The sequence below is a fragment of the Drosophila hydei genome, unplaced genomic scaffold, assembly GCF_003285905.1.
Source record: "Drosophila hydei strain 15085-1641.00,03,60 unplaced genomic scaffold, DhydRS2 tig00008122-arrow-pilon, whole genome shotgun sequence".
Classification (NCBI taxonomy): Eukaryota; Metazoa; Arthropoda; class Insecta; order Diptera; family Drosophilidae; genus Drosophila; species Drosophila hydei.
The window spans coordinates 5,794,100-5,853,769 of NW_022045833.1; the positions used below are offsets into that span (position 1 = coordinate 5,794,100).

Here is a 59,670-nt window from a genome sequence, read left to right on the forward strand (position 1 = left end):
TGTGAGGCTTGATTGGCTGCAACTACGACGTTCGGCTGTTCGGCAACGGCACGAACACTTCGTGCCGCTGCTCGTGTATGTTTTGTGTATGTTGCGACGCCTTTACCTTTTTGGGGTGGCTGTGCGTTGCGTACCTGACTCTGTGCGTTTGTGTGTGTGTGTGTGCGTGTGTGTGGGTGCCTTTTTTAATTGAATTCAACTGTCAAATGAGAGATTAACGCGTCTGCATTGACGCTAGCGTCGACAGCGACGTCGTCGCACGTCGTCGTCAATCGTGCCCGCTACGTATTGGCCTTGGCGTTTATAATTATCACGAATTCGCCTCTGTCTCTGCCGCTGCCGCTGTCGCTACTTGAGCTGCGCTGTTGTTGTTCTCCTCTGTGCGTTGGGCATTTTGTATAAAATATGAATAAGTGGGGCCATATGCAAAAGGTATCATCCTCTCCTTGCTTTGACAGCCTGCGTGTAACTGTATGCGTGTGTGTGTGTGCGTTTGTGTGCAGCTGTGCGTGCGTGTGTACCTTTGTATCTGCATCTCTGTGACAGACACCCACTTGACATATGAAGCCTACTTGATCTCGCACTTCGTTTTGACAGCCGCGCGGAGCAAAAATGTTTTTGAATTTTATTGAATTTGAAAACGTTCAAATTTGCATTTCAAAGGCTTAAGGCAGACGCCAAAGCAAGAAAAAAACACACGTTGACATCGACAAGTGGCAAATCGCATGTCCTTGAATACATATTTCTCGCACGTCTTCGCGTTGATTTCAAGGCTCGCTACACATTGATATGCGTGGCAATGGCTGGATAAATCGTCCTCAGACATTCAGTTTGATAAATGATGCAGATAAGCACTGACTTACGACGCTGCAGCATACAACAGTGATGCTAGCACAATTGTATAAAACAAGTACAGCTTGCCACGTAGCAACCGAAGCCAAAGACTTCTTGACTGAATTCTGACATTAACCAAGTTAGGTGTTTACGCTTGAGTTTAGTTCGATTTGTATATAGACGTTTTAGACTTCTAAGTTATTTTAGCCTTAAGCTATTGTCCACATAGGCAGCTTGCTTTAATGTTACTTCACAAAGTCCATTTCAATTTCTATTCAAATGTTCCCTTCAATTTCATTCGACTGACTAACGGTATTAGAGCTTATATGCTTTATAGCTCTGCTTACAATCGATCTTCCTCTTTTCTCTCACTCCATTCTGGTCCATATTACCTGATTGACTCTCTATATTGTGCCCTCTCTCTTTCCATCATCATTATCTCTCTCTCTCTCTGACACACACTCTATCTCTCTCTCTGTGTTCCTCTTTCACATTTCTCATTCTCCCTCTGTCTCAATATCTTTCTTCCCTTTTCCACTTCTCTCTTCAAACTTTCGCATGTCTCGGTTTCATAAAGATTTTCTTTCTCTCACTCCCTGCGCCTCTCTCACACTGCTAATTTTTTCTCACTTCCGACTTTCATCTAATTATGTTTCTCGCTTTCTGCCCACCTGTTTTCTCTCTCTTTCGTTCTTTCCCTTTTTTCCCTTACTCTCCCTTCTCTATTTCTCTCTCTCTCTATATATCTCTCGCTCTCTCTCTCTATCTCTCTCTCTCTATCTCTCTCTCTCTCTATATATATCTCTCTCTCCCTCTCTCTCTCTCTCTATCTCTCTCTCTCTCTATCTCTCTCTATCTCTCTCTCTCTCTCTCTCGCTCTCTCTCGCTATATCTCTCTCTCGCTCTTATCTCTATCTCTCTCTCTATATATCTTTCTCTCTCTATCTCTCTCTATCTCTCTCTATCTCTCTCTCTATCTCTCTCTTGCGCTCTCTCTCTATCTCTCTCTCTCTCTATCTCTCTCTCTATATATATCTCTCTCTCTCTCTCTCTCGCTCTCTCTCGCTATATCTCTCTCTCTCGCTCTTATCTCTATCTCTCTCTCTATATATATCTCTCTCTCCCTCTCTCTATATCTCTCTCTCTCTCTCGCTCTCTTTCGCTCTCTCTCTCTATCTCTCTCTCGCTCTCTCTCTCTCTATCTCTCTCTCGCTATCTCTCTCTATCTCTCTCTCTTTCTCTCACTCTATTTCTCTCTCTCTCTCCCACTCTGCCTCTTTCTTTATCTCTCTCGTTCTGTCAATTTCTTTTTTTCTTTCTTTTTCTTTCCCACTCTCTCGCTCTATATGGTCAGAATAGAACAATGAACAAAGAACAAAGTTTTCAAGTTTTCATACGTAGCCTTCATCAATATTTAATAGAGTTCTGCGATTGATTGATATATGCAGATAGATAAATAGATAGATAGATGAGCATAAGTTCATTAACTGTTCACTAAATATCTATGCACACGTGCACCTATCCATCAATGTGTATAGATAGGACAGCTACACCAAATTTGAATTCCATTATATATTATATGCATTACATATATTTGATATATATATATATTCAATCGTGACCAATGTCTGGCTAGCGGAAGTTTCAATGGCATCTGCAACTTGCCACAAACTGCACGCATTCTCTAGGTATCTGTGTAGTTGCTGTGCTCCGGTCAATGGCTGCTTGTGGCCAGCTTAAGCTGCAGCGTGTCCATTTCCGGTTGCACATAATTCATGGCATCTCCTGTGGCATGGAGTTAACCGAAAACCACAGCAAATGTTGCATGCTAAAGTAATTATAAGCGACCCGCTCTACCCGAAGTTCAAATGCTAACTGCAGCAATAGAAGTGTGGGTGTGTGCGTGCGTGTGTGTGTGTGTCCTGGGGACCCAACCGAAAATGAATCCTCCAGGCAAAACGAATAATTAATGTGCATGTGTGTGCGTGTGGCAACCGCCTGTGGTTTTGTCTGTGCGGTTGCATATTACATTTCGAGAAGCTGCACGAGTTGCATATTTGCAGAACACGGCAAACAATCGCCTGCAGATACATTTAAGCGTAGATACATTTGGAACGCGTCGCGTTGTCAAACATATGCAATTTCATTTTAATTTGATGTTTATTTGCTTTCGTTTTTAATATAAAAAGCCACGCATTTTCCCTTTGTTTCCATCGAATTTATGTACACAACACAGTTTCAGATACTTTTGGTTGGAGCGTAGATACATTTGAATTGGTCTATGGCTTTAAAGTGTCGAAAAGCCAATCGGGAATTCAATCACATTCCGTTACACTTCAGTTTGATGTTAACAATAATTTATTTTACGCATTAGCTTTAAGCCTTTCAGAACATATTAGCTTTCAGATACTTTTGCTTTGACTCTAGATACATTTGATATATTTCATAGATGCCTCAACTATATGTACCTAAAAATGTTGTTCATCAAATGTCAGCATACATATATATGTATATACTATATATTAAACATACTTCTATATTATATGCAGCTTCAGATACTTTTGGCTTGAGTGTAGATACATTTGAAATGTTTTGTATGCATAACTCTTAGGCTGCACAGCTAACGGATAAACTAAGCCGTTGCAATTTAGTATTTATTTGATACTATATAAAGCGTATTATATAGATAATTGATATACCTATATATTTTTTATATCCAATTTATCTTAACTTTCCCTCATAATTATATCACAGTTTTTCGATATTTTTATTTGAAGCTAAATACAGTTTATATAGTAGTTACTGTATAACTGCAATATACAGGAATTGTGGTAAATAGTATTTCATGTTCAGTGTCTGTGTTTCATTCCCTTCCTTCCATTGCTTCCCTTCCGTTCCATTTTGTAATGCTACACAACTAAAGATACTTTTGCTGCAGATGTAGATACATATCAAGAGCCTCAAGAATTGCTTAGCTATATATATGTATCTGGTTATCCAAGCAGCTCTGTAATTGAGTTTTATATTGAAAACTTTTCAAATTGTTAATAATAAATAAAATTTCTATAATTTATATTTTTTTATTAGAAAGCAATAAGAATAACGCTTCGTCTATTCCATTCCATTCCCATTCATTCCTTTCCAATTATATACACAATTAATACAATTTTAATGGATTCCTATTGTCAGTTTAGTAGATTGTTCCATTCCACTTCATTCCTTTTGCATAAGAGAGAAATAAAACTTTCCTCTAAAATTTGTATTATTTGTTTGCTCATTTCATATAATTCCCAATCGTTTCATATATATAAAGTTTTTCTTTTGTTTTACTATTTTCATTGATTCAGTATTTTTTTAATGTTTTATTTATATACTTCATCTGTAGTTTTCATTAGCTTTGCTTCGTTTCTTTTGTGTAATACTTAGTTTCAGTGTTTCACTCTGTTTCATTGCCATTCATCTCATAATAACTTTACACTTTCACTTTCATTGCCATTCATCTCATAATAACTTTACACTTTTTTATTGTTAGCCCTACTTAAATTATGTTTCATTTCGTTTAATTTTCTCATTTTGCCTTTCATATCAGTAATAGCATAACTTGTATTGTGTTCCAATATCATTTTGTTTCACTTCCATGTCACTTATCTTGCCTCTGCTTTCAAATCTGCTTCATTAAAGCTTTCTGTCAGCTGTAGTTTGCTTTACTTTAATGCTAGCTTTACTTGAAACAAATTCCATTACCATTTCGTTTCATTTTCTTAATTATTTTGATTGAGTTTCTTTGTCATTTCGTTTAATTTCCTCTCTTTCCATCACTTTCAATAAAAGCTTCACTTCAATCAAATTCCAATGCCATTCCGTTTCATTTCCTGTGTATGTGGCAGCCACTCTCTACTCCAGCTGCCACAACAAACTGTTAACTGTGAAATAAATTTTGACAGGTGCGCTTATTACAGCGCCTTTATGGCAATTAATGTCCCCAGTCTCTCAATCTCTCACTGCGACTCTCCCTTGCCCGCTTTTCTCTCTCGGTCTCCGCTACTTTCGTTCACGGTCTTGCCACAATTAGGTGGAATGTACTTTCAAAGTGACATTTATCAAAAGGGCGCATAATTTATTAGGCACAAAGTACGCGCACACAAAAAGACAAAGATAGAAGAAGCGAAAAGAGCGAGACGGAATGCGCACAGCAAAAAAAAATAAACAAAAAGAAATATGCAATAAAATGAGAAAAAAATAAAATGAAATGAGTAAAATTAAGGGTATAAACGAGCGAGTAAACAAGCAAGATTTGCGAGCTAGCGAAAAATCTGTGAAGTATCTTTTCATATATATTAACCCTCAAAAAACGCATGTGTATGCATGTGTGTGTGTGTGTAGTGGAATACGTAATGAGCACTTGCGGTACACGTAAACATAAATGTCTAAAGCTGAATGCCAGCTACACTCCGAATACCGAATACCAACAGCGACAATAACAGCAACAACAATATAAGCAAGCATCAGCCGACGGCTGCTCGCTCACTCACCACTGCCAGCCACACAAACATGTACACACATACACACACGCACACATAGCCACTAGCAAGTGCTACGCTTTCTTACTGCTGCTGCTGCTATTGCTATTGCTTTTGACTCGTCGTTCATCGTTCCCATTTAATGTTGCGCACAAGCACACAACATACATACAAATACATATCAAGAGACACATATACACAGCCCAATGTTAAATTTAGTCAGCGCCTGGCCGCGCACATATAAGTTGTGCTAGTAAATTTCCTAGCGGGCTTGCTAGTTCTGCGTGCGCTGGCCCATACAACATTTTGCTGCTGACGTTGACAGCGAACAGCACCAGCAGCAGCAGCAAAGCAAGTTTCACGTTGTGCGCGCAAACATGGCGATGGCGTTGTCTTTGCGTTTGCCTTTGCATTTGCTTTTACGCTGCAGTTATAGTGTGTGTCTGTGTATGCGTGTGTTTACTTTTAAATTGCAAACAAGCCAGGCCGTTCGACTGCTGAGCGACGCGTCGTCCAGCCCCAGCAGCAACAACGCAGTGCAGTCCACCACCACCATTTGGCTGGCAGCGACGCTGACGTTCGTCGCGACTGCGGCATATTTACATTTTGATTGGGAAACTGTTTGGAGGCGCATTTTGATGCCGCATTCGTGGGTGTAGTTTATTGTTGTTGCTTTTGTTGTTGTTCTTGTTCTGCTGCTTGATTTGCCTTTTACGTTTCATTACGTTTACTCACACACACACACACATACACGCGCGCACGCACACAGCTATCTGTGTGTAGCTCTGCAGCTTTTTGTGTTGTTGTTGCTTTTGCGCTTTGTCCAATTATAATTTGTTTCGATTTATCACAGACAGCAACAGCAACAACAATATATGATTAATTGTACAGACCTTCAAATCTCTCTCTAATCTCTTAACAATCGCTAGACTATTTGTCATTCAACGCTTAGATATCCGCCTGACCAAGAATTTTGCTTATTTTTCAGCTAATTGAAATGCCGCAGCAATTTTTTTTTATAATTATTACGTAATGCCGCTGCCGCTGTGACCTGTGGGATTTGTCACCAGTCTATTCCCTTGCCTGTTCTTTGCTCCTGCCACTTGAAATTAAGCCCACTAATTAGCTTATGAATGTTGTGCTACGTCGCAGTCGCAGTCGCAGTCGACGCCAACGCTAACGCCAACGCCTTTGCCGTGCTGAGGGTTGAGGCTTGAAAAATTTCGAAAATTGCCAAAAACTCTTAGCTGAGTAGAAAATGGGCGGCTTTTGGCTGGCAGGCATGACGCCTTGCCCCACGCTCTGTACATTTTTGCGCAATTTAAGAGATTAAATTGTTGCCACATTGCTGCTGCTGCCACAGCTTCATCTTTAACTTTACAAAATTCCATTTGCAATTTAAGTGAATCCAGAATTTGCTTTGATTTGCACAGAGCAACAATTTGCATAAGCAAATCAAGAAAAGGAGAGAGAGGGAGTGGGAGAGAGAGAGAGAGTGGTATTTACAGCACACAAATGTGTCATATTTCATCTAATCTGCCTGAGTTTGAATAAATATGGAAATGGGTGTGGCTATATAGGAATGTTTTATCTGCTCTGCTTAATATCGCAGCTGAGAAGATTTCCCCATGAGCTTTAGAAAAAGGCACAAATCATATGTGGCTACAGTGAAGTCAGTGTCAACGTAGAGCTGTTCACTTGTGTATGTGTGTACAGTGAAGTCTCTATTGCGTGTATATCGACAGACGTGTTAAGCTCTCCGGCGAATAAAGATATTCGCTTAATGAAACTGTTACTGAACAGGGATTACACATACGTTTAAATATTTGCTTATATATATGTATGTATATACATACATACATACATACATACATACATAGCATCCATAAACGCATACATATCATATCATATCATATTGAACATCGAAACTTCTTTAAAGCTGATCGAATTCTCTGAAAGTTTCTCAGGCCAAAAGTTCTTAAGCTTTAAAGTCTTCAAACTCTTTAAATACATACAGTAAACACTCCATAAGCAGCACACATATACATAGCAGCATAAGCTGCTCAAATAACTGTAATGTCTAGACTTTAATAAAACAAAATATTTATAGATTTTAGGTAACTTTAAATAAGATTTATTTCATTTCAAGAAATTTATGTTTTTTAAATAAAGTTAATAAAATGAAATATTAATTGAGTTTGGAACAGTCTAACTTGTGCTTAATCTAAACAGTCTTTATAGACGAAATGGTCGCGAATGGTCACCTTAGGGCGACCATACTACACATTACTAATTGCCAATTAGAACTTTTTCTGTGTCCATTTGTCTATCTCTGTGTACCTATGCCTCTATTGTTCTATTGCCTGAAGCCTTTAGATCTTGATGTGTGCCAAGCGCCAAGCCTTCATAAATATTGAAAATATTATATTATTTTTGAGCTAGAATAATATTTTCCCATGTAACCCGTATAGCCACAGAAGACTAATCATATTTGTGAAACTATGCCGTTGGAACTTATAACTTGAACACACTTTAACTTATAAAAGATTTATTCCCAGCACTCTCCATTGCAAATCGTGTAAGGTCTGATTTACACCAATTATAGGCATCACAAGTAGGTTCTTGTTGGAGCATTTCACTCAAAGTCAACTCTATGACACTTTTTTTTGACTCAGACATCCGCAATCCATACCTAATTGGATGCCTATCGATCACGCCTACATGAGATCATAACAAAAAAAAAAAAAAAAAAAAATCCCACACCTTCATAAAGTTGTTTGACTGGAAATTTTTAAGCGAAGAACTGAAATATATATATATAGAACAAAGAAAGAATATATATATAATATATATATATATATATATATATATATATATATATATATATATGTGTGTGTGTAGACAAGTAAAATAGCATTAATTTATTTTAAATACATGTAAATATATAGAGAAAGATATATGATTAATTCCCTATGCGTAAATACCCAAGATGTCGACTTCAAGTAGCAGCTATAGGGGAAGTTAGCGAATCATAACTAAGCTATAACAATAATATATAGCTATGACTATCTAGAATATGAGCTTCACCTGCTTTGCCGCTTTTCTCAAACTCCATGCGTGTAATTCCCAACTGGTTATAGCTGACAGAGCGGTAGAGTGGGCAGCCTAAATCGATATAACTATGAGTTCATAGCTACCATAACTAACCTAAATAATATAGCTGATAGTACATATCAGTTTCAATTCACATTATACAGAGACTAAATAGGCTCTATCTATAGACTTAGTAATTTTAGAAAGCATTTAAAGTCACACGCGAGTCACTATAATCAGGCAGATGGCACTCTTGTTAAATAGAGCCTCTTGACCTCAGATACGGACTCTTAATACTAGAGAAATGTCAGAAGAAAGAGCTAAAAAGCCCTTTATCAAATGAAAGAATAAATAGTTAGAGGAAAGTTACAAATCATAAAACAACATGATATAGTATATACTTTATTTAGCATATAGTATATAGTTTTTTTGCTATACTAAACCTCTATATAGTTTCAGTTGTCCTTATAGACTACAGTTTCTTAGAGTATATAAATTTTAATCCAACATATTTACATTTAACCTCGCTTTCTTATAGACCGTGAGGCTAAAACTCACATTACACATGTATTTGATCCCATATACTCTCTTAGGCAACTCATCTAACGACATTTAATTTCAGTCTCTTTTCTATAATTCCATTAGAGTAGGTTTATTATACTCACATATATCTAATAATATCTTCAGAAAATATCTCTAATATTCATTTAATAGCACAGATACCTTGACTCTCAATTAAGTTCCAGGCAGAAGGATGCCTTAGGACTTGCTGCGTCATGGCGGAAAACCCTTTTCAACTGGGCCAAAAAGAAGATGGAGTCAAAAGAAATCTTACTTTTCTTGCTGTGCTTATAAATGGAGCTGTTTAAGTTCTTTAAAAACAATCTCAAGATATCTAAGCATGTAAAGCTAATGAAAATTTTGATCTTTAATAAGAGTTTAGGTAAAGCTAAGGAAAATCAAGGGAAATGGAGGATGGAGAACGGTTTTCCCTGAATATCTAAGAGAAGCTGAGAAAGAAATTAAGGAACAAGAGAGACTCTAGTGGACAACGATAGAAATGGATTAAAGTTAGGCTTAAACTTTATTGTAGATAAGTTTTCAAGAATTTTTTCAGATTATTTTTTATATGAAAACTTTTTGCAAAATCTTCAAAAATGATAATGAATATTATAAAGATGCAGAAAGTATCTTAAAAACGATCTTAGGTTTTCAAGACCATTAACATTAGGTAAAAGTGTTTCAAGTATGTTTGATAAGGCAAAGAGTTTAAGTTAGAGATAAACTAAAGTTTTCAATACTATTTCAGATAGTTAGTATAGTTATGCTACAGAAGACTTCAGTCGCACTATTGATTATTAAACTGACAATCTGAAAGAGTTTTGAAGGTTTAATTAAAGCTTGTCAAAGTTGTTTTTATTTGAGAATTATCTATGAAATGTATTTATATGAATTTACCATTAAAGCATGTTGAAACCTATCGAAAAGTAATTCATTTTTACATAATAATTTGATTATTATAATATAATATATTTAATCTTTTTAGTTTGAGCAAGTTACTATTAAATCTCATATATTACATATTTTTTATTATTTAGCTTACATATTTCGGTTTCGTTAGATACTTTATTTGCATCATTTCATATAATAAACGTAAGCAAATTGAAATATCAAAAGCAAATGCAGTTATCTGATGTAAATTCTATTAAAATTGAACTTTGGGCTGACCTTTTGCTAGCTTTAGTTTGAGTTTACGCATACTTTTTGCATTGACTGTCAAGAGTTTCATCCGCAGTCGGATTTCCTTTCACATCTACTTTAGTTGTTCTCCTCATCCTCCTCCTGCTGCTTCTCCTTCTCCACCTCTTTTGGCGTGCTAAGCATCAAATTGGCGTGAACATAAAAAAGTTGTCCGCGACTTAGGCGAACTTTTGCACAAGTTCTCTCCCGTTCACACTGTCTGTCCTTTGCCATCTGTCTCTCTTCTTCTCTCTCTATCTAACTCTGTCTATAGCTCTTGAAGTAAAGCTTAAGTTTTTGGGTAACTTTTGCCGTTATTTTCTTGAAACTTCTGTCGTACTAAGCCGGCTGCTCTGTTGCCCTTTCACTCTATCCTTAGCCCATGTCTTATTTTCGCATATTTTTGTGAGTGCCTGAGTGATTGTGTGTGTATGTGTTTGTATGGGTATCTTACGACAATCGTCCGTAGGTAACTTTAATGAAATAATTTATTATCGGCAACGCCGCATACGTTTAATTGAAACTAAAATATTTTTGATTAATTATAAGGCAACAGCAGCAGCAGCAGCTGCAGCAACAACAATAACAGCAGCAGTATAAACCTTTTGTTTTCATACCAAACTGAGCCAACGGCGTCGGCAGCAGCACACGAGCGCCGCTCGGCCCGCGTTGTGTTCTCTCTCTCTCTCTCTATCGCTCTCTCAAGGCTGTGGGTATTCGGTATCATGCTGAGCGCTGCTGGCGTCGCTGCCAGCGATGTTGTCGTTGTCTTCATTGCCCAACCTTTTAGCCCCTCTTGTCGTTCGTACCACTAACATTTGTCACAACACACACACGCACACACCAATAGGTATATGCTCGCATATGCATTGAGTCCGACTATGTATTGGGCTCTCTGTTGTGTGCCGCTCATTCGCCGCTCACACACAGTTTCGTCAATTCGCCTTTCGCTTCTCTTCTGCCTGCTGCTCTCAGCGACCCTCACGTACATACACACACACACATGCATACATTCATATTTCGTTTGCTTTTTGCTTCTTGCTTTTGTTGTTATTTTCGCTTCGCTTCGCTTAATGCTTTTGGTTTTTCGGTTCGGTTTGGCTTGGTTTGGCTTGGCCGCTGCATATGGCTTCGCCGTTGGCAGCGCTGCTTTAGTCAGTTTTGCCATACCTACTCCATTCCACGCATCTTCGCCGCAGCTACTGCGACTGACGGTTGCGACTGAGGCTGAGTCTCAGGCTGTCACTGGCAACCAGTTTGCTGTTGCTGTGGCTGTGGCTCTGGCTGTGGCTGTGGCTTTGCCTTGTCGCCCATTCGTATTGCTCGTTTCGTGGCGCGTATCTTGTATCTGGGCATTCAGCAGCCCCCGTTGCCTAACTTATGAAGCCAGCATATTATTTTTATCTTCTTTTTACTATTTTTTGCCTACCCCCGTTGGAGACGACGACGACGGCCACTGTCACTTTGTCTGTTTGTTTTCACGTTTGTGTGTATGTGCGCTATATGGAAAATGAGGACGAAGCGCATAGTGAGAAAACTCATTATTATGCTCTGAGCGGCAGTGAACGCTTGAGCTCTGCCGCTGTCGCTGCTGCGCTGCCTCTGCCGCTGTCTCTGTGGCTCTGTGCACGCGTAGATAATAAAGCAACACACGCTAAACAGGGTTGTCGAGTGCTTGTAATTTACTTTTTAAATAATTATATATTATATATTACAAGCAATAATTATTTAAAAATAATATTTTAATTTTTATTAAAACGTAATAAATTCCGATTTGATTATAATTTCTAATTAAATTTATATATATATAAGTATATAATTTTAATTTATATATACATATAATTTACTAGTTTCTTACAATAAATTATGTAATTGCCAATTCCTTTTATGTTATATTATAATTATTTTAAAAGTATTTATTCATTTGAATTTTTAGATATATTTTGGTTTGTTGACAGCCCTAGCGCGCCTGTGGCTGCATGCCACGACCGCCAGCAACAGCTTAGGCAAGCGAACATGTACATATACAAAGGCGCCTTTTCACACACACACACACACGCTGAGTGCACATAAACATCTGCTGCTGCCGCAGCCGCTGCTGTTGACGTCGCTGGTAATTGGGAATGGTTGGTTATATGAGGCATGCGGCAAGGCGGCATGAGGCAGGCGGTCTGAGCCGTGAGCCATAAGCATGATTATGATGATGCTGAATGATGTGGATATTGCCGGCCGTGTGACGTCACATCAGCGTATTGGGAAAATCTACTGGCAGATACAAATGCGTATCTATATGTATACGTGTGTGTGTGTGTGTGTGTGTGTGTGTGGCTCGGCATGCGCCCTGAATACAACGATTGAAGCTGAATCTGAGTTCGAGCAGCGCTGCTGGCTGCTCGCTGCCTCTGCCTCTGCCTCTCGGTCATTGCTTGCGGGATTTGTCGAGCCGTCGCAGCAGCAGCGAATGAGAAAGAGAAGAGAAAAAAAAAGAAAAACAACAACAACAACGCGAACAGTCGAACACAAATTAAACTTAAATGCCCCCCATTCAGTTGGAGGCTGCTACCGGAGTTGCTGTCGTTAGAGCTCTGCTGCCTCCTTGTTGTTGTTGTTGCAACGGCTTGGGCATCGTCGTGCCACTGGCCACGACTTTCAGCTGAGGCTGCGGATAGAGGCTGCATCGTCATCCATCTGGGCACATTATTAGTTGCTTTTCTTCTTCTTTTTCTTCTTTTGTTGCATTTGCTGTTGCTGTTGCTGCTGCTGTTGCTGCTGCGCTTTATCGCATTTATTGCGGCACGGCGTCTCAATTAAGCTGTTAAGAGCAGTTGAGGCCAATCTATCGACGGAATTAAAGCCAATCAATAATTTACGACAGAGCCTGGCCAGCCGAATCGAAGACAGGATGAGCTCAATCAACGTGCATTTGATGTGTAGGCCAGCCAGGAGGCATGCCACCAGCGGGCGCACATTCCCAGCTGTCACACGCACACACACAAGCCGCGTTGCCATATCACTTAAAATGGCGTTTCGGTTAACCCAAGCGCAAGTCATCCGGATCGGGTTCAAATTACAATGAAACCCCATTTAAATCTACTCTAATCCACTTAACTATATACTAACTATCTTTAGTAAATCATTAGTCGTTAATGATATGCATTTTTTGCAATTGCTAAGGTCTAAACTTTAATGACTATATATTTAAGGGAGTCTTAGACAGAGTCTTTTTCAATTTGTTTATCTATTTTTCTATCTCTTTTCATCTTCACAGGTCAAACGATGAACTGTTTCCTCTGTAATACCTTAAAAATCTATAAACCAAACAAAATCATTAACTTCATTTAATGATCTATCAACTAAAATTATTTCAAGCAAACACATCAATTATAACATTTATCTATTTAAATCCATCTACATACCAGCTATAGCTATCTAATCATATGAATTACATTAGACAATTATTAAATGTCTTTTTATCCATCTATCATCTAAGCATCTATGTATCCGACAAACTATCTGTCAGCTATATATCTTTCTATCTAAATATCTTGTTATTTAAATATCTAGCTATAAGTCGATCCTTTTATTCTTCTTTCCTTATTTATCCTTCTCACTCTCTGTCTCCCGCTCTATCTATCTATCTATCTAGCTATCACATATATATCCATCTTTCTAACATCTTTATACACCTACCTCCACTTCTATATCTATCCATCCAGCTATCTATCTACATATATATCTAAAAATTCATCTATATATCTATTGCTTCATCATCAAGCTAAAGTTCTGTCTCAACACCTATAGCTATCTACATTCAGCAACTTCTTTAATCCAATCATAAACTGAGAAATCTTCAATTTATCTGTCTCATTTATCTAACTCTACCAACTCTCCATCTCATTTCAATCTGGTTTAATGAACTTTTCATAAGTCAGCAAATCATTTAAGTTATTATAAGAGTTTTCATACAGCTGACAAACTTTCGTTTGTTAATTACAAACGTGAATTAACTAATGATAATGGCTAATGACTAATGACAAATGAATGTTTGTTATATAACCTAGTTTTAATATTGATAGCGCACACAATCTATACTATTAGAAATACTCCCCTTTCATCTAGTATACCATAAGTATACATATAATCTAAAGCAGATTGATTAGATCCATCAATTCAATTGTCATCTAGCTGTCTTTCGGTCTATATGAACTCAACGATCTCAGTAACATCAAAATTCAGTAATTTCATATATACTTCAGAAGCTTTCCATATTAGATTTGACTTGATTTGAATGCATAACTTAAGCACCTTAACAGCAAGAGCCATCAATTTAGACATTTAGCTTATCTTCACGAATACACAGATTCCAAAATCTGAGAATAGGTAATACGCTTTAAGATATCGAACCATAAAATTTGAGATTATATATATTTTTGTGTATCTATATAATCTACACAATACACCTAGAAAACAGCAAGTTCCGGGTATTTGCTAGTGGCACACTCCCGACTAGAATACTTTTTGTTGTTTAACTAAAAGATTTTGGTTTTCCCCATTTGCCCAGTGAACTTACTTTATAGAATGTGAATGCATATGTATCATATATACAGATATCATATGGAAATATGTATACGTATATAGGATACTTTATATTGTCAAGTTGATGAGAGTTCTTCTTTATCTGTTGGCAAGTTTTATGATTTTCAAGTCAAGTCTGAGTTTGTGAGGCGTAAACAAAATTTAAGCTTATTTACGTACTTTCCTCGAGAAGTGTTTGTTCCAGAAGTAAACTCTTAAAATGTTCTACAGATGAAAGCTTTCTATAAATATTACTAACAATCAGATAGCTTTACTTAACTCTAAAAAATGACAAAATTTTGCACTAGATCATCTCGAATCATGTCAAAAATACTTTGACAACCACCTTGACATTGGGTTTAACAAGCATTCAAGCAGCAGCGGCCTAGAGCTGGGCAAACACAAACTGAAATCAGTCTGACAAGCACTTTAGCATTAAGTGTTATAAGAAATTTAACTGTAATTGACGTTAGGAAGGAGTTTACTAAATCAATTCGCGGTTCAGAAATATAAATAAAAGCTTCGAGTTCTTAACTCTATTAAACGAAAATAAACCAATAATAAATTTTCATAGTAAATAATTTGACAAGAGCTTTAACTCAAAACCCAGCCAAAATGCAGAAAACTTCGAAAAGTTTTAAAATGTTCAACATTCTGCTTCAAGCAGCTGCACATTTCTGTTGACAACTACTTTGACAGAAAAAGAATAGAATTAAAGAGGAAAAACTATTTTGATACAATTTCCATTAAGTTTAACGAGCAGCTTAACAGCAAGTTAAAGTGATCAAAAAGCTACAACTAAAACTACCAGAGACAAATCACTTTAATCAATGCATAATTACTTCAACGAGTGCTTTGACAAGAAGTTTAACAGCAACATTGGCGTCTTCATTAGCAACTCTCTTGCACCTGGTTGCGTAATCAACGGATTGCCATTAGACCAGCCGCAGTGAACGGCTAAAATGCATAAAAAAAAGCGAAAAATAAAGCAAAAACTAAAAACAAGAAAAACATTCGATGAATGAATGCGCAAAGTGCAGACGTCGACTGATTGGAGAACTTTTCTCTCTCGCTCTCCTCTCCCTCTGCCTTTCCCACTCGCTCTTCTTCAGTCGCCAAATGTAGAGAAGGGAAAAGTAAACACAAATGCTGATTGCTGATTCACTTGTGTAAGTTTCTGTGTGTATGTGTGTGTGTGTGTGAGTGGGAAGCCTACGTGCAAATATGCAACTTCTGTATACGGAATTAACGAATATTGTCGAGTGGCCAGATTTCAGTGAAATGCACTAGACTTGAGACTATGGAGCCGAAAAAATAAAGACGAATCAAATATATGATAGAAGAATCAAGTTATACATTTATATATATACGTGTATAGATGTGCATGTATGTATATATCTGAGCTTCTCATACGAAATAGGTATATAACATATAAACTTATGTTTTTGCATTATTTACCTATAGCTATACTATAGCTTTTGTATATAGGTATGCTTGATGTAATCAACTGTGTAAAGAGCTAATTTATAAGATTTTAAGCTTGAAATAGCTCTCCTTCTATAGCTTCTTCAGCTCGAACGAACATTAAATCGTCGCAAAATTTACCAGATTTGCCATAAAAATCAATATAAAATTTGAGTTACTCAAGAATATCTCGCATGTTTAAGAGTTCGAGTCGCCAAATTTAGTACAAAGATGCTGTCTGGTCTTTACCTCGTTGAGTAATGAAAGCTATATGTGGGCACATATGCGCTTATATATGTAGCTGTATTACAGAACTATAGCAAGTTGACACACAGATCAAGATATCTGGTAGTCATCTCTCAACTATCAACTGGAGTACGTCTACTTGTTTATCCTATTGGCTTTTAACATCTATCTAGCAATCTACTCCTTGGACAATTCGTGAGCATTAAACATGGAAAGTTAAATTATAATTAAATAATGAAATTAGATTTCTTTTATTGATAGTCTAGTTGACTGTCCAAAAATGTAAATAAATATTTCTAAACAGGTTCAAATTGGGCTGTTAAGTTAAATTTAATCAGCTTCCAATACATTTAATATATATACATGATATGAAACAATACATTTTACATTTAATACTGCCTTCAATCAATAAGTATGGCCTATTGCTCAGTTATCTAAAAAAATATCATAAATAGAGACAATTCATCTGGTAAATTTACAAGGAATATGAAGTTCAAGGTCAGTCCCAGCTTTAGATGATATTTCTTTAATAGAAGTATACTCAACTACTCAAATAAACTCTAGAAAACCTAATAAATTCAGTAGTTGACAGCTCTGAATTTCTACGTTGAATAGATATAGAGGATATAAAAAGTCAATCCATATTATATGTTATATGTATGTTCCCTATATACACTTATTCTCTTATCAAATCTACTGTTGTAAAGTGACTCTTAAGCTCAGATATATTGAAAAGTATGTAGTCTTTGATTGCATAACTCTCGTCTTCTAACTACAGTCTTCAGGAGTTTGTGTTTCCATATAAGAAAAAGTCTTGCAAATCAATTAGTTTTTCTATTACTTTGAAAATATCAAAAGTAAAATTTGTAAACTTGTCAAAAACATTAAGTTGTGCGCTTTCAGTACACTAATCTATACTACTTTAGACTATGGACCATAGAATACAATAATATATTATTAACAAAGATATGTACAGTCTGAGATATATATCTCTCTCCTCTTTAATATAAGTATTTGTTAATTCACTCCTTCATTTTAGATTTATATGCTATATTGGCCATTTTCTATTGGAATTAACTTGTAGTTCCTTTTCTTTTTATATACACTCTATAATTTCATTTCTCTAACACATATATCATTTTACACAGATGTTTTTGGACACGTAAATGGTACTAAAAACAGCTTTACAACGCCTTCGATGCAATGCTGCCTAAATAATATTTGTGAAATTTGTATATTTATTGGATGAGAGTGTAGGATTACGTATTTGTATATACAAAAGTTGACTAATTGAGTGTTTGTTTGTCACCTGAACCTTCAAAACTCGCTGTGAGATTGTGCGGCAACACTGGCAGGCAAGGCAGAGACGTTACGTGAAGCCAATGGTTGCCGCTGGAAACACCTGGGATTAATGGATATACATAAAATGAAATGCACATATCAGGCTAACTACCCTTATATATTTTACATTCTCCTGTAATATACACCTCTATACATAAGCACGTATGTATATTACAATATGTCTGTAAATAGATATGGACACACTTTTTCTTCAGTACTTTCATTTATGTGCGTAAATCTTCAAACGTATTTATATAACCATATACAGACATATATATACTATGGCATAGCTTACATTCCTCTTTATATACACACATCCGTGCTCTGAACAGAGATCAAAGCAAAAATGCTTATTAAATACTCAACATACATACATATGGGCACACTTACACGCACTCAAGCTGAAGGGTAACCCACGCCACATAACAAACACACACAAGGCTCTTGAACGGCATGCACATAAAGCATTTAATACATAAGCCCTATATACGCTTCGGCGTCGACAATGAGACAGCCAACAGCCCTTTCCTTTCACACAAATGTCGGTATGTGTGTATATGGGCAGCGACAGCGTCGAAGAAACAAAGAAACAGCAGGCACAGCAGAAGAGCCAAAAGGCAAACAGCAAAAGCAACAGCAACAGCAACAGCAACAGCAATAGCAAACAGCAACGGCAACGGCAACGGCGACGACAACGACCAGACGTCGTCAACTCAGTGCAAAGCCAACTTCGAACGAGAGCAGTTCGTTTCGCGGTCGCCAGCAACGAATGAGATACAAAAGCCGTCGCAGTTTTCGTTTGCCGTATGAGAGCAGCAGTTGTGCAGCAAAAGAGACCAACGCAAATAAAATCAACGAGTGTAAGCGAGAGCGAGTGCGCAGCAGTTGCACGCCCAGTGAGAGTTAGTGTGCGAGCGAGATAGTATTGTGGCAGCCACTGAGCGCGCAGTAGAGAAAAAGGAAAACGTAAAAAACGGCAGCAGAGGGCAGGCAGTTGGCCGCCGTCAATGTAAATAGGCGTTGCGTATGTGTATGAGTGCGGCGACTGCGCAAGTAAATAAAGACAGCGTAGGCAGCGTGTCAGCGTCTCAGCCGTCGTGTCGTTTCGTCAGTTGAACATGGAAAGTTGAGCCGAACAGACGTGCGCGCATTTTTCATCGCCAAAATATTAAATTACTTCAACTGCCAAGCGTATCACACTCATTTAAATATATTACTATAATAACATAAATAATTAATTACAAAAATTAATAATTTATTGTTAAATAATATAAAGTGAAAGTAACTTAAGTACTAAAAGGCATCGCTTGTGCAAAAGCTAGAAATTTCCTTTGTGTCTCGTGTGACAAATGCCGCAACAACAACAACGACGACGATATCAGAAGGCAGCAAACAGCCTGCGCTTTATATACACGACGACGTCTATGTAAACGTCGCAGTCGCAGTGCGCGTCAGCAGCGGCGTTTGTGTGCGTGTGCAGAAAACATAAGGCAAAGCATAATACACAATAAAGGTGCACACGAAAGCAAATAACCCAAAGTGACAGCCGCAGCAGCGCTCGAGTTTCTATGCTGTGTGCGACTGTATATACATATATGTGTGTGAGTGTTTTGTGTTGAGAAATATCAAAAGCAACGAAGTAGAGGAGTAAAGTGTAAAGCAAGCAATAAAACGTAGCAACGCAAACAGCTGAAGCTGAAGCTGAAGAAAGAAAGGTATAAGATAAAATGTTGAAAATCTAATTAAAGCGAAACGAAGAATATATATGTATATGCATTTGTGTGTATGTATTTGTGAAAGTGTGCGTGAGCAAATATGCCAATAACTGCACTTTGAATTATTACAACAACAATATCAACGGCTGCATCGCGTTTTGGATTACGTTTACTTCTTGCAGCAATTGGATAAAAACAACAACAAAATGCCGCGCATTCAACTGGATTAGCAGTCAAATCTTTACACAGGTAAAAATAACAACACACAAGCAGGCCAAACGCAACATACCTCTGAGCGAAATGTGCAATTGCAAATTATATGCTCTCTTTTTTTTATATCTCTGCTCCACTAACATTTTACAACACTGCCGCTGCCTGCCTGTCGGTGCACAGCTGTTGCGCTGCTAATGCTCCCTCCCCGTCAGTGTCTTTTCCCAAATTAAAAAAAATCACTCACACTCACAACTCTCACTCCAGAAGTTGTACTCAGCCTCTAGCAGAGGGAAGTAAGTGAAGTAGAAGCGGAAAGTAGCTGAAAACAAAAACAGTAGCAGCGACAGCAACAGCTTTTGTGCCCCCCTTTATACACACACGCACATGGTGTCTACATTTGCGATTGGCAAGTGAGCTTATACATAAATATATATATATGTATATGTGTGTGCTTACATGCTGTTATTACTCTTTACATAAATATGCTTTACGAACATTTACGTATAAACATATATAGTAAAATTGAATATTTTTAACTGCTTTACTTTATTTCGTTGCTGAATGGAAAGTAGTGCGTGTGACTGTATGTATTTATATATGTATGTTTGTGTGTGAGAAATGAGATAAAGTCTTGGTCGCTATCAAATTCACCCTACCCGCTGCATTTCACTAGCGTAGCCTTCTGCGTAGCGCATAGCTGCAGTCGTGCAGACCGCGCTTTTGTTCTCGAACGTTAACTCACGTGAAATTCCGCTGCTTGCTTTTATTTTTTTATCCTTTTCATTTTCGTACTCTTGTTTTTTTTTTTTTTGCGCGCGCTCTGCTACTGCCTGAGCTGTTGATGTTGTTGCTGGGAAGGGTTAAACTTGGGTACGCTATTGCGTGTATGGGTGAATGTATGTGTGTGTCTGCGCTCACTTAAATTTTATGTAAAAAGGATTTTAAAGGCAGCACCGTTCATTTGCTTGTGCGCGTCCCTGAATACATTTCATATTCATTCATATTTACATTTTCTGAGGGAGCAAGGGAGAAAGGGAGAGTTTGGCCCTGGCTCCTGCTGTAAAAAGTTTTGTGCAAAACTTTTTACTGGCGCGCGTTGATGCAAAAACAACTTGAAATTATAAAGTATTTTTTTTTTTTTCGAAAACATTTCGCACTCGCATTTGTGCTTTTAGGGAGTTCAGTTTCAAGCCATTTTCATTTGACCAAAAAAGCGTACATAACCCAACTTATCTGGCTGTTAACTCTGCCACTCTCTCTGTCTCTTTCTATATGGGGCTCCCTTTTGAGAACCAATGCAATTTGCAGTAGTATGCGTGTGAAGAGGGTCGTTCGGCAGTCGTTAACATTCCCTGGGCAACTGAAGAGGGAGGGAGAAGGACATAAAGGTAGAAGGGGGCGAGGGCAGGGGCAGGGGTAGTCAGTGTGGAGCAAGCATCCATTATCCATCAACTGATTGCACATACAAAGAATATATTTATATATAGTCTCTTCTGTTAGCCAGTGATTTAACAGTTTTGACTTTCAATTACTTATATGGCAAATGGAGGAAATATGTGAATTTTATGAATTTAACATGAGATTTTCTGTTTGACATTGAGTTTTTTTTTTGTTTTTTTTTCTGTTTATGGTCCATAACTCGTGTTCGCTTTATAAGGTTGGCTCTGTCTGCTTATTTTTCACTATTTTCTTATCATTATGCATTTATATACAGATAGATTGACAGAAAGAAGAAAAAAAACAGCTGTTGCTGCTGCTACTGAGTTTTATCTTTTATTTTATTTAACATTTTCACAATCAGCACAAAATGCACGAGGCCAACGACTTTATGAAGAGAGGGAGAGAGAGAGAGAGAAAAAAAACAAACATTTCTTTATGTTTTTCCACAGAAAATGCTACGAGTGGAAATTTAAGATTTTCTATGTGTGTATGTGTGTGTGTGTGTGGGGTTTGGCAACTTGAAACTTATTTTTATTGTGTTTACATATTGTATTTAAGGATTATTTGAAGCTGAAGTAGAAAGTGTAGAGTAAATGCTCGCTAAGTGGAAAGCTCAGCAATTTAATATGAAAGCAAAGAGAGTCTGAAGTTTTAAAGGGAAAATTAGAATAGTCAAATTTGATAGTCCTATATATGCCTACCTGTTTGAACAGCTTTTTAGATTTCTATATTTTCTATATTATTTTTGATATTAAGACAAAAAAACATAAACCAGACCAAATTTAATTTATATAATAATTATATGAATATTATTATATTTTTAAATGTAAGCTATTTTATGCAAAGAAAAATAAAAGTAAAAAAAAATAAATACATTAAAAAATTTAGTTGAAAAAAATTCAGTTAAAAGTTGCTGTAAAAAAAATAAAAATAAAATAATTAAATTTTAAGCTAAAAATGAGCTGATATTGAATGAATTTTCTAGTCTTTACTGTACCATTCTATAGTGTTTTACTCAAAGGGCATGTGCCTTGCACTCTATAAGCTTTACAACTATTTTTTTATGCTCACAGCGTGAATACCCCTACTCGCCGCTGCTCTCTTTTTTCCATGCATGCATATGTATATGTGCGCATTTCGATATGTATGTTTCAGTGTGTGTGTCTATTATTGTATGTGTGTGAGTTGGTATTTGCATTTGTTATTTGTCGTTTGGCTGCATATTAAATTTCCACGTTTTTTTTCTTTCCTTGCAGAAAACAAAAGCGAATTTTAGCGCAACTTCTATTATTATTATTATTATTATGATGACGCCGGAGTCGAAGGCAACGGCAACAACAACAATGGCGCATGCACAAAAGCCAGCTGCTGCGTCGGCGTCGCAGTCGCAGCATTTATCAACACTGGCAATGGCGACCAAAGCAACAAAAGCGGGCAAAAGCTTTGTCAGCAATGCAAATAGCAACAATAACAACAACAACAATAGCAGCAAAAAGCTTGCAATAAATATAACGGCGACAAGTGTTGATAAAATGCAAATGCAAAAGCAACAAAAGCAACAACAACAACAGCAGCAGCAGCAGCAACAGCAAAAGAGCGCAGCAAACAGCATTAAAGTAAAAAGTGAAAACACAACAACAACTACTGCAACAGGCGCAACTAATGCATTCACAACAACAAACACAAAGTCGATGCATGCTTGCAACAACAACAACAACATTAAGAAAGAAGCAACACCTCCAGCCGCCACAGCAGCAACAACAACAACAACAACTGCTGCTGTTGCAGAGGGTTCGCATAACAACAACAACAACAGTTCATCATTTGCCTCGTCATGCTCATCATCATCCTCCTCCTCATCATCGTCATCCTCGTCGTCGTCTTCTTCATCCGCCTGGTCCAACATTGAGGATGCGAACAGCAACGGTGGCGCCTCCGCCGACGAAGAGCACTGCTCCAACGAAGAGGCGCCACAAGCGGCTGCAACAACGGCAACGACAACATTGATGATGACAACGCCACGCCCCGTGCTTCTAACGGCCGTCAATGCGCACATCATCTGCCACTTGTGCCAGGGCTATCTGATCAATGCGACGACCATCGTGGAATGTTTGCACTCGTGTAAGTACCAACGGAGAGAGATAAAAACCCCTAAGCCACCGCACGCACCCCTGCCACTCCTCGAAACCACCCTCAGATACCGCGAATCCTTGGCACTTCATGGTTAGGCGCAAAAGCTAATTAGAAGTAGTTAGCCAAGCGAGCGGTTCTTGACTGGCGCGAATACCCTGTGAGAAAGTCAACATCAGTTGCTCTGAGAACTAGCAATGCTGACATGGCGCATTTAACACTAATTTCATTCAGTTTAAAAGGAATATAGAAAGTAAAGTATGCAAGTAAAAAATCGATATTTATCGATTGTGACACTTTTGTGTGCAGCAAAGGATTAGGCAAATGTCAAATGTAAAGTAGATTAGAAGAAAATTAAAAATCAATATGTTTTCATTCCGTTTCATGCCAATTATAAAACCTATTTCTTTCTTATTCATCAAGGCAATCGGTATTTATGGACTGTGAATCATTGACAGAGGTTCAACTTCATATTTATGTGATTAATATGTAATTTATAATTTGGTTATGAAGTATTTTTTTCATGAAGTATAGTGAAGTCTTAAGAAAATAATCGATAATTATCGAACATATTAAGAAAGGAATATCAAAGTGTTCTGTATTCTAGTCTGTGGTGAACTAGATTTCTTGTTTTTTTTTTTTCAAAATAAAACGCTTTCAACAAAAATATCGATTAATAACGGATATTTATCGATTTCAAGATATATTAGCTTTATACAAATAGTTGATTGGACAGTTATAAATATCAGTTGCTGCATCTTATTACCATTTTTGCATGTCCTAAAATCATATAAAACCGATACTTATCGATTATATTGATTTGATAGAAACCTAAAAGATTGCAAAGAGTTGCTTATTGCATAGTTACATTCATAGGCAACATGTAGCAACCCAGTTTTATCTGTTTTCAATTATTACAGGGTATACTAACTGGCAAAAACTCTGCCTGCCCCCTGCTTACCCTGTCTGAGCTGTGCCATAGACGGCAAGCCAGATGCTGCCTTGACGATAAGTTAATGGGCAACATTAATGAGCCTGGTGTTGCAGCTTCCTCTTCTTAGGCACGGACTCAGACTGAGACTCACTCTTTTGCATAGCTCCAAAAACAGCTTCTCTATATAGCCCCAAGTATGCTTGTGTCTAGAGAGCTGGAAAAAAGCATCTCGGATGGAGTTAGATGTATGGCACATATGTCTGACTAAATAATTACAAATGGTTCTGCGAGGATACTCAAGCTTAATAACTGCTGAACCATAAATCAGACAACTTTCAAGTGGAAAACTGAAACACGGCGAGACTCCCCACTAGCCCACCCGACTGCCTCTCTCTCGCTCTTTCTCTCTCTCTCCTTCGATTGGACTGCCAGACGGGTTTAAAGAAAAAGCAACGTTTTAGTTGTCTTTTGAGCGATTTTTGTGTTACTTCAATTTCCGGTTCGAGTTCAAGCTACAGTTTTTGTTTTCAGTTTTTCTTTTGCTGCAGCAGTTTTCACGCTTTTCCACAGCGACATTTTTCACTCTTTTGTTGACTTTCAATTTGGTGCACACAAAATGCATTTTGGTTTTATTGAACGAAATTTATATGCGAGCGGAGCCAACTTAACAAGTTGAACTCTTAAAGCAGCCAGCAGAATTCGTTTGGAATTTCGAATTCCGAATTTTATTTGGAATTTTGTCAAAAACTTAATAAAGTTAGTTAAACCAAACTGCGATTTGAAGTGCTGCCAAATGTTTTGGCAAAAAGAATTAGCTTAAGTAGAAAAGAAGTTAAATTCAAAAATTAGACAAAGTTCTTTCATATGCACCAAAGTCTATAAAGTTTAACGCCCACTCATTTCGAGCGCTGCCAACTTAATTAGTCTGTCACTCGGCGTTGCCAGATCGCTGGCATTTATCTTTGAATTTGCATTTGATTGTCATATTCCACAATAAGTGGCAAATTCTACGCATATTAGCGACGTCAATCGGCTGACAAATTATGACATTCGATTAACTGCGCATCCGATACAAAATGCAGTTAGACTTCATTCAATCTGTCCATCAGTTAGTCAGCCAGTCAGTAAATCTGTCTAACCACCATGTGTCGATTGGCATTTCATGTTGCTCCCGAGGCTCATTTAAATCTGTTGCACACAGCTCAATGCCGCATGCGGCTGCTGCTACGTCTTCCTCCTCTTCTTGTACTGGCAGCGTTGCCATCCCGTTCCAATTTTGGCTGCTGGCCATTCGCAACGCACCAACTGACTGCCAGCAACAGCTGTTGTTCTGCCTTTCTTTTATTTTGACTCTCTTTTTGTTAACTTTGTTGCATTCGCCTTGTTGCTAGCCCTGACTCGAGGCCATTTTCGTCGCGCACCAGCCTCCAACCACCCAAATGACAACAGGCTTCAGCCCGTAGTAATGTCATTTTTTTTTTTACCATCCATGTCTTTTGGACTGACAGACAAGCGTAACAGGCGCTGCGAATGTGTGCGAATGTGTTGCCGTTGCCCTGCCCAGTCTACCTATTGCTCCATATCTGCCCACTCGCTGCCTTCTCCTCCTCGCTGCTGCTGTATCCTGTCTGGGTTCAGTCTCCAATCTCTGTCTCACTTTGCTGCATGTTGCTGTCGCTTGGGTGACAGTTGTAGCGGGTACGAATGGACGGGACACACAGCATCAGACAGACAAACGGACAGACAGACAGACTGCCATTGACATTAAAGTCAAAACAAACTTTTTTCTTTTTCATACCGCGTTGCCACTAAGGGGAAATGGGGTATACACGTACTGGGCGTGTGTGTGAGGGAGTTCAAAATTACGTGTATAATTGTATTAAAAAAATGGGTTTCATATTAATGCAACAGAACTTTGAAGCAAGTATCAAGGGAGCATGAACAGTTTCATAAATTATATATAAATTCTCATTTTATCCTAGAAAAAAGATTTTTATAGTCAGATTCTATTTTAATTTAAGATTCTGGATTTATTGGATGAAAATGTTTCGTTTTTTCTTCTTTTTTTCTAAACTTGGAATGACCATATTTTAGTTATACTTGGAGTTTTTTTCCAGCTTGCCTTAAGTTCTTAAAGCATGACATTTAAAGTTGGCTTATTAATATATATTTTTTACATCAAGTCCCTTCTCTAACACAGTTATTACAGAGTATTTCCACAGTCGAGCTTTTACTCGTTTTTCTCTTATTTACAAACTTTTTTCTCGTGTGGCACGTTCGCATCGAATAGCTGGATTGCGTTGCTTTTGCATTTCCTATTTTTTTTTTTTGGTACATCGTATATCCATTTTGGGTAGCTGTTGTGTGGGCGTGGCATAAGCTGCGTGCGTAACGCTGGGGGAATTATTTTTGCCAAGGTTTTACATAAATTTGTATAATTTCTAGGAGACCCAACGCAACGCTACAGAACACAATTTGTAACTGTTTTATGCGCAGCTCTTCATCACTGTCTCTCTCAGTTTCTAACTCTCTCTCTCTCTCATCCTTTTGATTGCAGTCTGCCACAGTTGCCTCATCAATCACCTGCGCAAGGAGCGCTATTGTCCTCGCTGCGAGATGGTCATCAACAATGCCAAGCCCAACATCAAGTAAGTAAAAGACGCAATTCACAAAGAGATAGATATATCTTTATATATATATATATATCTAGATTTATTTATATATATTTCTGTTGCTGACAACTACAATTAGATAATAAAAGAGCACAGCGGAAGCCTTGAATACACTTCAATTGTCTGTGCGGAGGGCAAGAGTTTAATGCAGTTGAATGGCTCGATGTTTAAGATGAAAATTTTAGATAGATTAGAACTTGACTTTAATAGAGCATTGAGTCAAATCTTGATTCAATAAACTAATGAATTAAGCGAATTTTTTTCCTTTCTTTGCCATGCACAAAAACAACTTGAAAAGTTGTGTTCCTATTCAACTGTTTCTACTGTTGTTTCAAGTCATTCCACTTCCATTTTAGTCCAATCATATTTTTTTTTAATTGCTGTTTTTAATTGCAATCTGTCTTATACTAGACAATAAACAAATTTGTTAATTTTATTTCAATTCTGCAATCTCAAAGTGAAGCAACAATTTGTTCCTATTCAACAATTGCAAAATTATTAGAGTGAATTTCATGCCATTTCATTTAATTTCAATATATTCCATTTTATTTCGCCTATCAAATCATCAGAAGAGCAATTTCTTGTAATTTGTAGTATTTTTAGTTTACAGCCAAGTTTATGCCATTCCATTCCATTTCCACCAATTGTATCTTTTTTAATTCCTTTAAAAAGTATCTTAAGTATTTATAATTCTCAATTGATAAATTATGTAATCAAAAGAAAAACTTGAAAACTCTTCCAATTCAATTTGACTTTATTGAAATTTGCATTAGCTATTTTGAGCTCTAGAATCCAAAATAAAATTGGCTGCTGATCTTTTTCGGCTCCCTTTTCTCGGAGGTCTTCAATTTGGGCGTCCAATAACAAAACTCGTTGCTTTGGCCGGGTTAAGAGGAAGCAGGAACTCAGCTTGGCACTGTTCGTGTTTCGTCTGTGCCTTTTGGCTTTTGTGAACTGTTTCCAGCTGCTTTGTTGCTGCTCCTGTTGTTGTTATTGTTGCTTCCTTTCTCAGTCTTTATCGTTGCCTCTGGCCGTCGGCACAAGACCCGCCCGTTAATTATCTCTGTCTTCTGCTGTTGTTGTTGTTGCTGTTTTTTTTTTGTTTTTTTTTTTTCGATTTACTTCTTGGAAATGCGTTTGGCAGAATGCTGCCACGTTTTGTGGCCTGCAGTTTATCAGTTGGGCAGCAGTTTTTTTTTCTGATTTTTTTTATTATTTTGTCTTTTGGGGCGTGGGCGCCACACATCGTACAATAAAAAAACATGGCGGGCAACATTTTGCAGTTGTTGTTTCGTCTTTTTGGTTTTGTTTACCTTTTGGTTGGCAAAAGAAAACACGTAATGAAAGCAAAATAAATAGACTCGGCTTTTGTTTTGTTTTCTCTTTGATTTCTTTTCTGTTTTGGGTTAAACAATAAAGTTTTGCAATAAATTTAATTGGAGACTCGAGACCACGTACAAAAACCACTTGTCTTCTCTTTTATAGAGCTGTACTCAAATATATATATAAACATGTATATATATAGCCATTCTATATAGTTTGTTCTGCTGACTTCACACCATTTGGCAGCAGCAGCAGCAGCAGCAGCAGCTGGAGCTTCATTCATTCAGCTTGGCATTTATGGAGCGAGCTGCTGCCTGCGACTATCTTTTCAGTCTTGTATTCATTATCTTTGCGACTAGATTTCAACCTGACTCCCAACACACAATTTGTATATAACGGTTTGTGTGCGCGCCGTGGGGTGGCTCGGCCTGGCAGCGGGTGGTTCTGGCCTTGTCTGGCTGTTAGCTGTCTCTTATTAAAGCTGTAAGCTTAAATTGATTCGCACGTCACGAACGCGTTTTCCTTCATAAGAAACGTGCGAGGCCAACGAGGGAAAGAGCGAGAGAGATAGCAATAGTTGAAGTTAGACTGTGACAGCTAGTGCAAATATTTGGCAGGCTTCACAAAAAAGTTAAGCAAACGCCCAAGTTGGTCGACAGCAACATCAGCCCAAAACTTGAATTCAATTCAAGGTGTCTTTCGGCATTTCCCCTTGAAGATTGACCCACAGCTTTTACCAGATTGTTGGCCAAGTTTGCAGGACTACCCAAACCACAATTACCGCAGCGAAAGTTCTGTGGTGCTTGAACCCAAAGAATCCTCCCAACACACACACACACACACACAGAAAACTTTACAGTTGAGTTAAGCGGGCGAGCTAGTGTGAGACTTTGGCTAAACTAGAATTTCCTACAACTTGTGTACTTCAAGTCGAATATGTCGCGCTTGTGACATTTATGTGGCTAACCTTAAAACCTTTAGTCACATTCACTGAATCGACGCGTCATTCGATCATTGGAATGTCAAACTTAACCTCACTTATTGCAATATTAACCTTAGATGCCGAGATTTGGCTGTGATTTGAACCTGTAACTAACTGTCAATATATATAATATATAATGGAATGAGTACTCTTCATAAGCCCAATATAATCACTGATTCATCAAAAGGCAATCATAGTAAAGCCTCTTAACCTTTTTATAATAGATTCCTTTGTTTACTAAGGATTGTTTAACCTCAATATTGTCTATAATCCTCACTAATATGTAGAAATATTAGCAAAGCATACATCTATTGTATATGGTGCAGGAAGATAATCATTTATAGGAACAGTCAATATTGATATTTGCTTAATATATCAACTCAATGTTTTAGATTATCTTTTCTCTTCACTTCTAACTTTGTCTATAAAAATGCAGCATGTTGAAGTTTCTTCATAATTTCTAACTTTATATTTACATCTTAATTTCATTGTCTATCTATCTATATCACAATTCATATCTTTACTTTTTAGTCTGTTATATATATATAATATATGAAATTAGCTTGCCGAAGCCTGCGCTGGCATGTAAATGATCTTAGCTAGTTCTGATTTTTTCCTCGTTTCCTTTTGCCTTTTTTTTTTGGCTCATGGCAAGGACCCTAAACAACGACCCCTCGTCATTATGCGCCTCATCTACTTATGTTCCTATATACAGCTCGAAATTCCTTTTCTTATTCTTTTGAGCCACGCAATTGTTCAATTCCTTTCACAAAATCATTTTGATTGAAGGCGAGCGACGTTTTCTTCTTCTTTCTTTTTCTCTTTCTTTCCTATGAAATGCGACTTAATGCGAGTTCCTGTGCGCCACCACCACCATAACTACAGCCACCACTCTGTGTGGCAGCAATACAGCGCATGCCATACAGTTGCTTGCCCCTGCCACAGAGCGCGGCATTTGTTGCGTGCCATAAAAGCAATTGCATCTGCCGTCTAATTTGTACTCTATATATATATATATCCTTATATATATCTATTCATGTGTGCGTGTGTTGTCTTCCTTCCTTTTGCGCCAAGGAAGTCGCTTGCTGCTCTACGCGCGACTGACTTCTTATTTTCGACTCATTTTCCCGCTTTTCATCATGTGGGAACTGCAGCCGTCTTGTCTGATACAGCGCGCTGTCTCGTTCTCACTCTATCTCTCTATCTGTATCTAGCTAGCTCTCCCTTTCGCTCTTTCTCTTGTTCTTGGTTTTTCCATTTGAGTGCACACACATGTGTCGCCTCTGCCCTTTGGACATTATGCAACACCTTGTTTCTAACCACGCGCACTCTTCTTCCTTTTTACAGATCCGATACCACATTGCAGGCGATTGTCTATAAGCTCGTGCCTGGTCTCTATGAACGTGAACTCATGCGTAAGCGCGCTTTCTACAAGGATCGTCCACAGGAGGCGGCATTGGCCACGCCCGAACAGCGAGGCGATGATACCGAGCATCTGATATTCAGTCCCTCCGATGATATGTCCCTGTCGCTGGAGTATGCGGAACTTGGGTAAGTTTCAATGCTAAGCAAATTTCCAGTTAATACATACATCGATTGTTATCGATATAAATTGAAGTTTATAAGGGTATCTATGCATATCGATCCCATAGATCGAGATCTTTCGATGCTGCTTCATCTTCCTTTCATTAGCCCTAACAACGTCTTCTTTGACACTCTCTAATTCAATGTCTCTTCCACACTCTCTTCCATCCCTTGCAGTGAATTGAATATCGATTCGGAGCTGGAATTCGGTGACACATTGCGTCCACGTTACCTTCAATGTCCGGCCATGTGCCGTGTTAGCCATTTGAAGAAGTTCGTCTACGATAAGTACGAAATTGATGCTCACAACTTCAGCATCGACATCATGTACAAGGTGAAGACAATTGCGCTGCAGGACTACTATACGCTTATGGATATCGCGTATATATATACGTGGAAGCGGGATGCGCCGATGCGTTTCTATTTTCGTGTCTACGAATCGCCAAAGAAGCCGCTGATAAAGCCTGCCCCAATCGTGGTTAAGCCACAGATACTGCCGCTCAAACAGGAGCTGGTTTCGCCTGGAACCACGCCCCCAACGCCTCCTTTGGTTGTCAAAGTGCCCACACTCTCACCGCCAGCAATTGTTGCAGCAGCTCCGCCAACTCCGTCTCCTGCTCAGTCGCCACGCATCAAAGTGGAGCAGCCGCAGGAAGAATTTCGCATTGCTCCCAAGTTGGCTTCACCCACTGAGCAGTCGCTCAAGCTGGTCATCAATCGTAATGTGCTGGAGAAGCACGAGAAGCATCAGCATCCACATCAGCATCAGCATCATCATTCGCCAAAGTCGAATTCTAAGAGTCCGACGACCAAGTGCCCTCCACCTCAATCGCCTGGCAGCTACAACAAGGAGGAGCCCAACATCAAGCTGAAGATTGATCTGTCCAAACAGAATAGTGTTACCATCATCAATATGTCCGATCCAGACCGCAAGGAGATTGTCAAGCCGCTCAAGCCGGAGAAGGAATCGCGCTCCAAGAGCAAAAAGGACAAGGATGGCAGTCCCAAGTCATCGTCCAACGGCAGCAGCCCTTCCTCCTCATCCAGCGAACGGAAGCGCAAGAGTCCATCCCCATTGACTGTGCCGCCCTTGACTATTCGCACGGAGCGCATCCTGAGTCCCAACGGTGTTAGCACAGTGCTTAGTCCACGCGTCACTAGCGGCGCCTGCCTGGAGGATCCCAAATCGGAGTTTCTCAAGTCGTTTGCTTTGACGCCCATTAAAGTGAAACTCGAGTCGCCGGAGAAGCAAGCACAGCCCAAGCACAATGGCGTTGCTGCTGCGGCCGCTGCACCAGCTAACAAATCCAAGGCACACTTGGATGATAGCCTGCTGATGAAGCCGCCCAGCGCCATGCCACCCAAATCGATTGCCTCCTCCAAGCGCAAGAGCAAGGAGCCCGTCAAGGCTCTGTCCAAGAAACCCAAGCTGTCACCCCCATTGCCACGCGAGGATTTCAAGATACGTCTGACCGCGCCCACTGTCAGCTCCAGCAACTGTCCGTCGCCACCTGCAGCCACCGACAAACCACTGATGCCCCCGCCACCTGCCAAGCCGCCACTAGCACGTCACAACAGCAGCAGCAACAAGGTGGGAAATGTCCCGCAGACGCCACAGTTGCCACTTTATGCACCCCAGCATCATGCACATCCACTGCAGCAGCAACAGCAGCAACAGCAACCGCATTATCAGCAACAACCGCATCATGCCGGACTGCAAATGTCTGCACCTGGCAATCGCACGCCCATTGCCAAGCGCTATCAACCCATACTGCCGAAAGCCGCGCGGCCAAATCCTTTTGCCAACATACCCAGCGATGTGAATCGTTTGCTCAAGGATGCGGGCACCGAAATCAAGACCATAGGCGGTCAGAGCAAGTCGCATGTCTATGGACCCAAACAGGGACAAGCCGAACACAAAATGGGACCGCCGCCAGTGCCTAAGACAAACAACAACAACAACAACAGCAACAACTCTAGCAACAACAACAATAGCAACTCTAGTAACAAGTCAAACAACTATTTAAATTTGGCCTTGTTCAATGCCAGCAAGTCGAAGGGCAAAGAGGCGCCACCCGGTTGCCGCACGCCCATGTACACGCCCAATTCGCCCATCTATTCGCCCAGCTCGCCGCAATATGTGCCCAACTATAATATACCGACCATGCCCACCTACAAGTATACGCCCAAGCCTACAAACACGGCCGCAACAACAACAACAACGGCAGCAACAACAGCTGCAACAACAACAGCGACAACAAATGCCAGCAACTATTTGCAGAGCATGCTCAATGGCGCTGCTGGCGGCGGTTTGGGCGGCGGCCTCTTCCCCAGTCCACCCACCAAAGCCGACCAGAATACCAATCCCGTTGCCGAGGATGCGCCCGAGAAGCAGCAAGTCAAGGTGAAGTCATTGCTCAACTCATGCAACATCAATATACCGTCATCGCTGTCGATAACCATATCACGAGATAACGGCGATGCCTCCTCGCCCAGCAGTGGCGCCCACGCCAAGCACAAGAGTCCTGTGAACAATTACATTGAGATTGTCAAGCTGCCCGATCAGCCAGCCGTGACCGTGGAGAAGGAGAAGGAGCGCGAGAAGGTAACACCAATGCCGCCCGTCAAGCTGCCTGCACCGCCCAGCAAGACAATACCGTCGCCTCAGCATTTGCTGGCCCGGCTCACGCCTCCGTCAGCTGTCACCACTGCTGTGCCGCCGAAGACATCGCCGAAGGCAACGCCCACGCACAAACCGGTGCTGCAGCCACAGCAAATGGACAGCAAAAAGACGCCCAGCCCGGAGAAGCGCAGCAGCCAACACTCGCCCAATGCCAGCGAGAACAAGTCCCCCAAAGCGGGCCAAGCAGGAGGAAATGCAGCAGGTGCTGCTGCTGCTTCTTCTTCTTCGCCATCTACAGCCTGCGGGGAGACGGCAGCCAAAAAGTTTCGACCCATTTTGCCGCGCCAGAACTCCGCTGCAGCTAGCTGCAACAGTTCCGAATTGCCTGCCACCAAGCTGCAACATTTGCCAGCGCCAACTACAGCTGCTACTGCTGCTGCTGCAGCTGCCTACGGCTTTGTCAACAACAAAGTCAACAAGGTGCCCGCTAGCAAAAAGTCACCCAACAATGCCGCAAATCTTGCACACGCCAATGTCAATGGCAATGGCAATGGCCACGGCAACGGCAACGGCAGTCAGGCCTTGATCAAAGCCAGCTCCAATGCAGCTAAGCGCAACAGCAGCGGCAACAGCAAGCAGCAGATGACGCCAACCAATCCGAATCTAAAGCTAATGGCACCACCGGCACACCCACATACGCATCTAAATACACCGCTGGGCATTGCATCGAGCGCCAATCAGCTGAACTTCTTCAAGGAGAATCTAATGCGCGCCCAGGCGGCCGCAGCGACAAATCCGTCGAATCTCTTATTCAACTTTGCGCCCGCCGTCTACAGCTATCAGCAGGCCTGCCTCATGGAGCAATTGTCGCGCATGCAACGCGCCGGCCACGAGGTCTTCAATGATTACCTGCAAAAGGTGAGGAGCGCAGCGGGTGGAACAAACGAGGGAGCTGGCGGTGAGCACACGCAGCAGCTGGTGATGCCGATGCTGCCCAATGTAACGCTGCCAACGCCGCCATCCACGCATCAGCCTTTAACACTGGCAGCCAGCCCCAAAAGTTCGCCACATGCAACGAATAAATTGACCCCAGCAGCGACGCCGAAAGGCAACAGCAACAACGGCAGCAGCGGCGGCAGTGGCAAGTCAGCAGCAACCAGCAGCAGCAGCAACAACAACAACAACAACAACTCCCTTTCGCTAGCCAAAAGCAAGTGAAGCAGGCGGAAACCCACCCAACACCCACCTAGCAGAAAAAGCAACCCCCAGCAAAGCCACGTTCGACCCTCGTTTTTGTGGGCGAAAGCTGTGCACTAATTAATATTTAAAGAGGTTTTTTGTTTTGTTTTTAGTTCTATAAACAAACCGTTATTTTGTATATATACATTGCATATAAGCTGTAAATATACATCATACGATTGAAGTAACATATATAACTAGATATATATATATATATAGATATATAAGCTTATACGATAGCAAGAGACAGCGATTCAGAATCAATAAAACTTAAGATTTCTATACATACGAGATTTGTTCGTATTTTATTTATTTAAGGCTTAGCTTTAAGCGAATGAATAGAAGCTTTCAGCTGAATGCTGAATGAATATGTAAAGCTCTTTTAAAGCTGTCAGCTGACTGTGCAAAAGTTTGCAGATAAATCCATTAATTCATTTTTAAAGCTTACGATTAAAAGCTCTTCTAAAAGAGTTGATTAAGAAATGTATTTAAAGCTGCTAGAAAAACTTGTAAAATTGTTTTTAGCCTGCTTTAGCCGAATTAAATGTCAAAGTTTAATGTTCGAAGCTCACTGAAAGTAGCTTAAGCAGTTGGCTAGAGCTTTCAGTCAGCATCAAATTGCTGAATGAAAGGCTTAGCTCGCAAATATCAAATAGAAACGTCAATCACACCCAAAGCTCATGAAAAGCTCAAAGCTTTATAAACAACTGCCCGCTGACACTTAAGCATGATTAATAGCAAAACGTCAAGCACATTGAAAGCTCACGATTTTTGTTTTTATCGGGGCCATTGTCGATGTCTAGTTGTAAGTGCCAAGAGACCAAGAGTTGAATTTGATAAATGAAAGTTAAATGTAAATTTTTTGTACAATATTTTATAAAGAACCAGCGAATAATCGATAAGAATAAAGCAAATCTATTTATACCAGTATTCCAATACAAACACACAGAAGCCGTACATTTTCTACAATGGTCAAATCGAGAGTTGATGCTAATCAACACGAGGGTCACAAGGTCAATGCAATGCGTGAAGGTCGTCGTCACCGTCCTCGTCGTCGTCGTCTCACAGCGACTCGTCGCGACGTCCTTTTTTTTCCTAATCTGCCCGCTGCGACCGTCGTCCATCGTCCGTCTGTGTCTGCTCTTTAAAATGAAAAATGTCCAAGACAAAAGGAAAATAAAAGATTACGAATTTTGGAATTGGGAATTGGCCTCAGAATTGGGTATCTCTGTCGATGTCGTTGTCGTTGTCGTTGTCGGTTTGGGTTCGATATGCTTGGAAATTCAGATGCATTGTTATTGTTTTCCTTTTGCCTTCGCTTTGCTTTGCTTTTCGTTTCGTTTCCTTACTTCTTTTTTGCAAGTTTCCGATTTCGAAAATTGGCAATTTTCAAGGAATGAGTCCCAAAAGACTCGACAGGACATACGGCTAATGCATATGCCGAAGGCAAACACACACAAAAAGGATATAAGGGTAGAGCGCACATCTCTTAGTTAGGATAGGTGTTGTCCTTTAAGGGTGGATTAGGTGCGAATTGGCTTAGCTGGCGCTGAAAATCACAAGATTTATGTGAAACCAAAACGCTAAGCGAAATAAAAGATAAATATATGCATTAGCTGCCCAGCAAAGGTATATATTATGCAATATTCTCTTTAGTAAATGCCTTATAGATATAGGATAGAAATTAAAGGTAGTTATGAACAATGTATATGTGATAAAAAGATATATGAATACATATATCATATTGATCATATGTAAAATATACTATAGATACTATATAAGACATTTCCTAGGTAAGTAAAGCTATATATGATGTAGAAACTTTTCCTTGGTTAGGTAAATATTTTCAATGTTTTGTATTCAACAGGTAGAAGGAGGCGTGCTATATCCTAAAAAGTATATATATTATTGAACATAACAACGAGCTTACTCGATATAGCCATGTCCATCCGTACGTCCGTATGACCTGAGTGTCCTTTTTACGTTCTGAAAATGTGGTTAAGAAATTCTAACTAGAACAAAAATTGCTCAACAGTTTCTATAAAAGCATAGAATGGTTGGAATGGGAGTTAAGTTCTTAGAGTTCGAGGTACCTGCTAGAGCAATCTGAGTTGTTGCATGCTAATCACTCGATAGCATTTGATTGTAAAATACCTCTTATATAAAATCATAAATTATGAATATTAGACGTACTATTATATATCTATGTAGATATGCATTTGTTGCTGTGTTCATGAAAATAGTAGTGCGACTGAGCACTTAATGTTATAATAACAAATCTAAACATAAATCCAATATTTTGAAAATAATTTGAAACGAACTTTAAGATTAACATATTTTGTTATTAATTTAAATGTTTTCAGCTTGCAAAGTTAGGAACATGTGCACTTCACGGCTTCAGGAGGAAAAATTAACGAAATTGAATTGTTCACAAAAATAGTAGTGGCAACTAAAAGAAGGAAAAAAGTATTTAGCATTAGCATATATTTATATAACATATACTAAAGACTATATATAGATTTATATTGCAAACATATTTCATTGGTTTTTTGTTAATAGAGTTTTCATCTATTAAGAATAAACTTCAACTGTCTTAATTCTTAGATTTATATAACATAAATATCACATATTAATAGTAATCTCAATTAATTACAGCTAGCGCAAAGTCGTCTGAAGTATTTTGTGGATACGTTCTTACGGCGCTTAATGCCGCAATCAATGGCACTTAATGTGGCGACAAGCGTGGGATTTGGCCAATTGAATTGTGTACCTTATGTTGGTGTGGCAGGAACTTATTGCGGCCCGTAAGTCGAGGCAAACTAATTTAGCGCCATTATGTAACGTAAATGCTAAGCACATAAATCGTCATTTAAGCGGGGTTACGACGAGCTACGACGACTACGGCTAGAACAAATTGCAATTAGAGGACTTGGCGCCTAGAAGGAAACTTTGTGCCGAAAGGACACATGTCGAAACTTTCGCCATCCGAAAATTCAATTAGAGCAACTTTGATGCAAGCTGGTGGGTGGGGCCAGAAAAGCTGAACAACTGCTAAATGAGGTTGGTTGTATTGGTTATTTCAATAGCTGTTTGTAATTCAATACGAATTCATTAATTACAATTACACGAGCATAAACAGAAATCAAAGCAAACACAAAAGTGGAATAAAGTTCACAGTATTTGTGGCTTTAATGAGCTAGCCGAGAAATATGAAACTAGGTAAATGGTTTAATTTAGGCTTTTATAAAACATTTTAGATTTCATAAATTCCGCAGAAATATATTTAAATATATTTTGGAGGAGAGAAGATAAGGTAGAAATAAGCAATATTATAAGAGTGTCTTAGAGAGGGCACATCGTATAATAGTTAATATAAGCTGGAATATGTGTAAAGTATAAGAGCACGCTTACCATTCTCGAAAAACTCGCTCGCAATCGAACATTTCACTCTCTCTCTCTCCCACTCTTCCATTTGCCAGCACTGACCATGGCACTGACATGATAAACACATATATTTTACACGCACACATAGAAAATAAATATAAAAATAAACATAATTTGACTCAATTGCACTTGAACCGCAACCTGCACTTCCACTCCTCCATTACACTTTATCACTCAATCACTTCCACTCCTTCACTCATTCTGTCACTCAATTGAAAGCTGTATGCTGGACATTTAAGCAACGGTTTTTGCTCACACTATTACTCTCCGCTCTCTTTTCTCTGCAGCCTTAGGATCAAATTATTATTCCTCCGTCGACTCTCACTAACACTTCTCACATTTTATGGCACTAATTAGCACTTAACACGCACTCACAGAAAACAAATTAAAGCGCGCACAGCTATTAAAATAATTCAATTAATCTTTAGCTGCTCTTTAAACTAAAATGCCCCGATCAAAAGGACGTGCGCAAGCTAACTGAAGTGCAGACAAGAGCTTTCTTCCGCACTCAGCCTGCATGGCACTCACTCCATTAACGGGATCGAAAGCAGCATAACGAACGTTGATTTACTGCTTCCAATTGTGTTAAATGCTCGTAGTCTCTTAAAACAAATATTAGTTAAGAACAGGATGAAAATTGATATGAAAATTAATTGAATCAGCTATCTCTTTTGCACCCATTTCCATTTCAATAAGAAAACACTTAGCAATTTCAATAAAACAAACTACTTTTATAGTTTTTAAATTAACTCAGTTATTTTTTATCCATTCTCTTTATGAACTCACACAGTTTCTACGTCCGATCAGCAATATAAACGCGCAGTTACTAATTAGACTAGAAGAGCTTGCGCCTACGCTCAGCCGACATGCCACAGGCTTGTTTAGTTAACGGGATCAAAAGCATAAGCAGCAATGGCGTGCAGCATAGTTAAGTCGGCATTAGCTGCACCCACTTGAGAAACCAGTACGCAGCGCTTTTCACTCTCTTCGCTCTCTTTTTTATGACTGCAGCCAGGGACGCGTGCTATACTAATAATTGTCATTGCAAAGCAACAACAACGCACTACTTATACATTTTGTTTATTTTGCAATTATAAGAGTTATCTTATATTGCTAATCGTTTGAGCGGCTTTTAAATTCGATTTTTATGACTTGTTTTGAATATTCATTTCACATTTTTGGCGTGTGTTTAATTGTAATTTCTTTTGCATTTCTAATTAACGGCACGAGCAAATGTTGTTTGTAATAGAGAGAGAGACAGAGAGAGGTTGCGTGTGTGCGTGTGTGCGAGTGCATGTGTGTGTTCGTGTGTGGTTAGGCTGCTTACACAAATGATTTATAAATGTTGTTTTAATGCGTTAAAAGCCAAGCGCATTAAACTTGTTTCTCAGATGGGTCCCAAAACTCGAATATACATATGCGTGTGTGTGAGTACAGGTGAATGCATATGGATAGCAGCAGCATGCAAAGTGGGTGGGGGAGTAGAAGAGTGTGGAGCCAGAGATATATTGGGTGTCTGTGCGAGTGTGTGTATGTGTTCCACTTGCTTTGCTTAATTATTGTAATTGGAGTTTTTGGCCCAAAACCGCGCCAATGCATAAATTATTCAAGCCAAGGGGCCAAGGCGACGCATTTGGCTAAAAGTTTATGAATGAATATTAAATGAATGCCCAAAAAAGTTTAACTCGAATCGTTGAACTTTAAATGGCGGCTATTACTCATTTTTTTTTTTTTTTTTTGCAAAGAGTAAAAGTTCAGCGAAGTATAAGCAGCTTTAAGCATATTAAACACTTATAATTATTTCCGAAGAGTATGCTATTGAACAATGTTTTTGCCTTCTTCTCGCTAAAGTGTCATTCTAATTTCATTTGGTTGTAACATAAATTCATGTAATGGAAATGAAATCCCAGCATTAAGATCCAATTAGTCCACCATTATTAATATGCAGCACAGATGAGGGTGAAGAAAACCAAGTGTCGCCTTCCAATTTGTACGCCTGCTCGCTCCCACTCACATGGCTGTCCTTTCTGCCTCTCGCTCGCTCAATATTTCTTTAATTTTTTTTATTTGCGTCATGGTCTTTGGGTAAAAAATGTGAAACCCAAAAAAAAGTATCAATTTACAGTGGCAGCAGCGCAGCGCAGGGCAGAGCTTGCCTTGCGTTGCCTTGCCATGGGATTTCAGGGTGAAGACGAAATCAACGAAAAATCCTGAACCGGAAATAAGAATAATAACTGCACGAATTGCTAAAGCAGTAAGACGCGAAGTAGAAAAAAATGGAACGGAACGGAACGGTAAAGTTATTTACGCGCAAAGAACTGGGCAGCTTTTGCGGTCTCTCTTTGTGTCTCTATCTCCTTCTCACGCTCATTTGTGCCATTGATTGATTTGAGTGGCGGGCAACAACGATTGAGTGCTACTCAATTGTCTCTAATGATGAGCTCTCTTCGAAATGCTGTAGCAAGTGGCGAGGAGTGGAGTGAGCGGCTGGGTGGCTTAAGCTAAAAAGTCACTTTAACAAGATAAATTGTCTACTGGCACGACGGGTGACGGGCGGAGAGTCTATAACTGTATCTGTAGCTGTATCTCTATCTGTGCGAATGAGTGTGAGTCTGTTGGTGTTTCAGACATTGGGCGGCTGTTGTAATTAGTTGATTACACAAGACACTCGACACTCTACACACTGCTTGCGACACCTACCTTCCCTCTCTCTCTCTCTCTCTTTCTCTCTCTCCCACTCACGCACGCTTCAATCCACTCCAATTCAACTCGCTCGCTGCGTTTGCATTGCAAATGAAGTTGTGCCTGACGTTGGGTGGCAGCTGGTTAGAGTTGGAGTTGGAGTTGTTGATGATGCTGTTGAATAAGAGCAAACACAGTTGCGGTCTCATGCTGCTGACGCTGCCAGACTTTGTGCATTTTACATAATACTGAGTACCTGTGTAATATGCGCAAAATGCAGGGCAAATATTTATTACATATATATGTATGTACATTTATGTATGTATATATAGGCATATGTATGGAGTATGTGTCATTCAATGCCAATTTGCAGTGCAAAAACTCGTAAAAAATGTTGACATTTTTTTTCAGCTTATTGAATTATCAGCATGCCACAGCTTCAGCAGTGGTGGTAGTGGTGGTGGTTTTGTTGGTGTTGGTGGTGGCATATACATATAGCAGTACATATTATATACACCACTCAGACGTTGCCTTTGAGTATATAATGAAACACACACAAACACTCATAACCGCAGCGACGGCGACGTTGACTACGGCGTTGCAGCCAAGCAACCGGGCAGCCAGTGAGCCGTGCGGTTTACACATAGTCGATAAGCACACACACACACATATATATATATATATACATACGCACAGCCAAGCACTCGCACAGCCCACTTCATGCACCAACAACAGCAACTGGAAAAGAGGGTGCTTTTGGCAAAAGCTATTGAAGCAGCAGCGGCATCAGCAGCAGAAGCAAGGGCAGCGGCGGCGGCAGCGCCGCTGACAGCGGCAGCCGTTTGCACTGGCAAATGAACCTAATTTGATAGAACATAAAACAATAACAACTACTGCTGCATTAGTAAAAGACAGCCAGAAAGAGTCAGCAATAGAAAAAGGACGAGAACAGCAACAGCAGCAAAGAAGAAGAAAAAACTGTAACATATCGAGTTAGCATTGCGAGCAATAACAGAAACAGCAACAACAACAAGTCGAGCAGAAGTAAGAATAGCAACAACAACTTTAAACGAAACAGTAGCGCTCATTAAATACTCTTTCTTTCCGACTCTGTCGTGTTTGCGCCTGTTCCTTTATCCATCCCTCCCGCTCGCTATAGATCTATCGCTCTCTCTCTCTATCGCTCTCTCTCTGTGTTCGTTGTGTGTCCGCATTCTGTCCTTCTGTCTGTCGTTTTATTCCTTACCGGCTCTTTTGCTACGTGCGGGCATTGGATGGGAATTTAAATTGGTAATGCGACGACGAGACCCAACTCGTGGTCGATGTTCGTTGTTGTTGTTGTTGTCGTTGCTGCTGATATTCGTTGCTATCGCAGTGCCGCACACTTGAATACACATACACACACACAAACGAGCACATTGAATGCAATACATGGCTGTATGTACGATTGTATTTGTATGTACAGCAAGATTCAAGATATAATACAAAGGCGTATATTAAACAAAATGAAAAAGGGATCTATGGGTTTCAGCTATGTATTATAATATTATTTTTAATTTAGCGTATAGCTCACTTTTATGTAATCAAATATTCAGTTTATATCATTCTGCTACGATATTAACCCCTTTTTTTTGTATACACACTAAGCCACTGAGCTCTTAGTGTCCCAGTCTCAGTCGCATGCCCGTGTTGAAATATTTTCGAGGCAAGCTGCGCACATAAATGGACCCCCTCTCCTTTCAACGTCAATGTCCAATGCCCCTCAGCCAGTGCTGGCGTCTCTGCTGCTGCTGCTACTTCGGCCGCTATTTTTATGTACAAAATACATGGCACATAAATTGTTTCAAGCCGCCAGAGCCATAGCCATAGCCATAGCCAGAGCCGAGGCCGTGTACTCTGATTGTGATTCCGTTCCTGTGCCGCACACACACAGATGAGTAGAACAGGGTTGCATATGCAACTGCGATGTCGCTGTGTGCGTTTGCTGCATATGGACATGGCGTTTGTTTTTTCGGCTGCTGGGAAAGAGTATTTTTTCTGTTCAATTCTTTTTCTACGCCTGCTTCCGCTTGCATATAGCTGTTCTTGTTGTTGCTTGCTGCTGCTGCGATGCAGTTTGCCTTCTGCTTTCGTTGTTGTTATTGTTACTGCCTGATTCACACATTCCTAATTGAATTATCACGCATAAGCGACAACCAAATCCAGTTGAGTTTTGTGGCTGAGTTAGTTTGACGCCCCGGCAAGCTGTGTTAGGTGCCAAGTGAAGCAGATCACAGTCTTCCATCTCCACCCCCCCTCCCCCTCTCCTTATGCTCATGCTCTCAGTTTCAGCATCTCATATTCATATTTTTGTGCGTTTGTCTGTTATTTTTAGACACTGGAGTTTACGATAAAAACTAATTAGAGTATTGAGTGCGAGTATTTAAGTGTTAGAGATGAGTGTGTGCTACGATATTTCATGTGACCAATTAACATCATTGATGTACGAGCGATGCCATGTATAATATATGTATAATTTATAACTACATACATGCATATCAAAATGTTACATCTAGTTTTATTTTGTCTAACATATCTAAAATATATATTTCTGAAAATTTATATGATAGTATCATTGACTTGCCTATTCGTTACGTGACACGCGCCCATACCTAGCGTATGATTGAGGCTCTGGGTCGCATTCAGCCCTAGAGCACAAGGAAACCGACTACCGTTAGCGACGCCGACGACGACAGCGCTGCTGTTGCGTTGAGTTGTTGAGCAGGCAACCAAAAACCAAATGCCGTTTTAGTACACTTTAATATACCCTATATACATACATACATATACATACATACATTTGTATATGCAGTTGTACATAGTTTGTGCTTGGAAGAGGGTTTTCAGCTTTGGTTTATGTACTCCACGCCCATAGCCGAGGGTTATTCAATGCTTCGCTTCGTGTTGTAGCTACCGGTGTTGTTCTTCTTGTTGTTGTCACATTTCCATTTTTATGTAAAATTTTTCATTTTGCGCTTCGTTTTACATTTATTCTTTGCATTTCCATTTCTCTACATTCGCGCGCGCACGCTAACTCATGTGTGTGTGTGCGCGTGTGATTGTGTGTGTTATCGCATTTGCAGTTGAAGCATCTGATGAGACACGTTTTCAATATTAAGCCCAAAGCAATGCCCTGCTGTACCCGCGCATATCACCCTTAAGCCTAACAGCGTGTCCTGCTAACCAAATTTACTCTTGCCGGTTGCCGTTAGCAAAGGGACAATATAAAAACTCTCCACATTGCGCTCACTCCACCTTCTCTTACTCTTGCTCGCACACACACACACAACCGAATCCTGTGCGCTTATTGCTTCATTCTTTTTCTTTCTTGTCGCCACTAATTGTAGCTGCACACACACACACAAGCAAATATATACATTGTTTTATATATTCTGCATGTATATAAGAGTGCTTGGTAGCTGTAGCATTCATCCATTCATTTATAAGTATATAAGCAGCAGTTGCTGCTTCTTTGTTTATGCGTGCCCTCTTCTCTCTCTCTCGCTCTCTTCGCTTTACCCTTGTATATTTGACTGTGTGTTTCTGTTGTGTTTTGCTGCCTTCATTCGCCGTCGTTCAACGCACTTCCTTCTACAGTTTAACGTGTCTGTCTCCCTTTCTGTGTGTCTCTGCTTATGTGTGTGTGTCTAGCGACAGCCCCACAGGCCAAAAAATGTTGTCACTCCTGCGCTGCCTCTGCCTGCAGCTCTGCTGCTGCGCTGCTTTGCTCGCAGCTTCTGCTGAAGAAGAAACTGATATTCCAAAGCTGCTCTTGTTGTTGCTGCTGCTGTTGTCTGTTACCGTTGCTTTGGGCAAGAATTTCGAGCATTTCTCGAAAGTTATTTCGAGGGTTGCCGCTGTCTGGAGCAGCTTTGAATGGATGCCCTTCCGATAGCATCTGAGTTACTTTTTTAATACATTTTAGCTAAATGGATATTTGAGGCTGATAAGTAAAGTCGGGATTCCAGCTTCCAGCATGTGTGAGCTGCACGCGCGTGTGTGTGAGAGTGTGTGCTTGGGGAGATGGGCCAGCGGAAGGCATCATCTATTTATATCTTATAAAAAAAAATAATTGAAATTGCAAGAATTTATATTGACTAGAAAGACTTTAGCACAGCTTATTAAATTTGTTAAGATTTTTTGTAGATTTATAAGATGAAAGAATTTAGGCCCATTGCGCTTGAGAGCTTTGACGGTGCTTTGTAAGAATAAGCTTCAAATGCCGACGGTGTGTTTCAATAGCCCTGTTTTTAGCTAAGCAACATCTTTAATTCAGCTTTAACCGATCTTGAATCTTATAAAAATGTAGTAAATTTAGTTTATAAAATTACCTATTGTTAATATTGCTACATATTCTTTCTGTGCAGCTATATTTCTATAACAGACATTTCTATAGAGGATCGCATTCATCTATCTTTCTATTCACCTATCTAACCATCAATTTATCCATATAGATATACATATCTGCCTATCTATATTTCTCTGTAGCTGTCTACATCTATCTATCTACTTATCTAGCTAACCATATATCTATTATTGTTCGCATAAATCAATTCAATCTATAACCCTATATTTTATAATCGCAGATATTCATAATTCATAATAAGGTTCAAAGGGACTCCATATTAATAAAATATTATATGAAAATCCGAAAATTATCTTTATTATTTATATATATCTGTATCATTTTTAGATCAAATCACAAACAAATCGATTAGTTATCTGCTGCCCAACGTTTCAATAGCTTCCAATGGCTGTTGTCAAAGCGACGGCATTTGGAACATTGGAAAAAATGTGTTTCATCAGGAAAAACCAGTTTTCTTGCTAGTCAATAACAACTTAATGCAGAACACAAAAGCAGTTAAAAACTTAAGACAGAAGAAAAAATCGTCACTAATTATGAATTCATAATTACTGTACCTTTAGGTTCCAATCGAATCCAGCTATGTCGCGAGGCTGTGGCAACGAGCACGCCCTGCTGATTCGTGTTGCAGTGGCCAGCAGCCAATCGCAACGTAGGCACATTCGTGCCGCGCACCAATCGCTGCCAACCACTAAATAGCGACCAATGAGTTGTGAGCGTTCTTGTCGAAATCGTAGCGTGTGGAGAGCTCGTGCACGAGCATGCATGAGACATGGCAACTCTACAAGTCTACACGAGTGAGCGTGAAAAGCTCAGCACTCACAAGAGAGCTTGCAAATGCGCTCAATCGAGTGCATGTAAAGTAAACATGTAGAAGAAATGGGCTGGGAAAGGGGGAAATATAAGTAATTTATATGGTAATATGCGTATGCATTGTATGTGTGTTTGAGCTACTTGTTATGCAAATCTGCCTTTGTTGATTTTGAGTGCATGGTAATGTGAGTAATTTATATTAATGAGTGTAGACTTTTGGCTAAAGTCGTTCAAGTTCTGAGTTTATATAAAAGTTTAGCTGTTGAGACTTTCTCTTGCATACTTTTGGGTAGTTTTTGTATATAGGGAATTTGTTAAAGCAATTATTATTATATCATTTTTAAATATTTCTATAAGTTTTATAGTTTTTATTTATTTTGAGTGATTTTATAGCATACATTTCATAATTGTTTAGTGACTGATGAAATACAAATAATTTAATTGATTATCAAAAATGTTTTTTTTTGTTTTGTAAAAAATTAATGAATTTTCAGATTATTGTTTGGAGTTTGGTATCAGTCTAGGAGCGAACGAGCACTTCGTAGTTATCGAGGCGCACCTCCTGTCCACCGAACGGTATGTAAAGGCAGCGATGCGACTGATGGATTTTGCCAGGTGTAAAGCTGCCGTTGTAGTGGCCACGGCCTATGTACAAGGGCTCGCCGTCGCTGGTGCGTCCACAGATGACGGCACCGCCGGGCACATTGCCGAAGGAGTCGGGCACCCAGCCGTAGCCGTAGCCAGCGAGCAGCTCGAAATCGTACTTCACGTGCTCCTGTCCGCCGTACGGCACGTAGGCGCAGCCCTTGTTGGGTATCACCTTGGCAGGCAGCAGGTCGCCCTCGTGATAGGCGCGGCCCACATAGATTGCATCGCCATCGGCGTCGTGACCTGCCAGAATGGTGCCGGGCACGATGTTGCTGCCGGATGAATTGACCCAGGTCTCGGGCTGAACGAGCACCTCGTAAGCCTCCAGCCTATGCTCGGCGCCGCCATACGGTATGTAGAGGCATCCGTGGGAGGGATGCACCTTGCCAGGTGTCAAGCTGCCCTGGAAGTAACCGCGGCCCACGAACAGCGACTCGCCATCCGAGGTCTGGCCGACGCGCAGCGCATGTGGCGGCACCTCGCCGTTGCTGGCCGGAATCCAGCAATAATGGTGGCCCGTGAGTACCTCGTAGTCATGCTTGGCGATCTCTTCGCCGCCCCAGGCAACGTAGGCCTGGTGCTTGTTGGGAATCACCTTGGCGGGCAGCATGTCGCCATTGTGATAGGCGCGGCCCACATAGATGGGATCCTGGTCCGAATCGTGGCCGGCGGCGATGGCGAATGGCGGCAGGGCGTCGTAGACATTGCGGGCAACCCAAGTGTGTTCTATGGAAAGTAGGGGAAATCAATTAATATTAGGAAATTTATTGATTAACGATATTTTATAAGTCTTTGAAAGGGAAAAGAATCTTTTTGCTGATGTTGAGTGATTTGTAGAGTTGAGTGAATTACATTGCTGATCAAACTCTTATAAAGAAAGAGTTCAGAAGTTGTATAAGTATAGAGAGGATATGTGTATAAGTGTATCTCTACGTGTATGCGTATAAGAGCAAATCCCTTCTTATGCATTGGCGTATAAGTCTATTTGCCATCATAAATGCTCTCTCCTATACTACTTCTTAGAAGAGATATCTAAAGTAGGTTGCCATAGATATGCATTATATAAGAGCTGTATAAGATGGAAATTGATGTTCGTACAAGTGTCAGCTGGCCTGCAAAGCTCTACTCCTAAATAGTGTATAAGCACATTTGTATAAGTCAAAATCATTAAAGCTCTTATAATGTGTATAAGCACATTTGTATCATATACTAGTTGTGTGTAGTAAAAGTATTGGATAAGTCAGTATCATTAAAGCTCACTCCCTGCTCATAAGTACTTTATTATATTGAGTGGATATTCACTTTGAGTAAATCCGTTTGCTTGGTCAATTTTTATATAAGTTTTGATATAAAACATATATAGATTATGATAATTCAGTTCTATTGGAATTTGTTTGATAGTGTTGATTGCGCTTGCAGAAGTGTTCGAATGCCAGATAAAAGGCAACAAATGCCACTTTTGAGTGCAATCTGATAGTGAGTTAATAATTATATATATATATATATATATATATATATATATATATATATATATATATATATATATATATATATTTGCCGCATATTCGTTTATTCTTATCATAAATGAATGGTATTTAAGTAGTTTAAGTGCCTATCTGCCGGTAAAGCAGGCTATAAACTTATAGTGTGAATGCCCATGTGGATAATATTGATTGATTGAGTGCTTTTCATATAAGTCTTAAACATACAGTTCTTACATTTGCTAAATACTTTGAATTTGTATATTGAGATATTTCTTCTCTCATTTAAATAACTCGTATACACTGAATTACTTGAGCAAGTACTGAGCATCAAAAGTGTTTCTAGAGAACATATACTCTTATATTGAGGGTACTCTTATATTAGCCATACTCTATACTCTGTTCAATCATACAAATTAATCTATTTTCATTATCTATTTCAATTATAAGAGGTATGTGTCTGTGTGCTTGTGTGGTGACGTGTATCTAGGTTAAAATTTTAGCTATGACACCTCGGTCTTTATAGATAAGACCTATATGAAGTATATGTTGAAAGGCGCAAGTATTATTTATCGGGCTCCTTTTGAAATTTAAGCTTTTAAGTTCACTTTTAAGTTTTGTGGATTGCAGCTGTCAATATAGTCATATATCCATGTATAAATGTTGATGTACGACTACAACTACAATTGAACATATCGAACTGTACCGCTCAATTAGTATCGGGACAAAAATAGAATATTCTGTTATCAGTATAACAGTTGGCGCGTCTGCTGATTAATGAATATATGCATGTAGAGTTGTGCGTTCACTTTCGATTGCCAGTCAAAATCCAGAATTATAAATTCATATATACTTAACTGTCGTGGTTATACAAAACTGTTATACTAACTGTTATACTAAATAGTTATACTAAACTGTTATACTAAACTGTTATACTGAACTGTTATATTAAACTGTTGTAGTGAACTGTTATACTAATTTATAAAATTGATAAAATTTCTAATTTTAAGGAACAATTATTAACTTTCACTTAGCAGCACTTAAAAATAGAAAAAAATTATTTTTATGTACGTATTATGACTTCGAGTAACTTGAAACAGTTACTGTTTCAGTTGATGTGAAGCTCTTTCGCCTTGCATTTAGTCATCATTTGATGTCACTTTTTTATGGAAAACTTTTAGTACTGCCTTTTAAGATATTATTTATATTTTATGTATATATATATATATATATATTCGCACTGGTATAATCCACTTAATCTAGTTCATGGCTTGTAATCCTTTGTCCAAGTCCTTACCCATTTTGTTTTTTATATATGTAGGTTCTAGATCTCTCTCGATCCCTATTCGATCTGTCCGTAACGTTCTCTACGTAGTTACTATATAGACTGACTGGACTTTCCAGCTGGCACTTGTGTTATAAAGAGCTGACTTTTTCTTATCAGTCACAAAGAAAACGAAAAAACTGTTGACTGTTTGGGCCAGTTGTTAACTGACTTCGATAAGATAACCCACCGTTGCCGGGGACCGTTTTTTGCGTAAACCTTTCTGAGCAACTGTCTGATAAATAGCTATATACATATACATATATAAATATATATACATAAGGGCTAGGCAATTCGTCATGCTTGCAAAAACAACTTTTAAAAAGTTCTTGAAATGTTTGTGTTTTACGGTTTAAGAAATCAATAAATAATTTGATTTTTTTTTTCTGGTTTACCTAATCTTTTGAGCGATCGCCTGATTAGCTCTTATCGATCAAAAGACAAACCTTGACTACAGAAATTTGAACTTCGTATTTCGAATTTCGTATTTCGTATTTCGAATTGCTCACCCATTTTCGAATATCCGCTTTTTCCGTTTCCTCTGCTCTCTCGCTTGCAAGTGAGCTTTAAATGTGAATTTCACATTCAAATTTTAGTTCTAGGCGTTCCTTTTATACAGCTCTCCTCTCATGTATAACCGCAATGATTGTTTCAGTAGCCCGCACATTCGCAAGTTCAGCCACAGCTGTTTCTGTTTATTTCTCTGTTTCTGGCTTTGACCTGACTTTGACGTCGTTTTCGATTCCATAAAGCACCTGACTCACTGCACAATTCAATTTCAATGTGAACAGCAGTAACCCCGCTTGCTATATGTATAAATAGGTTTGCTGACTCAACAATCCTATGAGGGTGGAACTTCAATATTGTTTCAGATCTCAGCCATTTGCACATATTTTCCATTTTTCAATGCATATATGCATTGTATTGTAGTAAGGCTACGTTGTTGGCTTGGAATTTTAAAAGTTTCGAAATTTTTAAAAACATTTAAAAATTTATGGAAATTTTGCAAAATTCTACAAGTAAATCAAATTGAGAAATTTGATTACTTGTAAAATTTTTAAAAATTTTATAATTTTTTAATAATTTACATATGCCGAATTAAAAATTTATTTTTAATTTTCTAAATTTTTTAAAAAGAGGTTCTAAATTTGTTTAAATTTTGTAATGTTTTTAAGCATTTAAAAATTTTTTTAAATTGTTTGAAATATTTAAAATTAGTTGCCTAGAATTTTTGAAATCACAAAATTTTCTTGATTTTTATAATTTTTTTTATTTTTTCCAAATTGCTTGAACCCTCTTAAATATTGAAATAATGTATCTTAAAACTTACTTTCCGGAAGTAGTCCCAATGGGTGGTTTTTGTGAGAGATGCAATATTTCTTAGAGGTCTATATAGACTGTGCCATAAATATGATATGCCTTAACATATGATGAGCCTTGTATAACACATAGACTTACGAGCACCTTCAGCCAAATGAGCCGGGAAGGCAAAGCATTGAACTCTTAACAAGCTGATATATATTTTCATAATCTATATAAACACTTATGTAGATATATAGCTAATGAACGTTATAATAATGAAAGAAACTATCACAAACTGTAGAAATCTTAAACATATATATACACACATTTATAAATAGTATCATAATATTGTGATGGACCGGCCATAAATCGAAATGAAGTTCCATAGAATGTGATAGAAAAGCAAGTATGTATTATCTATTGATAAGAAAAAAGTACAAATTAAGCTGAGCAAAAAGTTAAATGTAGTTTTTCAAGTATGCTCTATACATTTCGTAGAAGGATCTCGCGAACTTCGCTTAGTCAACGTATTTAAACAAACAAGTCATAATTATTTTCACAGCTATTTGCTATAGATATTTCAAAATTAATGAGTCTAACACCTGTTCAAAACAAATCAGACGTTATCTATATATCACACACGTCTGCATGTAGGGTAGTGGAAAAAAAAGTTCCCCAATCAGTTAAGTGAGTCACAAGTGGCTGGAAAAAGCTTTTGCTTTTTATATTGGAAATGATAAACAAGTGCCATAAGTCCCAACTATGTGCGCTGATAAGAATTTTTTGCTGTCAATAACATGCCCTAGGCACTGCGTGGAAAAAGCTTCTTCGATTAAAGGCCTAAGTGAGCCGAGCGACCAACTTCCAGCTGATAAAAATTACAAAACCGTTTGCTACGCCCGTTGCAAGTTTTAGTAATAATTCAAACTGAGAGCTCGACGGTTGCGTCCAGTGGAAAGCCAATAAACAGACATATATATATATAAATAAATATATATATATATAGATAAATAATCGAAGCCAAACGCCTATCAGTTGGAAAGTGAATCATGGGTAAGTTATTAACAAACAGAAGAACATAAAATTAAGTTAAATATATAAAACAAATATCGATCCGTATTCGAATTGATCTAAGATGGCGAATAATATTCTATATAAATATTATAAAGATCTGATTAGATTGATCTGAAAAATATTAAAAAAGGAACAAAACTGATGTGAGAAATTGCCAGAAATTTCATAAAATATACAATTATATATAATATACATATAGATATAGATAGACAATGTATCTGCTATGAGAAAGTGGAAAGCAGCTTGAATAAGCAGAATAAAATATATTCGATAAATAGTACAGTTCGATATATATAGTAAGCTATACAAATATGTATATAAAAATTAAAGTACAGTTATATATATATTTATATATATATATATATATATATATATATATATATATATATATATATATATATTCGATAAATTATTATTCGATATGTATTCTATAAATATATTTGAAGATATAGTAGAGTATATATCGATATATATATATATATTTCGATATATATTATTGAATGTGTATTCGATAAATATGATTAGATCTATAGTCAATTTATTAGCTCTAATAAACTTGAGTACAGCCAATTGTACATGGTAAACTTTGATAAATATTCGATAAGTTAAATAGTTGCTTACATATTCGTTGCATTTATTATACTACTGCGAAATACAGTTAGATATATACACGATATATGTAGTACATTTATTTGAGGTAAAAAATTGGAGAACAATTGCATATATATATAAATTATATATATATAAATTCGATAAAATATTTTCGATAATTAATCGATAACTATAGTTGAGTCTAAAGTCTCTTTATTTAAAATACAAAAAAAAAAAAATAAAGTTAGATAAATGTTTGATGATTCAGCTTGTCAGACTTAAATTCGATAAGCAGTCATATATGTATATCGATAACTAGAGCTGCATGTATATGCGATTGAATGCAAAGTGCAATATATAAACAATATATATGTAATTTATGTGATCTGAAAGTGTACGTAATTTAATCGATAAATTTACTTTGATATATATTCGATAAGTATAGTTTGATCTATACTCAAGTAGAGTTATATTAAAGGTGTTGGGTATATGCTAATAGTTAGAGCTGTTAGTAAGTGTTTTATAGACAAGGTGTTGATTTGTCTCTCTCCCTCTCTCTCTCTCTCTTTCTATTGCCTCTTCCTTCTCTCTCTCTCTGTGGCACTCTTGTAGGTGCCGTACAGCCAGGAGCAGTTGTGACAATTGGTAGGCGAGTGCAAGAAGTGTTCGACCCGAAATCAAAATCAAAATCAAAATCAAAATCGAAATTCGAACTTCGAAATTCTCAAATTTGATTAAACTTTTTGTTTGACTACCTTTTGCACTGCGTTATCAATGCTATATCTTATCTACGCTTATCATTGGATACGGCTAATACACACCTCCCTCCATCCGTTGCAGAACACACTTGGGTGCACTCGACTCCATATGCCGCACTGCCTCCGTACGCTGTTGTTGGTGGCCACGATGCCGATGGCTCGCCCATCTACGTGGGCCGCTCGTTTCACGAGGGCGAGAACCTGCCCGCCAAGGTCATACCGAGCAAAGGTTGCGCCTATGTAGCCTACGGCGGCACCGAACACCAGAAGACCCACTACGAGGTGCTCGTCGGCCAGGGCTTCGCCTGGGTGGGCAGCGCCAGCGGCGGTGTGCCACCAAATGCGGTGAGAAGTGGCAACACCCGCACCGGCGAGCCACTCTATGTGGGACGCGGTCACTATTCGAACTCGTTGTGCGTGGGCAAGGTGCATCCGTCGCACGGCTGTCTCTACATACCGTTCGGCGGCCAGGAGGTGCGCATCAACACCTACGAAGTGCTCATCCATCAGCAGCACGATGTCTGGGTGCCGGCATCGGCCAGCTTTACGCCGCCGGGCGCCGTCATAGCCGGTCACGATTCTGATCGTACGCCCATCTATGCGGGTCGCGCCATGCACGAGGGTGAAATGCTGCCCGCCAAGGTGGTGCCCAGCAAGGGCACTGCCTACGTTTGCTTCGGCGGCTACGAGTTCCAGAAGCCCACCTACGAGGTGCTCACCGGCTATGGCTACTCCTGGATTAGGAGCTCACATTGCATACCACCAAATGCCGTCAGCACGGGCCGAGCACGCAACGGCGAGCCCATCTACTATGGACGCGGTCACTATCAGGGCAGCCTGACGCCGGGTCTCATCTCCTCGCGACAGCGTTGCCTCTATATACCCTATGGCGGACGTGAAATACGAATCGATTCGTATGAGGTGCTGTGCAGGCAATAGGCGATATATATATAGTATATAAACTATATGTGTATATATATATATATATATATATTTGAATTCGATCAATCACTTTTATAGACTATAAGTCGTACTTGCGTTTATTCCAAATTTTATATCATTTGTAAATTTTAATAAAGAGTGCGACTGCTTATATAACACTTTACATATTCGAAGTTTTCTTGACTTTTCCATACACTCTTAGTGCTAAAAAACATCTATCTATAAGTTCTCTAATGACCTTTGATATATTGATTATATATACATATATTATAATTTGGCATATCTGTTGATCATTTCCCATATATAAGCCCAACATATAACTCTTTAACCTGAGTCTACATGAGTCGTAGCACTTTATATAGCTTTAATACATATCGAATTCATATATATCTTTTCAATGTGGATTTTTTATCTTTTATCTTTTTTTTTCTGATTTTGTTTTATTTTAAGTTTCATAGCAGAAAACCTGGGAGAGTGGCAAAACAAAAGCTTTGTAAACTGTTGAGTCAGCACAGAGAAAAGTGCATATTATTCAGATAAGCATATATAATATATATAAATATATATATGGATATATTTGGCTAGATGTGTATATATATATGGATAAACAATTCTACTTCTTTATTTGAAAAAAAATTTTCTGCTTATATTTAAGTTAGATTAAAAAGCAATTATACCTGTATGAATATATATATATATATATATATATATTCATCATATATATATGATGAATATATATATATATATATATCAGAAAGCACTCTTTGAAGCTTATGTTAATGATGATTACTGTTGATAAAGATGTTAATGGGAAGGATGATGATGATGCTGAAGAATGAAAATGAAAATGATTATGCTGCTGATGATAAAGAATATGAAGATGATGATGATCTTTAAGAACTTTATCTTGACAATATTATAATTATATATATATATTATAAGGTTTAAGTGCCGTCAAGCAGGTTGTCAGTCTGGTTAGTGCGTCGGACTGCGTTCACTCAAACAGCTTCGCTCTCGACTGTCTTCAAGCTGAAGTTGTTCTGTCACAGATAAAGGCGAAGCTAATAGCGAAGGTGTTAAATATGATGGTAGTTAAGAAGATGTTAGTGGTGTAGGATGATGATGATGATGATGATGATAGGGTCTGCAGAGTAAAATGATGATAATAAAAAAACTGATAATAATGAGAATGTTGAGAGTTGTAGACGGTGAAGGAATTAATTAAAATGAATTAAGGATTAGCATGTTATAAAGAAACTGATAATAATGATGATGATAAAGGTACATAATTTTCGATGCTGATGTTGATAAAGAAAAAGCCAACTGAAACATGTATAAAATAGAATTTCCTACTACAAAAGACTCAACAAAGCTTTAGCTTTAATCTATGTTACTTTCATAGATTCCTGTAGAAACTTAGCATTATTATAAATGATTATTTATACAGATTATTTAGTAAATTTCTGGCTTCGTTTCAGTGTACAAATGGGTTCAATCGTCGGCGTATTCCTCGATACCGGCAAATGCCATTGTCGGGGGCAACGATGAGGATGGCGCCATGATCTATGTGGGTCGGGCTGAGCACGAGGGCGACATGCTCGTCTGCAAGGTGATGCCATCGAAGCAAATTGGATACATTTCGCAGCGCGGCGAGGCTTTGCCCAAGGACATATTCGAAATGCTGTGCGGCGAGAATCTGGTTTGGGTGAAATGCTACGATCACGTGATACCCGAGACGGCGGTGCTCTGCGGCCGCACCAGCCTCGAGCAGCCGGTGTACATTGGTCGCGGGCACTACGAGGGTCACCTGATCATCGGCAAAATATCCTCAGTGCATCGCGCGCTGTTCATAGCGTATCGCGGAGCGGAGCGTCGCTTGGATTCATATGAGATACTGATTGAGGAGCGAGGCGCTGCGCCTGGCTGGCAGCTGCCACCCCCACCTGATGCAATGGAGTTGGCTGAGAAATGTCCGCAAACACCGCCGCCACCACCACCACCACCAGGATTACTGACTAAGCCGCCAGTGGCACGTAAGCCGTATCCCTATCCGCCCGACTTTGATGCGGTGCCCTTTTCTCTGCACGACAGACCGCCGCAGTATACGCCCATGCCGATGCCCTCGCCCAGCACAGACCCGTATCCACCGCCACCACCACCACCACCGGCCATGGCACCGCCAACACCACTTGCGGAGCCCACCATCTTGCCACAGTATAAGCGACCGCTGGCTGTGCCAGTGCCCATACCAGCCAAGCACTACGACATGCCGCCCTCCTATGCGGCAGCTGCGGTTGCACCTTCCACCCATCATGGGTCCACCTTTGTGCCAGCGGAGACATATAAGCCGGCGATGAATCTGGATCCCTATGCCCCAAGCTGCTCCAGCTACACGCCTGCTGTGTGCGCACCAGCTGCGACGACCAGCTATGACCTGTGGATGGCGGCCAGTCCCGGGTATACACCACCAGATGCTGTCTATGGTGGACACGACACCGACATGGCACCACTGCTGGTCTGCCGCGCCTACTACGATGGCTCCCACATACCGGGCAAGGCGGCGCCGAGTCGTGGCTGCGCCTACATCACGCATGCCGGCCGGGAGCTGGTGGAGTCGCGTTACGAAGTGCTCATCGGGCAATCGAAATACCATTGGGTGCCTGGCTACGATGGCTGCATCGCGGCTGGTGCTGTGGAGGCGGGTCGCGCCTTCAATGGCGAGCCTCTCTACATTGGCCGCGCCCACTACTGCGGCAGCCTGACGCCGGGCAAGATACAGCAATCGCATCGCTGTCTCCACATTCCATTTGGCGGGCAGGAGGTGCGCATCAGCAGCTATGAGATACTCGTACGCAGCGAAATCTATCATCGCCAGCAGGCCATCAATCTTAGCTATTGACTTGGAGCAGCAGAAGCAAAGAAATGTTAAAGAGATTTATATATATATATTGAAGAGCAGCTACCTCAAAGCCAGAGAGCGGGAGAAATGGAGGAAACAAAAGGGAAATGAAACGAGCTGAAAGAAAATAAAACAAAATAAGAAATGGGAACATTCTAATAGAACCCAGATAAACGTTAATTTCTATAAAGAAATATCAGGAAAATGTTATGTGGAGAAGAAAAGATGTCTGATAAGATCAGAGCTCTATATTCTAATAGTTAAAATGTAATACTAAGCAAGGCAAAGGCAAAGGAGAAAAGGAAAGGGAAAAGAAAAGAAGAAGAAAAGAGTATAGAAAATCGAAAATAAAATGAGGAGAGAGAAGAAAGAAGGTAGAAAGAAAGGTAAAGAAAAGTAGAGCATGAGAGTAGAAAGAAAGCTGAAGTGAAGAGAAAGATAAAAGTTGAGAAAAGAGCTGGACAATAGAGTGTGTTACGAGAGTAGAAAAGACAGCAGAACAGACATAAATTCTCTATTTTAATACTACTCCAAAATATCAAATAGCAAGTCCATAATATTCCCAAATATTCCCAAATGAAATCGAACGAAAAATGCAAAATAAATTCAAAATTATTCGCATTCTCTTAAAAAAAAAAATCTTTAAAAGATACCCCTGTGAGGTAGAAAGTATTATCTATGAAATCTTCTATTGAGAAACTATAAAACAAAAAGAAAAAATTGCTTTAAAAAACATATTGCTAAAGCTGTTTAGGACTTACATTTGCTTTATCAGCTTATTTCAAATTTAGAGGAAACTCTTAAGCTTTTAAAAAAATCTTAAAAATTGTTTACAGTTTATTCCAGCAGTTAGCTGTATAATCTACCTATATAACTATAGCATAAGCTGTTAAATTCAAGATTTGTAGAACTTTAAAATATCCAAACTTAAAAAAAAAGATTTGTCAAACTTTGCTCAAGAAATTTGTTTCTAACAAACTTCACAGCTAAACAATGATCCAAAATATTTTATATTTACGCTGTTTCCAAAACTTACTCGAGTTCAACTCTAAAAACTGCTGTAAAATGTTTTGAATATCTTGAAAGACTAAAGACTTAAGTATTAAAAATTGTAAATCCTGACTCTGAGCAAATGCATCCATTTTAACATATATTTTTATTGTCGAGCAGCAAACTCCAAAGAACGATTGTACCTACTTATAAAGTTTCTATTGTTTATAACTTAGTAACTATATATATACTATCTTATAAACATGTTACTATTGTACATACATATATCCATATATCTAATAAAGAATAACATATTTATTTTGAATGGGAAACTTCTGCAACGTGCTCAACGTTCCGCATTATACTTGTTTTCGTTCTCTTTTTATAACTATTGCCTGGGTTAGTGCAGATGCTCGTAAAAGACGAACTTCCTATATTTAGCTCATAAAAATATAACAATAAGCTACTGTAGCCTCGGCCCAGCTGACGGCTGGAGTTTACTGACCTCTTCTCGGGTTTCTATGTAGTGCAAAAATCGTATTTGCCTTCTCTTTTACTTTAACCTACTGCCAGATATAAGGCTAGTCCGAAAAAAATCCCGCATTTGATATCTCCGCTGCTTTATCCAATTCCCGCACGTGCTTCTTATAAATATTACCCAAAATGATGCTAATTAAAATCTGACTAATATCGAATAAGAATAATCCAAATGCCTTGCTCTTGATTATTTAACATTCAGCTTTGGAATCACGTCTAGACTGAAGGTAATTACTATAAACCTGTCTATATATTCCCTGTATCTATGTATCTATGTACCTATGTATCTATGCATCTATGTATCTATGTATCTATGTATCTATGTATCTATGTATCTATGTATCTATGTATCTATGTATCTATGTATCTATGTATCTATGTATCTATGTATCTATGTATCTATGTATCTATGTATCTATGTATCTATGTATCTATGTATCTATGTATCTATGTATCTATGTATATATGTATCTATGTATCTATGTATCTATGTATCTATGTATCTATGTATCTATGTATCTATGTATCTATGTATCTATGTATCTATGTATCTATGTATCTATGTATCTATGTATCTATGTATCTATGTATCTATGTATCTATGTATCTATGTATCTATGTATCTATGTATCTATGTATCTATGTATCTATGTATCTATGTATCTATGTATCTATGTATCTATGTATCTATGTATCTATGTATCTATGTATCTATGTATCTATGTATCTATGTATCTATGTATCTATGTATCTATGTATCTATGTATCTATGTATCTATGTATCTATGTATCTATGTATCTATGTATCTATGTATCTATGTATCTATGTATCTATGTATCTATGTATCTATGTATCTATGTATCTATGTATCTATGTATCTATGTATCTATGTATCTATGTATCTATGTATCTATGTATCTATGTATCTATGTATCTATGTATCTATGTATCTATGTATCTATGTATCTATGTATCTATGTATCTATGTATCTATGTATCTATGTATCTATGTATCTATGTATCTATGTATCTATGTATCTATGTATCTATGTATCTACGTATCTATGTATCTATGTATCTATGTATCTATGTATCTATGTATCTATGTATCTAT

The 59,670-nt window shown here is 38.8% G+C and overlaps 4 protein-coding genes across 6 annotated transcripts; 3 read left to right on the top strand and 1 right to left on the bottom strand.

The window, feature by feature from the left end:
• The first annotated feature begins 19,565 nt into the window (after positions 1-19,565).
• LOC111595723 (polycomb group protein Psc) lies at positions 19,566-34,939 on the top strand. 2 transcript variants are annotated; one of them, XM_030225059.1, is made up of 5 exons: positions 19,566-19,777; positions 22,438-23,302; positions 26,803-26,893; positions 30,570-30,773; positions 30,984-34,939. In XM_030225059.1, exons 2-5 carry the CDS (start codon positions 22,486-22,488, stop codon positions 34,645-34,647), a joined length of 4,776 nt encoding a protein of 1,591 aa, XP_030080919.1. In that variant the 5' UTR covers positions 19,566-19,777; positions 22,438-22,485; the 3' UTR covers positions 34,648-34,939. The 2 variants fall into 2 exon arrangements, with proteins under 2 accessions (XP_030080919.1, XP_023165341.2); XM_023309573.2 differs by lacking the exons at positions 19,566-19,777; positions 22,438-23,302 and adding an exon at positions 26,595-26,662.
• Positions 34,940-46,366: 11,427 nt separating this feature from the next.
• LOC111595722 lies at positions 46,367-50,237 on the bottom strand. 2 transcript variants are annotated; one of them, XM_023309572.2, is made up of 2 exons: positions 49,972-50,237; positions 46,367-47,383 (listed from the first exon to the last, which is right to left on the bottom strand). In XM_023309572.2, the coding sequence occupies exons 1-2, from the start codon at positions 49,973-49,975 to the stop codon at positions 46,530-46,532; spliced, it is 858 nt and encodes a 285-aa protein (XP_023165340.1). In that variant the 5' UTR covers positions 49,976-50,237; the 3' UTR covers positions 46,367-46,529. The 2 variants fall into 2 exon arrangements, with proteins under 2 accessions (XP_023165340.1, XP_023165339.1); XM_023309571.2 differs by lacking the exon at positions 49,972-50,237 and adding an exon at positions 49,436-49,545.
• Positions 50,238-51,725: 1,488 nt separating this feature from the next.
• LOC111595725 lies at positions 51,726-54,150 on the top strand. The gene is made up of 2 exons (XM_023309576.2): positions 51,726-51,817; positions 53,270-54,150. Exons 1-2 carry the CDS (start codon positions 51,814-51,816, stop codon positions 54,124-54,126), a joined length of 861 nt encoding a protein of 286 aa, XP_023165344.1. The 5' UTR covers positions 51,726-51,813; the 3' UTR covers positions 54,127-54,150.
• Positions 54,151-55,571: 1,421 nt separating this feature from the next.
• LOC111595724 lies at positions 55,572-57,371 on the top strand. Its single transcript, XM_023309575.2, has one exon. It carries the CDS (start codon positions 55,688-55,690, stop codon positions 57,026-57,028), a length of 1,341 nt encoding a protein of 446 aa, XP_023165343.2. The 5' UTR covers positions 55,572-55,687; the 3' UTR covers positions 57,029-57,371.
• Positions 57,372-59,670: the final 2,299 nt, after the last annotated feature.

What these genes read in the sequence shown, in the direction of transcription:
- LOC111595723 (XM_030225059.1), top strand. Translation starts at nt 22,486, where the DNA reads ATGATGACGCCGGAGTCGAAGGCAACGGCAACAACAACAATGGCGCAT. An exon ending in CGTGGAATGTTTGCACTCGT is followed by an intron (nt 23,303 to 26,802) that starts GTAAGTACCAAC and finishes TTTTGATTGCAG; the next exon opens with TCTGCCACAGTTGCCTCATC. An exon ending in AATGCCAAGCCCAACATCAA is followed by an intron (nt 26,894 to 30,569) that starts GTAAGTAAAAGA and finishes TCCTTTTTACAG; the next exon opens with ATCCGATACCACATTGCAGG.
- LOC111595724 (XM_023309575.2), top strand. Translation starts at nt 55,688, where the DNA reads ATGATCTATGTGGGTCGGGCTGAGCACGAGGGCGACATGCTCGTCTGC.